The sequence below is a fragment of the Diceros bicornis genome, chromosome 14, assembly GCF_020826845.1.
Source record: "Diceros bicornis minor isolate mBicDic1 chromosome 14, mDicBic1.mat.cur, whole genome shotgun sequence".
NCBI lineage: Eukaryota > Metazoa > Chordata > Mammalia > Perissodactyla > Rhinocerotidae > Diceros > Diceros bicornis.
This window is the reverse complement of record NC_080753.1, coordinates 27,966,853-28,035,994: the sequence shown is the minus strand read 5'-3', so window position 1 is coordinate 28,035,994 and position 69,142 is coordinate 27,966,853. Positions and strand designations below refer to the sequence as shown.

At 52.0% G+C, this 69,142-nt stretch overlaps 3 protein-coding genes across 10 annotated transcripts in view; 2 read left to right on the top strand and 1 right to left on the bottom strand.

Annotated features, from left to right (window-relative positions):
- The first annotated feature begins 10,076 nt into the window (after positions 1-10,076).
- PI16 (peptidase inhibitor 16) lies at positions 10,077-21,377 on the top strand. Of its 2 annotated transcripts, XM_058554470.1 has the most exons (7): positions 10,077-10,587; positions 13,745-13,966; positions 15,860-15,969; positions 16,242-16,330; positions 16,961-17,440; positions 17,635-17,774; positions 19,695-21,377. In XM_058554470.1, the coding sequence occupies exons 1-6, from the start codon at positions 10,252-10,254 to the stop codon at positions 17,754-17,756; spliced, it is 1,359 nt and encodes a 452-aa protein (XP_058410453.1). In that variant the 5' UTR covers positions 10,077-10,251; the 3' UTR covers positions 17,757-17,774; positions 19,695-21,377. The 2 variants fall into 2 exon arrangements, with proteins under 2 accessions (XP_058410453.1, XP_058410452.1); XM_058554469.1 differs by having other exon boundaries at positions 17,635-21,377.
- Positions 21,378-24,144: 2,767 nt separating this feature from the next.
- MTCH1 (mitochondrial carrier 1) lies at positions 24,145-42,596 on the bottom strand. Of its 3 annotated transcripts, XR_009222014.1 has the most exons (13): positions 42,248-42,596; positions 37,953-38,037; positions 34,324-34,430; positions 33,859-33,936; positions 33,452-33,509; positions 33,047-33,098; positions 31,395-31,454; positions 28,823-28,967; positions 26,641-26,688; positions 26,386-26,453; positions 26,078-26,153; positions 25,610-25,806; positions 24,899-24,984 (listed from the first exon to the last, which is right to left on the bottom strand). XR_009222014.1 is itself a non-coding variant. In XM_058554471.1 (12 exons), the coding sequence occupies exons 1-12, from the start codon at positions 42,566-42,568 to the stop codon at positions 24,913-24,915; spliced, it is 1,170 nt and encodes a 389-aa protein (XP_058410454.1). In that variant the 5' UTR covers positions 42,569-42,596; the 3' UTR covers positions 24,145-24,912. The 3 variants fall into 3 exon arrangements, 2 of the variants coding, with proteins under 2 accessions (XP_058410454.1, XP_058410455.1); XM_058554471.1 differs by lacking the exon at positions 25,610-25,806 and having other exon boundaries at positions 24,145-24,984; XM_058554472.1 differs by lacking the exon at positions 25,610-25,806 and having other exon boundaries at positions 24,145-24,984; positions 28,874-28,967.
- A 14,447-nt stretch (positions 42,597-57,043) lies between these two features.
- FGD2 (FYVE, RhoGEF and PH domain containing 2) overlaps positions 57,044-69,142 on the top strand; it is a 21,513-nt gene continuing 9,414 nt past the window's right edge. For 4 of the 5 annotated variants that reach the window (XM_058554463.1, XM_058554465.1, XM_058554464.1 and 1 more), the window contains exons 1-9: positions 58,031-58,260; positions 61,514-61,763; positions 63,174-63,254; positions 63,939-64,087; positions 65,559-65,715; positions 65,925-66,063; positions 66,592-66,650; positions 66,897-67,043; positions 67,767-67,859. In XM_058554463.1, the coding sequence (XP_058410446.1) occupies positions 58,193-58,260; positions 61,514-61,763; positions 63,174-63,254; positions 63,939-64,087; positions 65,559-65,715; positions 65,925-66,063; positions 66,592-66,650; positions 66,897-67,043; positions 67,767-67,859 (1,143 nt within the window). In that variant the 5' untranslated portion in view covers positions 58,031-58,192. Of the gene's footprint in view, positions 57,423-58,030; positions 58,261-61,513; positions 61,764-63,173; positions 63,255-63,938; positions 64,088-65,558; positions 65,716-65,924; positions 66,064-66,591; positions 66,651-66,896; positions 67,044-67,766; positions 67,860-69,142 lie in introns of those variants that run through there. The other variant, XM_058554466.1, reaches the window with a different exon arrangement.

The window sequence follows — 69,142 nt, the reverse complement described above, 5'->3', positions numbered from 1 at the left end:
GAGTGTTCGGGGTTGGAGAAGGGATGCTGAGGGCCTCTGTGTTTTAGCTCCGAAGCTAGGTGGTGGCTATGTGGATGTTCATGATTTTATTATCTATACTTTTATATGCCTGAAGCATTTCAGAGGAAAAGCATTGTTAAAGAGGATGGACTGGGCGTGAGGGACGCTGTGATGGAGACTGAGTATAGGACAGGCAGGAGACCAAAATGGCTTGAATTTCTCGTCTGGGAAACGAGGAAGGGGGCTGGCTGTGGGGACACCTGGCCTTCCTCATCCTGGTGTACACACATCCTGGTGTCCCACGTGTGCCATTCATCTGCTGCCTTGTCACCACCACCATCCTACGTCCTCATAGACACTCCTCTCTGGTCCTCGTTGCCGTGGTCTACCTGGCCTCCAGACAGCTATGACGGGGTCGGGCACAAACATCTGCACAGGCTGGCCTCCTGCTGGTCACCTCTTGGGTGTCCCTCCTGCTTACTCAGCCACAGCCCCCACCATTCTGACCCCTTCCCACAGGCTCCTGACCCCAGCTTCAAAACCAAGCTGATCCCACTCTCCTAAAGAGGGCCGCTTACGTCCCATGAGAGTCCCCGCGAGGCCTGGGACAGCTGTGCTCTGTCAGGAATTTATCTGCACCAGGAAGCCAGTGGCCCAGGGGAGGTCTGGGCCAGGTGCCCAGCCAGCCCTGCTGAGGCCAAGGGCTGCCAGCCACAGGCTTTGGGCATTGGCTGAGCTTGGCATTTTGGCGGGGAGAGGGAGCCTCTGTCTCCACTAGGCAAGGAAGAGCCAGGGCCTGGTTAAGATCTGGGGTCGGCGGGGCAGCCAGGCCCTCCTCTTTGAGGAATACGTTGTGGTCCCCGCTATGGGGGTGATGTCCTCTCCTCGGAGCCCCTCAGGCCCTATTGTCAGAGCCCTGAGACCCCAGACCAGGATATTAGCAGATCCCATTCAGTCCCTGCTGAGGCCCCTGGAACCTCCTGCTCTTTCTACCTATTTGAAACAGCTAAGTTTACCAAGTGCTAAGTGTTTGACATTCATTTTATTGAATCACTCCAGCAATTCTCTGAGGTAGGTGTTATTATCCCATTTTTCATATGAACAAAGTGAGGTTTGAGGGGGTAAATGATTTGTCCAGCTAGCAAATGACAGTCAGGATTAGACCCTGGATGGGTCTGATCTGCTTCCGCCTCTGAACTCTCTTGACCCACTTTTTCTCTTCCTTCCTCTGGTGCTCATCCTGCCTCCCCATCCTTCTGTCTGTCTCTGTGCCATTCTGTGTGACTCTCTCCTCTACTCCTCTCTCCTCGCCCCATCTCCCATCTCCTCTACTTCTTCTCCTTCCCCATCACAGAGAAAGGGAAGCATTACTTTTAACATATTAGTCTTAACAATTGAGTCAAGTTTTAAGCCCACCATTCTTATTTTTAAATGAGTTCAATTATTCAAATTTCTTTTCTTAATTAAAAAAACCTAAACCAGAGCCAGCCCCGATGGCCTAGTGGTTAAAGTTCAGTGCTCACTGCTTTGGTGGCCCGGGTTCATTTCCCGGTCACGGAACCACACCACCTGTCTGTCAGTTGCCATGCTGTGGTGGTGGCTCACATAGCAGAACTAGAACTGCTTACAACTAGGATATACAACCATGCGCTGGGGCTTTGGGGAGGGGAAAAAAAAACCTAAACCAAATTAAATTGCTTCTGCTTGTCTGTTAGGAAAAGGGTTCTCACCCCAGCTTTATATCCTGCCCCATCTTAGCTGGGCTTCGAGAATCCCAAGAGGATAAAGACTTGTGCCCTGTCCTGGGAAGCTTTCCTTCTCTCTGGGAAGACAGGACCCAGAAACACAAAGATAATTCACCCTGCAGAGAAGGCAGGCTTCCCAGAGTGTCCTTGAGGGGCAGATACTGTGGGTTCCAGCCAAGTGAGGCACGTACCCTAGGGAATTTAGGCCTTCCCGGTTCACAGGAGCCAGGTGGCCCCTTCCCGGGTGGCTTCCTTCCCTGGCTTCACCCCCCACCCCCCACCATCTTAGGCGAAGACTGTGTGGAGAGGAGTCCTTGAAACTGCTCCAGGGAGAAAGAACTCCGAAGGGGCTTACAGGGTTTCCGTGAACAGGTGTCACCCTTAGTTTGAGGCAGGAGTGACAGGAAGGAGGTGTTGGGGGTGGTGGGGTGGTAGGGGTAAGGGGAGGCAAAGGCAGGGAACAATTCCACAAACCAAGAGAGTGTGAGGCACTGGGGGGAAATGAGAGACACCTCTAGTCTCCTGAGGCCCCCACACATCAGCCCCCTAATGACAGCAATGACTAGTTTTTGGATGGGGCCCTTCCCAAATCGGTCCCCTCATCATTACTTCCCAAAACGCTGGGCAGAGGAGGCCTGGAGAGGTTCAGACCTGCCCAGGTGGTCCATGACAAGCTGCAGATCTTGTATCTGTTGCTTAGGGCTGACTGAAGAGGGTGCAAAGCCAGATGAGAGATACTAGATGAGGGGCAATCCTTTGATTCAGAAGGAGAATGAGGAAAAGGAAAGGAGACAAGATAGTCGCAGCTGCCTGAAACATGGATCTGAAAAACCAAGAGGGCAGTTTCCAGGTGAGGGGGCAGCCCCGGGGTGCAGAGGAAGAGGTGAGAATCGAATGGACGAGAGGAAAGGAGGCCTGGCATTTTCTTCTCTATGACCCCCTGATTCAGAACCGTCTATTTTCAGCATTTTGAACAGACTGGTTCTCTGATGCTATCTGAGGCACTTGTCTGTCCTTTAAAATGATCTCTGTGTTTTTCTCACTGACTCCTCCCCCTGGTTTGCAGTTCACTGTGATGGATCTCAAGTACAATTTCATAGCAACTCTACTATTGTTGTCCCATCAAGGGGCTGGGACTGCGAAAGTCAGGCTTCCGGGATGGTTTGGATTCAGTGCTGGGGACCTTTTGTTTCCATGAGAACACAGAATGTGGCAACCAGCAATCTGGCCTGAGCCTGACGTCTAAATTCTAATAAAGGAGCAAGCTGAGCTACAACGGGGAGAATGGAAACAAACAAAAAAATATCCACATTATAAGAAAAAGCCTTGTGCCCAAAGGTGAGCGACTCAGAGTTATTTATAAGACCCTAAAATGGCCAGCAACCTGATGTCTAGCCTTGGGAACTGGCTGAGGCAGTTACAGCACAGCTACTGTATGGGATATTTTGCAAACATTGAAAGTGGTAGTTAGAAAGATACAGAGCAAGTGGGAGGTACTGTTTATGATACATTATCTGGGAAAAAGAAAGTCAGGACCTAACATTGTACATCTGCTATTGTTTCATCAAGAGAAGAAAAAGGAAAGATACTAGGTCTGTGCTTCTCAAACTATCAATGGTGAAGGACCAGTTTGTTTTTGTAAAATTCCCAGTCCATCACAAACCAATAGTTTTATAAAATACTGTAAAAATAAATGACAAACATATATCCATCAAAAGGCTATATCTGAAATATATATTAAAAAACTCTCAAAACTCAACAGTAAAAAAACAAACAAAACAATCCAATTAGAAACGGACAGAAGGGCCGGCCCGGTGGCTTAGTGGTTAAGTGCCCGCGCTCCGCTGCTGGCGGCCTGGGGTTCGGATCCCGGGCGTGCACCGACGCACCGCTTCTCTGGCCATGCTGAGGCCGCGTCCCACATACAGCAACTAGAAGGATGTGCAGCTATGACATACAACTATCTCCTGGGGCTTTGGGGGAAAAAATAAATAAATAAAATTAAAAAAAAAAAAGAAATGGACAGAAGACGTGAACAGACACTTCATCAAAGAGGATGGCAAATAAGCACATGAAAAGATGTTCACGTCATTATCCACTAAGAAATGCAAATTCAAACCACAATGCGATCTCACTACACACCTCGTAGAATGACACATCAATTTCCGAGGGCTGCATAACAGATTACCACAAACCAGGAGGCTCAAAACAACAGAAGTTTATTCTCTCACAGTCCTGGAGGCCAGAAGTCTGAAATCAAGGTGTCGTGAGGGCCATGCCCCCTCCAAACACGCTAGGGAAGACTCCCTCCTGGCCTGTTTCAGCTTCTTGAGGCTGCTAGACATCCTTGCCATCCTTGTGTTCGTTGGCGTGCAGCTGCAGCACTCCAGCCTCTGCTTCCATCGTCACACGGCCCTCCCCGCCGTGCCTTCACTGGCTTCTTATACGGACACCAGCCGTTGGTGTCAGGGCCCACCCTAACCCAGTATGACTTCACCATAACTTGGTTGTATCTGTAAAGACGTTCTTTCCAAATAAGGTCATATTCCTAGGTACTGGGGATTAGAACTTGAACATATCTTTTAGGCGCACATAATTCAACCTGTGAAAATGGCTAAAATAAAAAATAGAGATAACCACAAACGCTGGCAAGGATGTGGAGGAACTAGATCTCTCATACATTGCAGCTGGAAAATAGTTTGGCAGTTTTTATAAAACTAAATATGTACTTAGGATATGACCTAGCAATCGTATTCTTGGGCATTTATCTCAGAAAAATGAAAACTCATGTTCATACAAAAATCTGTACACAATGTTTATAGCAGCTTAATTCATAATAATCAAAAACTGGAAACAATCCAAATGTCTTTCAATCAGTGAATGGTTAAACAAACTGTGGTACATCCATACCATGGATGACTACTCAGCCATGTAAAGGAAAGAGCTGTTGATACATACAACAACCTGGATGGCTCTCAAAGGCATTTATGCTTAGTGAAAAAGCCAATCTCAAAAAGTTACACGCTCTGTGATTCCATTTATATAATGTTCTTGAAATGATAAAACTATGGCTATGGAGAACAAAGTAGTGGTTGTCAGCAGACAGGGTTGGGGTGGGGGGGGGTTAGACTTTGAAGGGGTAGCAGGAGGGAATTGCTCTAAGTTCTGTATCTTGGTTGTATCATGATGCCTACGTGAATCTGAGATCAAATTGCACGGAACCACACACCTACACGTATATGCACGCACACATACACAGGTGAGGGAAATCTGAAGAAGGTCTATAATTCAGTTAACAGTATTGTACCAATGCCAGTTTCCTTGTTTTGATATTGTACCACAGTTATGTAAGATGGCACCATTGGGGGAAGCTAAGTTAAGGGTTCATGGGACTCTCCGTGTTATTTTTGTGACTTTCTGTGAGTCTATAATTATTTTGAAATAAAAAGTTAAAAAAAATAATTAGAATAACAAAATGAAAAGCAGATATATAAAATATAAGCCCCATTTTTTAAATCACGGATTCAACAGACATAAAACAACCATGTCAAATTGCTATAGGAGTTTCTCAATACCCACTCTAGTTTTACGCACCCGCTGTGCTGAGGAGCAGTAACAAACATCTGGCAGAATGGCACTGGGCCGTGGACCACACTTTGAGTAGCACCTGCTCAAAGACGAGAAGCCAATACTAGAGATGGAATTTTTTTCCCTCTTTGGCTTAATTTTTCGTGGTGGAGTTATACTGCTATTCAAAATGAAACTTGATTTAAAATACGTATAGATAACAACTCTAGATAACAACTCAAAAGAAAATATACATTTCCTTCGAGTCCTGGTTTATAGATAAAAACACAGCTAATGTGAACCACAGCCAATCCTCCATGTGTCTGATTCTGTCATTTCTCCCTCCCTCTCCCTCTCCCCTAACTTCACCTCCTGTCCTCCACTCCTCTCTGTCCCTGATCTGCTTGCCCTCAACCTCCCTCTCTCCCTGGTGGCAGCTCCAGGCTCTGGTCCCACCCCCACCCCCTGCCCCAACATTGGGGAAATCACTTTATCTCTCTGAGCACCAATTTCCTTGTGTGCGGTGATTGTGAGACCCACGTCAGAGCTGTCATATGAGAAGTAAATGAGGTCGCCCAGTGGCGAGGACTCTGAGAGCCGCGTGGGAATGTGTACATGCAGAGCAGGGCTCTCTGGCTGCAGGCCCTTGGTCCTCAAACCTCGGGGCTGGCTCCCGTCAGCCTCCCAGTCTTTGTTCCCCTCTCGGGCAAACCAGGCTCCTCGTTCTCTGCCTCCCAGTCTGCGTCCCCTGCACCACTCACACCAGCGCCCCTGCCCCTCAGAGGTGTGTGCATCCTTCCCTTTCAGCTGCGAGCTCTCTAGGCCAAGGGGGCTCCTCCCCAGGGCAACAGCAGGGCTAGGCTGCTGTATTTTTCTCTCGGCTACAAGTCGAGGCACTGTAAATTCTCCCACCTGTAATGACAATACTAATAACAATGAATGCATTCACATTGGCTAACTCAGTGAGCACTTAGGATGTGCTAGGCACTATCACAAGCCCTATCCATGTACTAACTCATTTAATGCTCACAGCCATCCTGTGAGGTAGGTTCTGTTCTAAGCCCAATTTACAGATGAGGAAACTAAGGCCAGCAAGCAGAGAAATAGCTTGCCCAAGGCCACCCAGGTGGTAAGCCCCACACTCTTATCCTCAATGCTATACGTGTTTCCTGGTGAGTCTCCTGCTTCATGATGGTGGGGACCGGGTCCGTCTTATTCTCCCAGCTCAGAGCCTGGTGCAATGGAGAAACTATGTAAATTTTTGTTGAATGAATGAATGAGTGAGTGAGTGAATGAATGCTGCCCATTGTGCTGAGCCTACAAAGCTCTTTTACCCTGCTGTAGGGAGCCAGGCAGAGGTTACAGAGGTGACCACACCAAGGCAGCCTGTAGTTCCGGTGCCTGCGTCTGCCCAGGAGGCATCTGAGAACTGTGTCCGTCCCACTCCTGAGTCCAGCACCTCCCAGGCCAGGTCTTCAGCACTGTAACTCCCTGGGACACCTCTGTTTTCCTCTAAGTCTCCTTACTTCTATCTCAAACCCAAGCTGTCAGGCACTTGGCACGTTCTCCTGTCCACAGAGGAAAGATGTCCATCTCACAGCTTCATCAGCTAAACCCGCTGGGAGAGCCGCCCGGGGGGCGGGGCTGGAGGTCTGATCTGGTCCCTCTCAGTCTTCACTCCTCCACTCTGATTTCCCCCCAATAGCCTCTCCTCCTCCCCACAGACTAACCCATTTTCCTAGACTCTCTAATTCTCTCCCACCCCATGCTCCACTCCCCTCCTAAGTCTTTCTTCCTCCTTTTTCAGCTACCTGTTTATTTCCTTAATTATTTTAAATATAGTTATTTGAAATGCTTCCAGATTGTTCTATCATCTCAAGTTTTGGGGAGAGAAATCCTCCTGTTTGTGTTGTATGCTGTTGCTCATGGTAGCTCAGCTCCTCACGTGTTTTATAATTCCTGATTGTGGGACCAACTGGGCATTTTTTTCCCCTCACGGATGGCCCAAGTGGCCTGGGTGGTGAAAGCTCCCTCCAGACCTGATTTTACCTTTCTCTCTGCTGAGACTACCCCCTACCACGACTCAATCCACCTCACTCTGGACCAACTTCAGAATTCCCAAGTCTTTTTTTAATTATTATTGTGGTAAAATATACATAACGTAAATTTCACTATCTTAACTGTTTCTGTATATACAATTCAGTGGCATTAAGTACATTCACATTGTTGTGCAACCAGCACCACCATCCATTTCCAGGACTTTTTCATCTTCCCAAACTGAAATTCTGTACCCTTTAAAAAAATAACTCCTCATTTCCCTCTCCTCCAGCCCCCGGAAATTACCATTCTACCTTCTGTCTCTATGATTTTGACTACTCTAGGTCCCTCATATCAGTGGAATCATACAGTATTTGTCCTTTTGTGTCTGATTTATTTCACTTGGCATAATATTTTCAAGGTTCATCCATGTAGTAGCATGTATCAGAATTTCCTGCCTTTTTAAGGCCGAGTAATATTCTGTTGTATGTATGTATATAACACATTGTGTTTGTCCATTCATTAACTGATGGGCATTTGAGTTGTTTCCACCTTTTGGCTATATGAACATTATATATTCTGGAGATTAATCCCTTATCAGATATATGATTTGAAAATACTTTCTCTGAGTTGCCTTTTCACTCTGTTGATTGCGTCCTTTGAGACATGAAAGTTTTTAATTTTAAGTCCAATTTATCTATGTTTTCTTTTCTCACCTATGCTTTTGGTGTCATACTCAAGAAATCCTTGCCAAATCCAATGTCATGAAGTTTTTCCCCTGTGTTTTCTTCTAAGAGTTTTGTAGTTTTAGCTCTTCTGTAGGTTTTTGATCCATTTTGAGTTCATTTGGTGTAAAGTAAGGGTCCAACTTCATTCTTTTGCATGTGGATATCCAGTTTTCCCAACACCATTTGTTAAAAAGACTGTCTCATTAAATAGTCTTGGCATCCTTGTCAAAAATCATTTGATCATATACACAAGGGTTTATTTCTGGGCTCTTTATTCTATTCCATTGGTCTATATGTCTGTCTTTATGCCAATACCACACTGTTTTGATTACTGTAGCTTTGTAGTAAGTTTTGAAATCAGGAAGTGTGAGACCTCCAACTTTGTTTTTCTTTTTCAAGATTGTTTTGGCTATTTGGGGTCCCTTGAGATTCCATATGACTTTTGTGGATGGATTTTTTTATTTCTGCAAAAAATCATCATTGGGATTTTGAGAAGGATACACTGAATCTGTAGACTGCTTTAAGTAGTATTAAGACCTCTAATCTATGAACATGGGATGTCTTTCCGTTTATTTGTGTCTCCTTTAATTTCTTTCAGCAATGTTTTGTAGTTTTCAATGTACAAGTCTTTTGCCTCCTTGGTTAAGTTACCTCCTAAGTATTTTATTCTTTTTACTGCTATTGTAAATGGAATTGTTTTCTTAATTTTCTTTTTGGATTGTTTGTTGTTAGTGTATGGAAATACAACTTGTTTATGTGTGTTAATTCTGTATCTTGCAACTTCGCTGAATTTTTTAATTAGTTCTCACATTTGTGTGTGTTTGTGTGTGTGTGTGTGTGGAATCCAAGTTGTTTTTGCTTTTGTTTTTTTACCCAGGGCCTGAGGCAGGGATAGTTTTCTTGCCATCTTCCAAAGCCAGTGAGTGGGCGTTTTCTAGGCCTCCATTCCCTGAGAATGCAGGCTTCAAGGATCCCAGCTAAACACAAGAGTACTGGTTCCAGGGGGCCGGCCCGGTGGCGCAAGTGGTTGAGTGTGCGTGCTCCGCTGCGGCGGCCCGGGGTTCGCCGGTCCAGATCCTGGGTGTGCACCGACGCACGGCTTGTCAAGCCATGCTGTGGCAGCGTCCCATACAAAGTGGAGGAAGATGGGCACAGATGTTAGCTCAGGGCCAGTCTTCCTCAGCAAAAAGAGGAGGAGTGGCATCAGATGTTAGCTCAGGGCTGATCTTCTTCACAAAAAAACAAACAAAAAAAAAAACGAGTACTGGTTCCAGCCTCCTGCCTCATGGAGACCAAGACCTTAGTCCCTGCCCCTGAGTGGCCATTACAATGCCAGTGCTTGGCCACTTGGCCTACTTCCCTTCCAATACCCTCCCCTCAGAGCTCCTGCTGCATCAGCTCACTAACCCCTCTGCCTTTCCGCTCCCCCTTGATTTCAAAACAGACACATTCTATTTTCTACATATTCAGAGCAGGCGGGGTCCCAGCACCCACTTCCGAATGAGCACCTGAAGCACACGCATTCCCAGAGGGCACATGGAGGCCAAAACTGTATCCACAGTGAAAAGCCCTATTCCAGGAAACAGCCAGAGTGGGAAACACTCGGTCCCTCCCCACATTCGCAGAAGTCCTGCCTCCCCGTGGGGCGGGGAGCTGGCCAAGGCCACGCCGTGTGGGTGGCTGTTGTCTACTGTTACTGAGGGCCTACTACTTGCCAGATACTGTACTGGGTGCTTCACATGCATTCGACCTTATACAATCCTCCTTCTAGCCCTGTGAGGTGTGTACTATTATTGTCATTGCCTCAGCCGAGAAAACTGTCAAAAACACAGCTAGCAAAGGAGCAGAACCAGGAGTCAGACTTAGGTTGGCCCAACCTGTACCAACTGCCTCTTATCTTCCTCCATCCTGCCACAAGCCACCTGTAGCTTCCTCATCTTGCCCAGTCCTCTGGGGGTAGAGTCTGTTTGGTTTCCTTCCTCTTGTTTGTTCTCAGCACCCAGTGGGTGTGACCTGGGTGCAACCAGTCATAGCTCTGGAGAGGTCACTGTGATTTGGAGCCTGGAGGACCTGTCCACAAGTCGGAAGGGACTGTGGAACTCACACAGCTCTTGGCCTAAGCCCCTGTTACTGAGAGAAAGGAAGCTTTTGCCAAGGACTCCAAGGGGAGATAAATGCTGAGAGTGGACTCAGCCCTCCCCAAGACATTGTGTGAGCCGGGCCAGGCCTCCAGACACAGCCCCTCCCGCCCACCCCAGCCAGGGTGGTGCTTGTGTGGGAAGGACTTTAAATCCAGCTGCCAGACCCCTGGATGGGAAAGGCAGAGAGGGCTGGCCACCATGCACGGCTCTCGTAGTCTCCTGGCGCCCCTGCTGCCACTGCTGCTACTGCTGGTGGCCGCCACAGGCCCTGCTGGAGCCCTCAGTGATGAAGAGAAACGTGAGATGGTGAAGCTGCACAACCACTACCGTGCCCAGGTGTCCCCGCCGGCCGCTGACATGCTGCAAATGGTGAGTGTGGCCAGGGGCACTCACCTGCCAGGGTGGAAGAGGTGTGGGATGGGCCCCCCACCAATCCCTCCCACCCCCCGAGCTGAAACTATCTCAGAGACTCGTCTCTCTGGTCAGAGTCCCTGACATTCTATAATTCACAGGTCTGCAGAAGCAGCCCCATTATACAGATGAGGAAACTGAGGCTCAGAGGGACTTGCTGGCCCCTCAGGGCCTTGCAGGTCACACAGCTGGCAGAGCCAGGCCTGGAAGCCCTGGCTTCCTACTCCAACAACCACTTCCCAGTGCTTCTTAAAATACACGTGCCCCTGGGAGGGGAACATGGGAAGTTCCTAACCTTGGTGAACAGTCTTTCAGATGCCTTCTAAGGAGATGAGAAGAGGGAACAGGGCAGCAGGACGGGTCCCAGCACCTACTAAGGAGATGGGTGAGAAGAGGAACCAGCAGCAGAGAGGGACCCGCATCACACAGTTCAAATTCTGTCCCAGCCACCTAGAAGACCTGCGATTTGGGGGAGTCCCTTAACCTAGTAAGGACCTCAGTTTCTCATCTGTAAAATGGGGTCATCATTAGAGCTACATATACATCAACATGGACTGAATCTCACAGATAGAACATTGAGTGGGGGAGGAAAATGAAATCTCAAAAAAAATATATACAGTAGGCTATATTTACAAGAGGTTTAAAAACATGTAAAAAATACTGTTGTTCACTGGTGGGGGACACATGCAGATGTAGCAAACGCACATGGACATGCCTACAGACAACGGAAGCCAGATCTGGGGCGGTGGTCACCTCTGTCAGAGGAGAGTGATTTGATGGCGGGGTAGGAGCAGGATGTTTATGCTCAAGATTAAAAGAGAGAGTCAGAAATTCACCTCCTTCTTGCCCTCCCTGAGGGCTGGACCAGCCCATCTCCTCCAGTCACCCTCAGGTGTCCTGGGAGCTTGATGGGCAGTGTCCAGGGGCCCTGTAGCTGGTGCCCAAGAACAAGGTCACACCTGGGGAACACAGCAGCAAGCCTGGGGGTCCAATCTGGCAAAGAGACTCTGGGTGGGCCCCTTTACCTTCAAAGGCCTCCGTTTCCTGATCTATCATGTGGGGCTGGCAATCCCGGCCCTAAGGGTCAGACGGGATGACGTGTGAGAAAGATCTAGGAAGGGCTCTACAAGTGCACACAGCACCGCCATTCACAGCCCTGTTGGCCTTGGCGACCAGGAACTGCAGACAATATATCAGTAGCCCTGGAGGCTGTACCAGCTCTGCCAAAGCTCCCAGATTGAGGCTGAAACTCCTTGTTGGGCCTCAGTTTCCCCATCTAGATCCCTGATGCCCTACCTTCTCGCTGGCTGAGTCTGGGGCTACACACAGGCTGGGAGCTGCTCTGCAGACAGAGGTGGGCCTCGGGGGTGGGGCAACATCCTGGGAAGCAGTTCGGATATTGAGGGCATACGCTGCTGCCTGGTGGGACGTGATCGGAGGAGGGGGTGGAGGTAAGGCTGGCCTGGGACACCAGGATAAATCTGGGACAAGGCTCAGGCTCAACCTTGCAGTGAGGGAATGCAGAGACTCTGCAGACAAAGGGCCTGGGATCAAATCTTGACTTTGCCATTTATGAGCTGGATGACCTGGGCCAAGGTACTTAATCTCTCTGTGCCTCAGCCTCCTCATCTGTCAATTGGGGATGATAACAACATAACAACGCTCTTGTATGATGGTTGTTAGGATTAAATGAGTGAACATGTGTAAAGCACTTGTGGACAGGCCCTGGCAGCTGCTCCTGAGAACCTTGAGGGGGGAGAAGTGGGTGTGGCCACACAGCCCCGTCCCCTCGGGGTCACCCAAGCTCCTGGCGCCTGATGGGCTGTCTGGCTCCCGCAACTGGCTGGGCCTCCGGAGGGTGGAGCAAGGGCTGCCGCCAGGCCATCCTTTTCCAGGAGAGGCCAAGGACAAAGTTTAATGGGATCCAGGCCTCCCTCCTCACTCCCTTGGTCAGATGCCTTGTTAATCCCTCTTCCCACCCACACTGGGCCTGTCCTCCCAGCCAGGGACACTGAAACTCAGAAGCCCCCTAACCTAAAATTCCCCCTCCCACTGTTTCACCTGAGGTCCCCAACTGGAGATGACTGGCTTTGGGATCTGACAGCTCTTTTGGGCACACAGGCTCTGAAAATAGGCTTCTGGATGAGCGTCACACAGAGACAATTTTCTTGGGGAAAAGGATTGACAAGAGTTGAGAGCACTTGGGAATAGCACTCGGGAGAGAAGCCTGGAGCTGGGAAAGCCATAGAGGCTGGGCTATCCCAGGGGAGAGTGGGAGCTCAGAGGGGAACACTGGCTCCCCAAGTCAGATTCATGGTGGGTGGGACGGGGAGGGGAACTGCTGAATAAACAACCCAGCCCTGGAACATTTCACTGGACATCCTGTGGTCTTCAGAGTGGTTCAGGCAGCCCTGGGAGGTCGGCAGGGGCATCGCTGCTGTCCACCTTTCACATAGAAGGATATTAATATTAATTAATAATAACATTGGGGCCGGCTTGGTGGCATAGTGGTTAAGTTCGTGTGCTCCTGGCCCAGAGTTCTTGAGTTTAGATCCTGGGCGTGGACCTACACACTGCTCATCAAGCCATGCTGTGGCGGCATCCCACATACAAAATAGAGGAAGACTGGCACAGACAGTAGCTCAGGAACCATCTTCCTCAAGGAAAAAGAGGAAGGTTGGCAACAGATGTTAGCTCGGGGCCAGTCTTCCTCACACACACACACACACACACACACACACACAAATTAATAATAACATTGTTACAAACATCATCTCACTTATTTTTCCCAAAGCCCTATGAGAGTTCAGAGAGTTAGGCAATCTGTCCAAAATCACACAGCTGGTGAATGGCCTTAAGCTTGACTAACTTCACGGCCTGGGGTGGCATCCTCCCACCTGCCCACAGAAGCCCACCAAGAGCAGAGACTTGTTCCAGATCATGGCCAAGAGTCACCCCGCTAAGGATGGGAGGATCTCTGGCCCCCAGCACACCCTCAACCTTCTTCTCCGATCCTCACAGAACTGTGGGCACCCTCACCTCCCTCTCCCATCCCCTACACCTGCCTCCACCAAGCCCTAAGCATGCTCACCCCCCTCCCTGACCTGCCCCACAGAGGTGGGACGAGGAGCTGGCCGCCTTCGCCAAGGCTTACGCGCAGCAGTGCATCTGGGGCCACAACAAGGAGCGCGGACGGCGCGGCGAGAACCTGTTCGCCATCATGGACGAGGGCATGGATGTGCCGCTGGCCGTGGAGCAGTGGCACCAAGAACGCGACCACTACAACCTCAGCGCCACTGCCTGCGACCCGGGCCAGATGTGTGGCCACTACACGCAGGTGCGAGGCGGGCGGGCGGGGCCCCCTCTCCTTTCACGGCCCCGGAGTCCCTTAGTCCACATGCTAAGCCCCCTTAGATCCTTCTTGAAAGTTGTCTTTCCACAGCAATTGATGCGTAGTCCAGGCCTATGACGAAGTCTGCTTCTCAAACTGCCTAAACCATTGTCAGTTGATTCTTCAGAAACCACAATCTTTTGAAAACACAGGCGGCCCCTTTCGGCCTCCTGGTACTGAAGAGACCTGACTCAGGCATCGCTGAGCCCTTTGCGTGGACAGTAGTTAGTGAATGAGGCCATCCTGACCGAACTCTAGGCAGTACTGTCCTCTGACCTAAGTTATGCAGGGCTGTCCCCCCACAGTAAATGCCCCCCGACTTCTGTCTTCTCTCTCACTGTCCGTTTGTTGTCATTTCTCATGATGTCTTAAGTTGCTGCTTCTAATTTGCCAGGGACCAAACAAGCAAATAAACAATTTTGTTTGTTTAATTTTTCTTTTGTTTTTAAAAACTGTGTATGTGTAAAGTAAGAGGAAATTGTCACTGAGTGAAGGTCTCAGGGAGCCTTCTGAGAGCTTTTCCTGCCTCGCTGCCACTTTTTGCTTGTGTCAGGGTTCTCACTGCATTTTGAAAGTTTGAGTTTGCAATTAACAGGTATAGGGTGTGTGTGTGTGCGTGTGTGTGTAGGGCAATTAATATTAGTGTTATTGAATTCTCTTTTTTCTCCTCCCAATGCCTATTTTTTGTTCAAACAATAACATGACAATTTTTTAAAAAAGGAAAAAGTACACTCACCATCTTCCCACCCATATCCATCAATTCCATTTTCCAGTGCCTCTTTTGGGTGGTATTTTTAGTGCTAATCTTTAGGGAAGGAAATCCCAACATCACCCACCCAAATCAGGAAGTTGTGAGGGCCCAGCAGCCCTCCCTGCCCCCTTCCCTCTGTCCCCTGTCCCCGCTCACAGCCCCCCTACATACATATTCTCCTGAACAGATTGCTGTCAGGACCCAGCAGGAGTGGGTCTGCCCCACCTCCGCCCCAACATTCTCTAGGGCTGAGTACACACACTCTCTGGCGTCATTTCTGCCTGGGAGATGCTCAGCAGTGGTACCTGGGGGACCCTCAGCTGATTTAAGCAGAAAGACCCCAATCCCGGGGCCAGTGTCTGTGTGTGTGTGTGTGTGTGTGTGTGTGTGTGTGTGTGTGTGTGTGTGTGTGTGGGTGTGGGTGTGTACAGAATCAACAGCTAAAACCAGATCTCACAGCAAAAACTGGCCTCAGTTGGAGTGACTCCTGGGCAGACTAGGCCTAGAAACAGCAAGGAGAGGCTTCTGGACTCAGCCCATGGCGGTGCACAAAGGTTGTTCTGCCTTTTTAAATTTTATACTTAAGACAGAACTCCTTCTAGCAGCTAGGAGACCCACACACAGAACCCGCAGAGCAGCTCCCTGCTTACCTGTGATGTGGGAGAAGTTCCATTTTCAAAATGGCTCCTCCCGTTTCCTTCCTTGAGCTTTGCTTGTTGCTGATGTCTAAGACTCTCCCATTTGAGATTTATTCATTTGGATATACTCCTTGTTTAAAATGCAAGGGCCTCTAGGGAGAGCCCACAAGAAGAATTTATGAGGGTATATCAAAAGGGAAGGTTTTCAGAGGGAGAGAGGCCAGGTGAAACAGTGTGTGTGGTTGGCAGGAGAGAAGATTGTTCAGGACAAACTCCTCCCCGCCCCCAGCCGCCTGTTTAAAGTTTTGTCCCGAAGCTGTGTGTCCTCAGGGACTTGGATCTCACAGGCTATAGGGTTCCTCCTCTCCCCACCCATAGAAGGCTGGTGTAGAGAGACACCAGCTAGGGGCCATCCTACCCAGGCCAACTGTTGGGTTTGCCCTCCTTCAGGTGGTCTGGGCCAAGACAGAGCGGATTGGCTGTGGCTCCCACTTCTGTGAGAAGCTCCAGGGCATTGAGGAGACCAATATCCAATTGCTGGTTTGCAACTATGAGCCCCCGTGAGTGCTGAGGGAGCCCTGGGGTAAGGGGTGGGCAGAGCCAAGGGGAGGGCTGAGTTGAGCACAGTCTAAAGAAGTGGGAGGGGACCAATCTAGGGCCTACACCCCATACTCTTGGGGGAGCTGAGGGCACGGATCGGAGTCTGCTCTCATTGGCCCATCAAGTTAGTTGGCCGGGGTACTTCTGGACTAGGTGTGCGTACGAGGGATAGATAGCGTCAGGGGTTGGCAGGGATCTCCCCTCCCCCCCACATCCTCCTCGCCTCCTGCAGGGGGAACGTGAAGAGGCAGAGGCCCTACCAGGAGGGGACTCCGTGCTCCCAATGTCCCTCCGGCTACCACTGTGAGAATTCCCTCTGTGGTGAGTCAGGGATGGGGTGGGGAGGAACAGGAAGGGGAGGGAAGGCACGGTGACCGGAGCCACGGAGTAGAGCCTCCCTCTACTCCGGGGCCATGCGTGGGCAGGGGAGGAGCGGTGGGATGCGACCTCCAGGGGCTCTCGGCGGCCCCACCCAATCCGGGTTCCCAAGCCCGCTTCGCCCTCCTTGCGCAGCCGCTTTAGCGCCTTGTCATTCCAAGTGACCGGATTTCAACCCTCCAAGCCGAAGGTAGGGGAGAGTCCCGAGGGCTGGGCGAGGTGGACGTGGCCAGACGGAGAGGGCCCGGGATGGGCGGGGCCGGCGGTGGGCGTGGTCGGAGGGACACGGATGGGCCGGGCCTGGCACGCAGTGGGCGCATTGGAACAGGAATCCAGCTGGAGAAGTCCCCCGCAAAGTAGAAGTGAGAGTGCCGAGAGGAGGACCAGGAGGGAGGAGTAACAGTGTCAATCACAAGAAATAACATTTATTATCAATGAGGGACCTTCGCTGGAGGGGGGGCTGTGTTTGTGTGTCGTCCTAGGACATTTGGTGGCCTCACCTTGATTGCGGTGGGGTGAGGGATGTGAGATCCCTCTTGCAGCACTAACATGAGGCCTTGTCTCTCTTATCAGAACCCATCAGAGGCCCTGAAGAGGATTTGCCTTCCCTGGTAACTGAGGCCCCATCTTCCCTGGCAACTGAGGTCCCTTTCTTTTTGGCAACTCACAGCCTGCTCTCCTTGGATGAGGGGCCAGCTCCCTTCCCCAAATCGACCAGTGATCCCATCCCCAAATCAGCAGACAAGGAGGCCAGCAGGACAACAATGCCCTCCAGAAGCCCAGAGAGTTCTCTGCACCCCAAGGTGTCCCTGACAGGGACACAGGAGCCGCTACCCTACTCCCAGGAGGAGGGCGAGGCTGAGGCCGAGTTGCCTCCTTCCAGTGAGTTCTCAGCCTCAGTTATTCCAGCCCAGGACGAGCCAGGTGAGCTGCAGGCCACACTGGACCACATGGGGCACACCTCCTCCAAGTCCCTGCCCAACTCCCCCAATACCTCTGCCACCGCTAACGCCATGGGCGGGCGTACCTTGGCCCTGCAGTCGTCCTTGCCAGGTAAGGCCTGTAGCGTCTGTCCTGCCTTCCCTCCTGACTCCAGAATGTCAGCACCCGCCCCCAGCATAGATGGTATGGGCATGGCGGGGCATGCACCCTCTGAGTAGGAGTTTCCTCCCTTGCATGCCTGATAGGGGGTGGGAGGTCAGGCAGAGCTGTCTCCAGGCTGAGGCAAAGCTTCCCCCTTCCTGCAGGTGCAGAGGGCCCTGAAAAGCCTGGCATCAAGTCAGGGCTGAACTCGGGCCCTGGTCCTGTCTGGGGCCCGCCCCTGGGACTGCTGCTACTGCCTCCCCTGGTGTTGGCCGGAATCTTCTGAAGGGCTCACCACTCAAAGGCAAGGCTGGTGGGGGCACCCTGGCCTCATGCCCACTCTGGATTGTCTGTCTCCGAGTAAGAGGCCACAGCTCCCTGGGCAGGTCCTGCTCTGTGGCCCAACAGCCCCTCTTCACCCCAGCTCCTGCCCAGACTCCAGGCTAGTGCCCTTGTGCCCTCAGGCGGCCTCTACAGGGCCACACCCTGGCACTGCCCCAGGAGTGCCTCTGCCTCTGGGGAGGCCCACTCCTCAGCTAGCTGCAGATTGTTCTGAGCAGTGTTCCTGTGGCCACAGGTGCCTGTTCTCCAGTTGTCCTGTGGCCATGGCCTGCTCTTCTAGAGACAGAAGATCTCACGGCATGCCAGGAGTCCCTTGGCCCCTCCAGTCCCCTGGCCTCTTCCTGGAGCCATCCAAGTCCTGGGCTGTTCCCAGGAGTGCCTCCTGCCTTCCCAGGGTGAAGAGACCAGCTATCCTCCTGCCATCTCCCCCACCCTGTCCCCAGCACCCCCAACAAGACACATCTTGGCTGAGGGCCCTCTGGAGGCTGCAGGGCATGTGCCTCATCCCCAGACATCTTGGGGCACGAGGCAGGGCTGGCTGCGAGCTCAGGTTGCCGCCCGATGACTGCACACCTGGCCTGGACCCCTCCTGCCTCTCCCATCTCGGTCCAGGGTCGAGGGGAAGGGTGGGGATTCTGGAGAGATCCCTGCCTGCTGGCCTAGGGCTGTCTGCCTGTGCAGGGTGGGGGTTCTCTCTGAGTGCCTTCCTCCCCTACTCACCTGTGTAGCTGGGGGGCAGTGTGAGGGGACAAGTCCCGCCTGAGTGGGGTTCTGTGAGTGGGGCAGGCAGGGGCCAGGGAAGGGAAGCAGCCCCTGCCTCCTGAATAAAAGCCTGTGCTCGAGTTCCCCAAGTCTCCGTGCTTGGGCGGGGTGGGGGGCAGGGGGCGAAGAGGCTCAATGCTTCCCCCCACCAACCTGTGGCACTGTTCCTTCTCCTTTACCCCCCCACTCCCCAATACTCCATTTAGTTATTTGGGGCACTCTTCCTTTCCTTTCTGTAACTCCCCCCCACCTACCCACCCAATCTTCAGGTAGCTGACAGGAAAGGGAAAGGGCCAAGGGAAGGCCAAGGGTGGTGGGCTGACTCCCAGCTCCAGGAGTCACCAGTGGAGCTAGCGGGGTTCAGGACCCAGGATCAAGGAGTGGCATACAACCTCAGTCGGTGACTGAGGGCAGCCTTGGACCAAGCTGGGGCTGATGGGGAGAGACAGAGCAACTGTCTCAGGGCCAAAGCCAGAGTGTGCGTGGTTAAACAGGCAGCATCCAAGTCAGGCCAGTGCTGCACGCCGACCATATATATATGTGATATAATGTATCTCTATTAAGATATAACACAAAACTCACCCATTTAAAGTGTACCACTCAAGGGTTTTTAGTATATTCACAGGGTTGTGCAACTATCACACTTTTAGAACATTTTCATCCCCCCAAAAAGAAATCCCATACCCATTAGCAGTCACTCCCCATTTTCCCTCCACCCCCCACCCACAGCCCTAAGCAACCTCTAATCTATTGTCTCTATGGATTTATCCATTCTGACGTTTCATATAAATGGAATCATACAATATGTGGCCTTTTGTGACTGGCTTCTTTCACCCAGCATATTTTCAAGGTTCATCCATGTTGTACCATGGAGCAGTACTTCATTCCTTTTTATTACCAAGTAATATTCCTTTGTATGGAATACATTTTATTTATCCATTCATCAACTGGTGGACATCTGGGTTGTTTCCACTTTTTGGCTATTATGAATAATACTGCTATAAACATTCGTGTAAGTTTTTGTGCGGACATGCGTTTTCATTTCTCTTGGGTGTATACTTAGGAGTGGTATCATATGGTAACTCTAGATCACATGTAACTCTATGTTTAACTTTTTTAGGAACTGCCGGACTACTTGCCAAAGTGGCTGTACCATTTTACATTCGCACCAGCAACACACAAGGGTTTCAGTTTCTCCACATCCTCGCCAACACGTTATTATCTGTCTTTTTTATTATATCCTTCCTAGTGAGTGTAAAGTAGTATCTCATTGTGGTTTTGATTTTCATTTGCCTGATGGCTAATGATGTCAAGCATCTTTCCATGTGTTTATTGGCCACTTGTATATCTTTTTTGGAGAAATGTCTATTGAAGTTGTTTGCCCATTTTTTTTTGCGTGAGGAAGATCGGCTCGTGAGCTAACATCTGTTGTCAATCTTCTTTTGGTGAGGAAGCTCGGCCCGTGAGCTAACATCTGTTGTCGATCTTCTTTTTTTTTTTTTGTGAGGAAGATCAGCCCTGTGCTAACATCTGCCAATCCTCCTCTGTTTTTGCTGAGGAAGACCGGCCCCTGGGCTAACATCCATGCCCATCTTCCTCCACTTTATATGAGACAAGGTCACAGCATGGCTTGCCAAGCGGTGCGTTGGTGCGCACCCGGGATCCGAACAGGCGAACCCCAGGCCGCCGCAGCGGAGCGCGCGCACTTAACCGCTTGCGCCACTGGGCCGGCCCCCCCAGTCTTCCTTTTTGCTGAGAAAGATTAGCCCTGAGCTAACATCTGTGCCCATCTTCCTCTATTTTGTATATGGGTCCATGCCCGGGATCCGAACCCACAAACCCCGGGCTGCTGAAGTGGAGTGCATGAACTTAACCACTACGCCATTGGGCTGGCCCCCTGTCTGCCCATTTTTTAACTGGGGCATTTTTTTTTTTATTATTGAGTTGTAGGAATTCTTTATATATTCTAGCTACAAGTCCTTTATCAGATATATGATTTGTAAACATTTTCTCTCATTCTGTGGATCGTCTTTTCAATTTTTCTTGATGGTATCCTTTGAACACAGCAGTTTGTAATTTTGATGACATCCAATTTGTCTATTTTTTTTCTTTTGTTGCTTGTGCTTTTGGTGTTATAAGAAACCACTGCCTAATCCAAGGTAATGAAGATTTATGCCTATGTTTTCTTATATTTAAGTCTTTGATCTATTTTTAGTTAATTTTTGTATGTGGTGTGAGGTGGGAGCCTAACTTCATTCATACATGTGAATATCCAGTCGTCCCAGCACCTTCTGTTGAAGATCATTCTTCCTCCATTTAATTGTCGTTACCCTTGTTGAAAATCAATTGACCATAAATGTGAATTATTATTTCTGGACTCTCAATTCTATTCCATTAATCTATATGTCTTGTCTTTATGCCAGTACCACACCGTCTTGATTACTGTAGCTAGTAGTAAGCTTTGAAATTGGGAAGTGTGAGTACTCTGACTCTGTTCTTCTTTTTCAAGATTAAGCTCTCCTGGGTCCCTTGAATTTCCACATGAATTTTAGGATCAGCTTGTCAAACTTCTGCAAAGTCAGCTGAGATTTTGACAGGGATTGTGTAATCTGCATCTTAACAATGTTAAGTTTTCCAATCCATGAACATGGGATGCCATTCCGTTTATTTAGATCTTTACTATCTTTCAACAATGTCTTGTAGTTTTCAAAGTATAAGTTTTGCAATTCTTTTGTTAAATTTATTCATAATTATTTTATTATTTTTGATGCTATTGTAAATTAAATTATTTTTATTAATTTCATTTTCACTTTGTTCAACTGCAAGTGTATAGAAAGACAATCGATTTTTGTATATCGATTTTATATCCTGCAACCTTGCTGAATTCATTTATTAGTTACAATAGAATTTTTAGTGGATTCCTTAGGATTCTCTATATACAAGATCATATCATCTGCAGAGAGTTTTATTTCTTCCTTTCTAACCCAGATAAACTTGTATTTCATTTTCTTGCCTAATTGCCCTGGCTAGACCCTCCAGTACAATGTCGAGTAGTGGCAAGAGCAGACATCCTTGTTTTATTCCTGATGTTAGGGGGAAAACATTAGTAGGTTTTCCCCATTCAGTATAACGTTCACTATGGGTTTTCATAGATGCCATTTATCATGTTGAGGAAGTTCTCTTCTATTCTTAGGCTTCTGAATGTTGTTATCATGAAGGGATGTTGAATTTTCTCACATATTTTTTCTGTGTCTACTGAGATGATTATATTTGGTCTTGTTCCTTATTCTATGGATAGAGTGTATTACATTAATTGATTTTCAGATGTTGATCTAACTTGCGTTCCTGAGGAGGCTCCCTCCCCTTTAGGCCTGTTTTCTCAAGCTAGCCCCGGTCCTATGAGGTGGTCAGGTGATGTGGCCTCTGGGCAGAGCAGGACTGTGAAGGCCCAAACCCATCTGTCCTAGTTTTGGGTGGGCTCTGCCTGCCTCCTGCAAAGCAAGAGCACGTGTGGCCAGCCCTCAGGAGCCCTGTCACACGAGAGAACCTATCCAAGACCAGGAGCAGGGACCCCTTTGGAAGTTTATTTTGGGGGAAATAACAGAAGGCAAGACATGGTGTCCCATACTAGTCAGGTGGGGCTGTGACAAACGGGCAGGGAGGGGATGTGTCAGCACAAACCCATGGGATGGGAGGGCACGTTCAAACAGAGGGCAGGGGAGCTGGCACTCTGAGGCCTCGAGGACCAGAGTGGGGAGGGGTCTGCACGGCTCCCAGGCATGTGGAGACTGGCACAGTAACAAGGGCTACAGCAGGGCCCAGCACAGGCCACCACTACCACCTCAAGCTTCATCACAGGGAGCCCCAAAAGGCCTGCCAGGGGACATTCCAGCTTTGTCCATCAGAATTAGGCTTTTCAGGGGGGAGGAAGGTGATTGATTCCCCACACGGACATTCCCTCTCCCATCACCCCTCCTTTGCTAGCAGCTCAGCTCCCCTCGTGCCCCAATCCAACCCAATCTCCTTTCTCAGATAAAGACCTCATCATTCTAGTTTCCAGGACAGACAGGGAACATGCCAGGTGCTCAGAGGTGAGGCCTTAGCCCTCAAAAACTGAAGGGCCCAGGAAACAAAGGGAGCATTTAACATACACAATACATGCATCTGAACACTGAACTGAAAGTTGTTAGGAGTAAAACCTGTACTTTGCTCAACTAGAAACTGAGAAAGTATCAAAGGGACTTTCTTGCCGTTTATGGATGAGGAAGATAGCCTGGGATATGTAGTCGACACCCCGAAATTCAGAAATTCCAGGGTATTACCTGGGAGCAGTACTGGCTCTCCTCAAGGTGACTTGCTAAGCCCACCCATGGCCCATTCTTTACCCCTGTGGCCTCTCCCAACCTGTGGGAGGAGGTGGCTGTCAAAGGGAGGGGCTCCTCACAGCCAGCTCAGCTCGGGCTCCTGAGATGCCAGTGCCCCTAAATCTCGGGGACCACAGGAAGTAACTGACGCAAAAATAGGATTTGAGGGTAGAGCAACAGGAAGAAAAGTTGCCCCAGAACAGTAGTCAGTATGGTGGGAAACCAGGCTGGGCTGAAGAAAGGTAAGGTGCCATGAGGCAGACACGCCACTGAAGGGCCTTCCTTCTCTAAAGAAATGGTGCCGGCGAGGCCTGGCCTGCTCACCTTGCCACGTGCTCTCCTTCCCTGCCACGTTAGCTGTGTGAAGTGAGTACGAGACCTCAGTGGCTTCAACCAACGTACAAGACACCCACTCAGGCACAGTCCTGTGTTTTTGGGGAACAAGGATCCATAAAGTAAACTGCCCTCGAGTCAACTGTTACTAGGCCACTAAGGAAAACCAGTTCTGCAAAAGCATCCCAGGAGCCTTCCCTGGGGGTGACCCAGCCCATACCTGTGAGGAAGGATGACCAAAGTCACCAGACCCCAACTCTCGGAAGCCAGCTCCCCTAGAGCAAGGGCAGAGAAACATTCGGGAACTCAGCTGGACCTCAACTGGTGTCCAAACCCCATCAGATGGAAGCCCAGAGTCTCCAGGGGCCAGCATGTTCCATTTTTAAGTTTCGTTTGTTTACAGACCCCGGTGTTGGGCAGAAGTGAATGGAAGGGAGGTCCACCTTCTCCAGAGAAGGAAGGGAGCTTGGTGCTTCAGCTGGGCCCATATCTCCCCATCCTGCTGTAGCCATGTGACCTCTACACCAAATGACTCTCAGTGAAACCTGAATGTCATCCACAAACGGTGCTGAGATGTTAGGGGTTTGGGTAGAACATTTTATGAAGCTGGAGAGGCCTTTAAAAGGACTGTCTCCCTGGTAATAGGCCTGTGCACTAGTGGCTGCTCTGTGAACAGGCATCTTGGCCTTGTCTAATTCAGAAAATCATCCAGCATCTCCCCCGAGGCTAACCCACACTGAGCCCCGGCACCGCTCATCTCCAGGCCGGGCTGCCCCCAGCCCTGTTGCTTTACAGCCCCTTCCCACACTAACACAAAGGACTGAAAAAGACTCTGCAGATAGTTTTTAAAATCATAAAAATGAGAGACAAAACTCCAAATCACCACCAATACATTTATTTGAGGGAGAAAGGGTCAAATCTTATCACGAACTTTTAAACTGGGTAGGACTAGAGACACTGATCTGCCTAACTTCTGGGTGCTCACAACTGCACAGGTACCAGATCCTGCACAGGAGGCGTCACCATTAAACCAATGAGCACGTGATGAGGGGGACATCTGAGCAGTCGCATGATTTCCCATTCAGAAGGTGCTGCCTTCGTATCAGAAAAGTAGTGTTGAGAAAAACAAAGGTAGAACCGAGGAATAGCTTCCTAACACAGGCCTGCATATGATGCTGGCCTCGTGAAAGGGGATCACGCTCTATTTACAAGCAGGATAGCAATGCTCCCAGCTGAGCTGCTGGAGGAGAGCTGGGCTGACTCAGGTGTGAGCGGGGGCGGGGTGGGATCTGACCCCATGAGCCTTTTCCCATCCAACCTAGGCCTCCACAAGTCACTCTCTGGGCCCCGGGACAAGGCAGACTCAGCAAATCTGTGAAGTAAGGGGACTCTGCCCCAATCCCGGAGCCCCGCCCCACCTTCCCCAGGTCTAACAGGTGACCAATCCACTGGGCGCAGCCTCACCCCCACCCGTCCCCCACTTCTGGACAGACACACGGCAAATATGGAAACCGAAGCCCAGCTGGGCTGGAGCACATCTAGATGTTGCTGGGTTGGAGTCATCTTACAGGTGCCTCGAGATGATCAGGCCTCCCCCACGGTGCCCAGGCTGAGGCAGCGTGTTTTTTTAGGTGATTCAGGTTATTCCAGGGCAAAGCATGATCCTGATGACACGCGGCGGAAAAGCAGGCTGGAGCCGCGGAAGAGCTGGCCCTGGATTGGAAGGAGCAGACAGGCCAGTGAAAGGGGAGGCCACGCTTCTCGCCCTGCCCCCAAGCAAGGCCAGCGTAAGGCAAAGAAGGCAGCAGCTCAGAGACCAGGTGGGGAGGGCGGGGGGTGCTAGGCTTGCATTCCTGGAGAGCAAGGTCAGTACCTGCCCTGTGCTGAAGCACAAGGGAGCAGTTCACTCTGCTACAGGGTGTCCAGTGTCGATGGGCCCACCCAACAGGAAATCCCCAGAGGAGACTCAGTGCCCTTCTGGCTTCAGAGCCCAAGTGGTCTGGCCTCCTCCAATACCCACGTGATGTGACGCACGCAGAACTGACTGGAGTCGCTGGGAAGAACCACGTCCGTCTCTTGCCTCCCTGCTTCCCTCCCATCTGTCCTCTTCTCAACCTTGAGGCCAGTCAGTGTGCTCGATTCTCCCCAGGCCACTGGCCCATTTTGCTTCGAGGCAAACCAAGGCCAGGAAAAGGCAAGGATGTGCCCTGGGCCATCCTTGGACAGGATGGATCAGACACCTGGCTCCTTGACCTCTGGGGCCAAGAGCTCCAGCCAGCAGGAGGGTGTTTGGGCACAGAACACAAGACCCCCAAACTGGCACCTTTGCCAGGCTCACCATGTGGCCCAACTCAACCCTCAGGCTGTCCTGGGCACCGGGGACGTCCTGCAGGAGGGAGGGGTCGGCCTCCACAGGCCAGCTGCCTGTCAGGACTGCTCCTAGTCCTTGCGTCTTCAGCCCATGTCACTCTGGGATAAGAAGTTCTTGGGCTTCACCATCTACCCCACGGGCTCCCTCATACTTGTTCTAAGAGTCTTTAAGAGGTGAAGAAAAAAAGGAGACCTCGTCTGATGTATAATTTTTACATCAAATCAGACCTAACTACCTCAAATCCTTTCTAAAATAAAGTGAAAATTTAATTTAAATGCCTTAAACAAGAGTCTACTTTCTCCTTATCCTCTCTACTCACAACTCTGGATTCCAAGACAACCTTATCTCTGTGTGCAATGAAGAGGCCACAGAACCATTTCATCTGATCCATGTGGCAGAAGTACAGGAAAAATCCTGCCTTGGGGGCCTGCTTACCTGCACACTCAGGTACTTCCAGCAGTGGATCCAGGATTTGAACACTGGGGAGTAAGGGGGGAGCCCGGCCTGCAGCCTGCCCGGGAAGGAGAGCATGTTAGACAGAGAACAGTGGGAGAGGGATCAGCCGAGAAAAGGAGACTCCCAGAAGAATGGCTTGGAGCTGCCACCACCCATATCTGGAACCAGAGATTCATCCCAAAGGGGTGTGGCGAATCCTAGAGGAAGCCACGGTGGCTGGTGGGCTGAGCCTACACACAGAGCAGGCGGAAGGGGGCAGGGTGCCTGGCGGAGGGGAGCACACCTACCCGCAGTTGTTCACAGCCATGAGATCACCAACCAGCAGGAAGGGGTAGGTCAGCATGCTCACTGCGATCTGAAACCAGGGAGAGCAGAGTGTCTGTGATCCACCCACCACCGGCACCCCCGCCCCAGGCTCAGGGAGCAGGGCCACACTGTACCAACACCCGATACTGGGGCTGCCTCCAGCCACCACCAGAGCTGGCCTCCTAAACCCCACCCAGGCCCAGAGGGCACTGGGAGGGGCAGCTGTCTCAACTTACCCCCATCACAAATTTGGTGTAGCTCCGGATGGCCAGGGCCTGGCTGAACTGAAGAGACAGAAAGAAGACGGGTTTGCCCCAGGCACCTCAGGAGGTAGCCTTCAGACATGGGGGCCCGTGCCCCATGCTGCTTCATTGGGCCCCCTCCACCTCGCCCTCCACACTGGCCTCACACATCCTCTGCACTCAGCTCCTCACACACCCACTGTGCACACTGCATTCCCTTTCAGGGCCTGCCAGCGGCTTCTGTGGCCTTGTAGTCAGAGCCAAGAGAAGATCTGGGAGACAGAAGTGGGATAACCAGACTGAAGGGACTTCTGTGACCCAGCTGGGGATGGTGAGGAGCAGAAGCGAAGACCAGATAAGTGGAATTATTGGCTGCTGGCCTGTGTAACCCTGAGCTGTGAGCTCCAAGGGCTTGGCCTGTGTCTGCCTTGATCAAGGTCCAGGGCTTGGCACAGTCGGTGCTCTGTAAGTGCTTACTGCATGAAAAGATAGATACCCACTCGAACTACCCAGACACACAATCCTGGACCTGTAGCAAAAGGCAAGGGGGAACTCTGGGCTCACTGCCACCCCCTACCTCACCAAGCTCGCGCCCCCTTCAGGCCCCCAACTTCTGAGTTCTACTTTGCTGGGGAAACAGCTCCTAGCTAGAAAGGGGGACTACCTATCCCTCAGCTTCCTGTGGCGTGGCCATCCCACCAGATGGTTGTCCTGCAACCCTGAGGCGGGCGGGGGGTTGGCTCAGCCCTGTGTCTGAGCAGCAGCCTCATCTTAGCATTTACGCCACATCAGAAAAGCACTTGAGAGATCCTTTCCCTGAAGCTGCTGACTGCTATTGGCGGTGACCTGAGCGCAGCAGTCCCTGGTCAGACACCTGCCCCCCCAGACTGGAGGAAGCCAGTCAGCTGTGGGACACCCCTCCCCCCGCCAAGACGCCCCAGCTGTCCCAGCCCTGCTCTGTATGTGACGGCAGCAGCTCACCAGCCCACAAGGCCCCCAGAAAGGGCAGGGCCATGGGTTTGTGCTACAGTAACTGCAGATGGAAGCTGGTCCCTCCGGAGCCACTTGAATTTGCTTACACTGAAAGGGCAGTAAGACTCACCCCCCCAAGTCAAATGGCCTGACACTGTCTGCCTCTGAGCAGAGGCTCTCAGCTGGGGCAGGGCACTCCTCGCCACACAGACACATGCCCAGACACCACCCCCACGCCCCCCAAGAATCGCCATTCTGGGGTCCAGATACAGACACATACAGACTATGAACCCACTCCCCCCAAAAGTGCTTCTGGCAGACAGGTCCCCAGCCCCTCGCCTATCCTCCTGGGGTCGGCAATCCCCGCTGTTGGAATGTCTGGCTACCAGGAATCTCCCGCCCACCCCTGTTCCCCAACTCTTATCCGGGTTCAGGCAGAACCAGTCAACCCTCAAGTCCCCAGACACGTTTCTTCAACAAGCTCCTTTTAGAAGGACCAAGACCTCCCAACACCTGACCCAACCTGCTGAGAAGTCTGTGCATAGCATGTGTAGATGACTGCTAACAAAACAATGGGGTACGCCTGCACGGTATACTTCCTCGCTGATCTGAAACACTTCAAGGGGGAAAGCACCCTCAGCCTGGCACAGGGAAGACCCAGGCCCAGCCCTGTTGATGCCCAGCTGAATGCCTCTGTAGAGCCCTTCAGCCTCTGGTCTCAAGTTCTCTATGTGTAAAACGGGACGTTATACTCGCCCTGTTCCCTTCACAACTGGGGTGCTGTCAGGATCAAATGTTATAATGTTCACAAAAGAGTTTTAAAAAGCATAAAACATTAAGCAAAAGTTAAAGGGTTATTATTAGTTGGTCTACCTCCTGATTTCCTGACCCCTTGTTGGGTCACTGACTCAAACCAGCCTTGGATAAGCTGGGGTCTGTTTTATTTCTAAAGCTGCCCAGAGAAGGGCATTCCATGAACTCCTCCAGGTCTGGTTACGGATCTCAAATCTCATCTCTTGAGGCCACTCTCCCTAGCAGCAAAGCTGGCCCAGGGACAACCAGAGGTCCTCTTCCCAGATCACTCCCCAGAGGTCCTCTCTAGCCCTCAGGCCTGGTGCTCAGAATCCCAGAGTCCTCGAGTCTGCCCCAGACCCTGGGCGTCAGCAGTACACGGAAAGATGGACAAGTCCTTGTTCCAACCAACCTGGGAACCTGGATTCTGGTCGTTTCCCAGCCCCCCTGGGGTGTCACTCACGCTGTCATCCACCAGGTAGGCATTGATGAAGTGGGCCAGCAGGTTACAGCCCCACAAGAAAACCACATCTCCCAGGAGGTGAGGAATTAAGCCGCTAAAAAACAAGGTGAGTAAAGATGAGCAGGGGAGGGAGGGGAACATTTCCTGGGGCTCTACACCCAGGAAGCAGGCAGGGATGGTCCAAGCTCAAAACTCCAGCATATTCAACGGCACCACCTCAGGAAGGGGCCACGTGGGCCACAGCTATCCACACCAGGAAGCCAATGTTCCTTTCTCCATGGAGGGTGTTGTACGCCACATCTGACGCCACAAATTAGTTTACCGTCTCACAAGCGGTTTTCAAACCACAGAAGCCGGACCTCAAGATGTACATGTTGCTAAATCTGGGATTTTCAGATGCAGATTATGAAAGAGTGCCTACAGGTTGGTCGTTTTCTCCTGGCCTCTTTACCTAATCTCGCAAAACACTTTGCTCAATGCATCTGTTGTCTTCACCCCTGGAAAGTTTCATCTAAGACATTCCATGCAAGCTTTTGCAAGGAGGGCTGACTTTGAAAGTGATAGCCTTTACGAGAAACAGCTCTACAAACTGATATGGAAGGCTCCCCAAGACACAGTGCTGACGGCAAGAAGCCAGACTGAGATCAGTGGGTCCTATGTGCTATTAGTATTTTTTTTAATGTGTTTATTTGCTTGTTTAGATATGGAATGACATGGGAAGATCTCCAGGAGAAAAATGACTATGCCTTGGGAGGAGAAGCAGATTTATGATTTTTGAATTTTAAAAAAATCTTACTGTAAAATATTTGAAAACTTCAAAAGAATATATGCAACACATCTATGTTATGAGGGATAGTAATAAAATGAACCTTTGTGAATGCAATTTACAACTCTGCTGCCTCCGCCTGTGCTCTGATTGACCTCCCACCTACATACACCCTTTGGTGCTTTCCAAGTATCGTAACACGTATGCCTGTTCCAAAATCACATAAGGAAAAAAAAGAACCCAACGAGTAAGCATGTACTGTGCCGGAATCCTATTCACCAGAACAGAACTATATAACATATGCGAAAAATGCCAGATGTGGGTGCCGGCCTGGTGGCGCAGCGGTTAAGTGCACGCGCTCCACTTCAACGGCCTGGGGTTCAGATCCTGGTTGTGCACCAATGCACTGCTTGTTGTGGTGGCATCCCATATAAAGTAGAGGAAGATGGGCACGGATGTTAGCCCAGGGCTAATCTTCCTCAGCAAAGAGGAGGACTGGCTTCGGATGTTAGCTCAGGGCTAGTCTTCCTCCCCTCCAAAAAAAAAAAGCCAGAGGTGGTGACATGCAGTGTTTTAAGGTCTGATATACCAGTTACATGGGCAAATGTTTATACATATATAGTTATACATATATATATGAGAATATGTGTCTGTATAAATCAAGGTTGTCAACCTTTGTACTATGGACAATTAAGACCAAATAATTCTTTGTTGTGGAGGCTGCCCTCTGCATTACAGGATGTTTAGCAGCATCCCTGGCCTCTACCCACTAGATGCCAGTTGTGACAACCAAAAGATGTCTCCAGACATTGCCAATGTCCCCTGGGGGCAAAATCATCTCCTGGTGAGAAACACACACACACACACACACACACCCCCACGTAGTTGTTTCTTGGTGAAATGCAGGATCATAAATAAAAAAACCTGGCCAGCTATCAAACCACAACGTTGAGTTACTAGAGGGCCCCACATCTGGTATACTGCGTACATATCAGCACGCACATCACTGCGTGGACCTTAAAAAGGCAAAATAAAGGACAGGCTCGTCAGGCCCAGCTTCTGGGCTCCCTTTGTGGGTTAGTCTTTTCGGCACGAGCTTTCTTTGCAGGTGAGGAAGGCGGGTGTGAGAAAACAAGGAGGGCAGGGTCTGGGGCTCTCGGGAGACCAGCCCTGCTGACACTACTCTGCAGAAACACAGGACCAGCAGGATCAGGTTTTCTGACTTTTCAAGAGAAGCCAGAAATGTGGACTGTTGTGTGACATATCCTACATGTGAAACGTAAAGGACGAATTTGTCAGAAATGCCATGTCAAACAATCCATGGGCTGAAGTCGGCCTGTGAGCTGCCAGTGCTCCACCCGCAATCCGAGTCACAGATTTTCAGTCATTTTCCAGCAGTGAAACCAAGGACGATGGAGTGCCCTGGCTCATGAAGACCATCCCCATGTCCACCCCCAGCCCTGGAGCAAACAGATGGAGCCTACGGGGGCCAGTCAGCCCATCTCCCCAGTGTTCTGGACAAACAGTACCATTTTTGTGTGAGCCGTGATCTGCAAAGTGCTGGGCAGCTTTGGTCCGGATGATCTGTAGCTCGCATATGCTATGGAGCTCTATGGAGCCGAAGTGCAGCTGCTCCGGCTGGGACAGAGCCCTGTGGTTAGTCTGAGGCCCGCAGCTGCGGCCTGAGAGGTTGAGAATGAGCCCGTTAGTAGAGCCATGCCTGTGGCCAGGTACGGGGAGTACAAACTCACGTACACAAAGAATCCCAGCAGCCCCTCCTCTTTGAAAATCTTCCCAATGGAGCTCAGCACACCACTGTGAAGAAGGCAAGAGAGGAATACAATGTCACGTGGTCACCTTCCAGAAGCCCACCCTGGTGTGGAGCAAAGCCCACCACCTCTGCTCAGAGCCATCCGGTCCTGGCCGAGACGGGGAGGGGAGTCTCTGTTACTAGGCAGAATAGACTGGGGAATATTTGAGAGCTCTTGTTTGGGGGTGAAGGGGCATGTACACAGTCCATGGAGACTGCGGAAACCCAGCAACCCACAGGCACAGAACCCTAGGAGTTCTCTCCTGCCATTTTCTGTGGATCTGGAGTTTAGGAGCGAACCTTCCAGCCTGGGCTGCTGCAGAGGAAACAGGCCCTTCTCCTGCTTGGCCCTAGTGCTTATCTCTGGCTGAACAACCTTCTGGCACAGTGAGAGCAGGAGGGGTGGCGAGTGGCCAGAATCACCTTCCAGAGGGCAGAGAAGGAACACAGGGCCCTATAGCAAGAGGCCCTTGAATCAGACCACCCAGATGCAGCCTGGGAAAAGGCATCTGGCCCTCCCAGCAGGGAGCTTGAGGACTAGCGCCTTGGCCACTGCAGGCTGCTAGAGACCAGGGGAGAGGCTGTGGTGTCTTTGGTATGAAATGCAAAAGAAGCTCAAAGAGCAAACTCTGTGACCTGTGGCTACCAATGCCAAGTGGCCTGTCCTGCAGGGAGGCTCTGCAAAGCCTAGGCGATGGGCAGCCTAGGAGAGAGAGACGGTGGGAGCCAAGGCCCTGGCTAGCACTGGTCCTGGAGCAGCCCAGCCCTGCCCTACCTGCTGCTCAGAACAGTGGCTCTGCCCACTGGGGTTCTGAGCCAGATCACCCCCTCCTGGTCCTGTCTACCAACCTCACATTTCAGTCTGGGAGAATGGGCCAATTTCCCATTAGTGAACCCCAAATGAGGCACACGGCAGCCGAGTTTCCTGGGGCAGCAGTCCCATAGCACAGCTGCAGAAAACACCTGAACCCAGGAAACGAGAATCTTAGAGAGGAAGGGTAACAGAGCGAATCTTCCTGCCACATGCCTCCAGGATCCGCCTCCTGTCCTGCCCTGAGCCTCAGAGGGGCAGGGAGGCCATAAGCGCCACGGGGAAGCGCAAAGTCAACACACCTATGCCCCCACAGCACCCAGCTCAGTGCCAGGCACAGCAGAGGCCAAGGGAAGTTTCTAGTAAACAACTAAGGGGACGAGCCCAAGCCCACGGGGTGGACAGCCTCTTAGCAGAGTAGGCAACGAGCTTAAGCTGGGTTCTCTGACAGCCGGAGAAATTGTTAGGGCACAACCTAGGGGGTTCAGGAGGGAACTCCAGCTCAGTCCTATGTGGCAGAATCAGCTCTGGTGTCGGAACTCCTAATCCAAGGCGACTACAATCCCATTCCCTGCCCTGCAGGGCTCATCCAGGGTGCGCCAGAAAAGAGATGGCGAACAGGAAATGCCCCTGGACGCAGACTATGGAAGCCACTACCACGTTCCTCTGAAACTAGCATAGTAGAACTGGGGCAGAAAAGGGGCAACGACTGACCCCAGCACGGCCTGTCTTGGCAGACTCTGAATGGTAACATGGCCAATCCTGTCAGTCCCGAGAATTACCCACCTGTACTTGGCCTCCCGTCCCACAAATTGGACCATGCAGCGCATTGAGATGACTGAGGAAAAAGAAAACACACACAGGTGACATGGTGGGCCAAAGCCCATGTCACCCCAGCCACAGAGTGCCCAGTACAGAGCGGCCACTGCACAACATGGCCTGTGTCACAGCACAGGAGGGGATGAGGGCCTCTGGGATGCCCCGTCACACCCCATGACCATGGCATCCCATTTCTTCTGCCTGGGAAGAGCCCCAGCTCCTTTTGCACAGGACCCTGGCCAATCTCTCCTCAGTGGGGTTCCAGTGGAATATCCCCACCCACTCCCACTTCCCAGCAATTCTACGGCTACCCATCTACAATCCGGGGGGTCATCCCACAGCTGCGATGCAGTCTCCAATGCAGCAGCTCACCATGCAGGGGGTGGGCCAGCATGCGGGACACACACTGCATCATCATCTCGTAGGAGGTCTGGAAGAGAGCAGAGGGTGGGGACTCGGCCTGGCCTGTCTCTGGAACTGGCACTCACGGGGATCCCGCAGCCCCACGTGGCGTCAGTCTACCTCAGATGGTGCCACTTGCCCACCCCCAGTCCCCTCCACCAAGGAGTGCTGTCAGGTCTGGGGCCAGACCCCACGGCAGCTGAGAGCTTTCTGGGATTCCCTGCAGTGTCCACGCTGGGGCTCCTTCTATGTCCCACCCCACCCATGCACACACAAGGACCCAGCTCTGTGGCTCTTCAGTGACCTGCTCAACTCCAGGGGAGAAATAAACAGACTCCCCTCCGAGGGCCTCTCCATCTCCGATTCCAGACACCCACCTCCTTCACCACTTTCTTCAGAGAAGTCTTCATGTCATCCTTGTTGGACACCTGCTCGATCTCATCCGGAGGGAAAACCTGAGCCACAAAAAACAAGGAGGGCCAAAAGCCAAGCACAGCTATGCCTCTTAAATGTAGACGGCAGGGCCGGCTCCCGCTGTTTTCTCTGCAGCTCCATCAGCTGGGCCCGTCTCAGGTAACCCCAGGGCTGGATCTCGGTGGAAAAAAGCCCTTGTCTGGTGTCACAGTTGTGGGAAAGCGGGAGGACTGTGGGGTAGCAACCCTCCCCATCAAGGAGACTCAGCGATGGACCACCAGGGTTTGGAGCCTGGCTTTGGTGCTGAGGTGGAACCCTGACCAGACTGGGAATGCAAAAGCAGGACCAGTGCACACGGCTGCCTCTGGGGGTGGAAGGCAGCTTGGGGGAACCTCAGGCAGCCGCTCCTGGTTTCGCCCCAGGCTCACCTTCTTCATGCTGCCCCGAGTCACGGTGGAGAGGGCGTTGGACATCAGCCGGGGGCTCAGGCCTCGGAAGAGCCCTATCTTCCCATCCACTTGCACGATGTACTTGGCTGTAAGAGAGCAGAGGCGCAGCGTCACGCCCAGCCCAGACGCACCCACTCCTGGTTCACATTCACACCCAGACCAGATGCAGCCTGTCCCTCAACACAGACAGTCCTTGACTTACAAGGGTTCGACTTAGGATTTTTTGACTTTATGATGATGTGAAAGCAATATGCATTCAGTAGAAACTGTACTTCAAATTTTAATCTTTTCATGCTAGCGATATGCGATACGATACTCTTGTGATGCTGGGTAGCGGCAGCGAGCCACAGCTCCCAGTCGGTCACGTGGTCACGAGGGTGAACAACTGGTATACTTACAACCATTCTGCACCCAGACAACGATTCTCGTTTTCACTTTCAGTACAGCACTCAAAAAACTACATGAGATATTTAACACTTTATTATAAAATAGGCCTTGTGTTAGATGATTTTGCCCAATCGTACGCTAATGTAAGTGTTCTGAGCACGTTTCAGGTAGACAAAGCTAAGCTATGCTGTTTGGTAGGCTAGGCACATTTTCGACTCATTTTTTCAACTTATGAGGGTTTAGTGGGACGTAACCCCAGTGTAAGTCGAGGAAGGTCTGTACATGCTGACTTCAGTCACAGAAGGGAGCATCCACCCAGGACCCCAGAAGCAATCAGGCCCCCTCCCAAAACGTCTTTTCTAGCCCCTGTGTTTTATTGGTAAAACCTTCAAAACATATTTTTGACAAACAAGTTCATATGTTTCCTTTTTTTCTTCAGCTTTGAAAAACCTACTTGGCAAAATAAACTAGTTTTTCAACTCAGCAACTTAAGTGCTGCAACCCAGGAACCAACGGTGTCGCTTATAAAAAATGTTTTTCTCGGGGAAAAGAAAAATAGCAAAAAGACAGAGTGCCCATGGCAATGACAAAGTCTCTAACCTAAGGGAGGAAAAACGGAAAAGGTAGGGCTCCCAGGAGAGAGATGCAAGGGCGTCCCCTGAGCACGCCAGGAAGAGGGCCAGCCTCACCCTCTTACTGTGCTGTGCCCAGGGCACCACCTGGCACCTGCTGGCATTCATTAATCACAGGGAGGGGAAACACCGGTGGAGAAGTAACTAAAACGGAAGCACCCAATGAACTATTCTATAGAAAAAACTTAAGCAGACAGGGAAGCTAGACCCCACCTGTGTGAGTCAGTGTTTGTTCATTAGGGTCTCTAAGAGGATACTTTATTTAATAATGTTTTATTGTTTTATTTAATATCAACTTTTTAATCGTGTTCAAACAGGTGATGTATTTTTATAAACTTGCATACCTGGAAGCTAGCAGAACATTCTCTTGGACAATGTGCTCCCTTTTCAGATCCATGACTTGAGCTCTCTAGTACCGCACAGTGGCAGGAACCAGCAAATGTCCCTTTTCCTCTTTTGCAACATGTCTGCCAACCCAGCAATTCAACGTCACTGCTAGCACAGGCCCTCGCTGGGCCCCAGAGCACCTGTTACCTGCATACCTGGCTTCCTGAGGTGGGGGTGGGGCTGGAAGGAGAGGAGTAGGCGGGGAGAGGACGCTGGGTGACGTGGCGAGGCGCCCTGCTTCACAGAGTGAACAGGCAGAAGGAAGGTTTATTTTGGGGGAGGGGTGCTCCAGTCAGCAAAAGGGAGCGCTCGCAGGATAAAGCCGGAGTGTGACTTCCAGTGAGACACTTATCCTCTTTCTACCCGATCTGCCCACCAGTAAATACGGAGTAAGGACTCCTACTTCTCGTCATCTCAGAGCTGAATTATGAACAAGTGAGAGGAGAGAGAGGTGTGCAGCAATGCCTACAGAGGCCTTCGTGGGCCCAAAGGGCTCCAAGGCTGGCCAGGACTCCATCATTCCACAGTTTCTCTGTGGTCCCTGGAAAACTCTCCAGGAAATTCCTTCCATTACGCCCAAGACTGTCACAACAGCTGGGGCACTTTTCACCATGACATGGGGAAGAGAAGATGCTGCCCAGAGAGTATCTAGACAGCCAGACAGCTGAGCTGAGCCCCCTCTCCAACTCGAGAGCAGGTATAGTGTCTGGAAATGCCCAACGGGCATCTGCTTACAATATGTGGACTGAAACAACATTTATATAAAAAGGGGTGTGGGGGGGAGCACCTCAGAACTCTGCTCATCTCTGCAAGAGGTAATGAGAGTCAAGACCTCTCTACCCTGAGTCCTTTCGGGAATGACTGTGTGACACGAATAGAGATGGTCTGGGTCCTACCCTCGAGTCTCACATGGCTGGAGCACGCGTAAGCATATACAGAGAAACCACAGTGGGGGGCGCTGGCAGCCCACTGCCCCAGCTTCCCACAAATACAGGGTTAACTTTGTACACCAGCTTCACTGTACTACGATGGGGGTGCCTTCCTAATTCTGTGATTTCCCCCTCTCCTACACTGACAACTTTTAAATAAAAGCAAATATGAACAGATTTCCCCATAAAATGACGTGTTCTGCCTGGCCCTCACCTGTACTCAACAACACAGTGGCGAAACTGGAAGAGAAACACGACGTCAGATTCTGCCAACAGTGTGTGAAGCGAAAAAAAGGTGACGGGGGGCAAAGCCCCAAGTTATTCAGCAGAAAGAAAGATTTCCAGAGAACATTCTGGACTGACCAAACAGGTAAGAAGAGCAGAGGTGGAGGAAGCATGAGAGGATCAGCCTGGCTGTGAACATGAAGAAGTCTAGTGAGGGTGGGGACTGGGAGAGGGACAGAGATGGAGGATCTGAAATGGCCTTGGCCAGCTGGCACCTGTGGGCCAGGGGATGAGAAGCAGAGGCAGCCAGGTGGGCTTCACTGGCATCGCGCAAGCTCCACTGTGGCGGGCTTCCTGGTGAAGAGACCTCCCGGCAGGCAGAGGGCGGGGAAGGGGGTGTCTGTGTGAAGGGCCTGAGCACAAAGAAGCTGATGTTGCTTTGCAGACAAGGAATGTGGGGCCAGAGCAGCTAAGTGGCCTGCCCGAGCCCGTGCAGCTGGTCAGGGCACTCCAGAGGCAAAACCTGAACTCACCGCACACTGGTCTACACCCAGTGGACAGCGACGCCAGAGTGAGCAGGCACCACTGCCCGGGGAATGCAGGGGAAAGAGGACGAAGGAAAAGAACCCAGGAGGCCCCAACAGGCTGGAGTAGCAGGAAAGCAGAAAAGCTGCTAACAGGGCAGGACTGCTCAGAAGGCAAAAGGAAAGCCACCCCACCCTTGCTTCCAGGCATACCCTGGGGCGGCACGGATGACAGGGGCCAGCATCTTGGACTGCCCTCTCTCGGGCATCCGTCTGCCCCTCCTGCTGCCTGGGCTGACAGCTGGCAGCTGCAGGCAGAGGAGCTGGACCAAAGCTGTATCGTTCACCTGCTCCCGCCCCGACACCCTGCTGCCTCTGGCCACACTCTTTGATCCCCTCCTCCGTGCCAGCTCCGACTCTGGGTGCCATGCTGCCCAGCGTGTTCCCCAAGGCCAGCTGGGCCTGCCCCATTTGACGCTTCTTTTTGGTCCGTGTGGGCCTTCCTGTCTGGGAAGCACACTCACCGTAGGTGAAGAAGCTCGGCAGATAGAGGACCTTCCTCCCCAGCACATTGGTCCCAATGGTGGGAGGCATCGGCTCATGACCCACCTTCAGAATCAACAAATACAAAAGGAAGGTCAGATTCTACTGTTGATTCAGTCTCACCGCTTCTCATCTTTCCCAGGGCTCTGACTCTCCTCCCACAAATTCTAATGCTGCTCCTGTTGATGTTTTCCCATCAAAACATAGCAGAAATTTCATTGGTGTCTATAACCCTCAGCATGGTATAAATGAACAGAAATGTCTAGTCCCAGATACCACCTCTACCACTCCAAGTCACCCCATCCCCCAACATTCTTACCTTCAAATTCCAGATATTTCCAGTGTAGAAACCCCCATTTTTATGTACTTCGAACCCCACACTCATCTCAGAATAAATCTCAGTTAATGCTCATCTCCAGGTTAACAACTTCAGTCCAGTCTCAATCCCAAATGTGGCAACACCAAAACACATCACACCTGAACCTTTGTCCCAAACTTCAGACAGCCCAGCTCTGAGTAACCCACTCCAAACTTCACCCCACCCTCCAATTTCTTACCGCACCCACTGCAGACACCCACAAATCTGTCCCTCTCGCTCCCAGGCACAGCAAACCATGAGCTCGAATCCCAGATGCTGCTCAAACAATTCCTCAACTGTGTTCTAATCTCCATCACCCCATATCCCTGTGACAGCATGACCCCCTCATTTCTGTAGGGCTATCATAATTCTTGCTGTATAGATGCTGGTTATAATTAGGGAATCTGTTAAACTCATGGGTGGGTGAAGGACAAGCCTCTCATACCCCTGTGGGGAGGTGGGGTCTCTCCTAAGGGGTGAGGCCATGTTACGCTGCCAATTAATGAGGAGATAGACTCTCTGCTGCCAGGCAGGAGGCAAGGTGTCTGGGAGACCAGCACCTAAGTGGGGTATGAGAAGGCCCCTTCTTTGGCAGGGGGCCGGGACACCAGTCCCATTCCTCAAAGCAGGCCAGCCAAGCCCATGGACCAGGGCAGCTCCTCTTGGATGTGGAAGGGAGCAGAAATGGCAGGGTTGGGAAGCTCTGCCTTAAAAACGGGACTACGTATGCTTCTGGCATTTTCCTGGCTCAATTTCCTTTCTTCTTCGCCTTAGTCAAGTGTTTTTGCAAGTTCAGGCTGTCCCTTGTGGATGTGATTCTGAGCTACATGACAGATTACTGATTGTAAATTAAGAAACCCTCTCTGTGAAGGGGACCTTCCTGGGAAGTTGGAGGAAAGGGATGAACCAGTTGACCCATGCAATTAGCCCTCCCCTTCCAGAACGTCCCCCTCTGGATTAAAAGCTAGAAGGTTCGGAGTTAAGTTTTGTTTTGATTTTGTTCTCTTACACAGGCACTATTCCCTTTATAACCTGAACTCCAAGTCTGACCTACTGCTCTTCTGCTGTCTTACCCAGTCCACTCAACAACAGTTTGGGAGTCCCACTGACACCAATTCCCCCCTTAAATCTGCTGTGTCTCTTCACCCAGTATCTCCACAGCTCCCAAACCCTTCGAGTCTATTGTCTCAACATCCACCGGGTTATCAAAGGCACACTGGCTGTATCTCACCCCTGTTTCCCTCACCCTCAAACTGTCAGTACTCGTTCCCAAGTCATACTCACCCAATTTCATCCCAAATGTTACCCCAGTCCTAACCACACCCAAAGCTAGCAGAGCCAGTCCTGCACCCTCAAACCTCTAGCTCCTGAAACCTAACACCCACAAGCCCTGATCTGAAGCACTGCATTCTTATTCACTTAATCTAGGCAACCCCCAAATCTGCCACTCCAATCCTGCTACCCCTCCCCAAATTGGGATCTGCATTTTTGCAAAATGTTACTCTGATTCCCAAGCTATACCCATTAAGATTTCACCCTCAAATATGTTACACTCAGCACCAGCTGGGTTCAAATCACATAGGCCACTTCTGTCCCCCAGCTGGGCTCACCTATCTTTAACCCAACCACCATCTAGTTCTTCCCACCCTTTAGATTCCCTCATTCCCCAATTCTCCATTCTTCCTCATTCCCAATGCTCTCTCATGCCTCAATGCCCTTTCTTTTTTTTTTTTTTTTGGTGGGAATATCAGCCCTGAGCTAACATCCATGCCAATCCTCCTCTTTTTGCTGAGGAAGACTGGCCCTGGGCTAACATCTGTGCCCGTCTTCCTCCACTTTATATGGGATGCCGCCACAGCATGGCCTGACAAGCGGTGCATCGGTGCATGCCCGGGACCCGAACTCGGGCCGCCAGCAGTGGAGTACGCGCACTTAACCGCTAGCCACGGGCCACGGGGCCGGCCCCTCAATGCCCTTTCCAAGTCACCTTTATTTCAATTTTCTTTCCAAACTTGTAAACCAAATCCACCATGGTCCAAATGATGAAGCCACTTCCCGTTTCCTTCACATGCAGCCCCGAATTCCCTATACTCCAGCATCCTCCACTCCACAGTCCCTCCTATCGGCCACCCTAGAGTCCCAGCCCTCATCTACTCTCACTCCATCAGCCAAAAAACTCAGGTCCTAGTATCCCTACTTCTCATATTGGGTACCACCAGCTCCAAAGCCCCAATTTCTTGCCCAAATCTGTAATCTCTACTGCTGTAAATACAATCCTAATTCTGTAAGTAAAGCAGCTCTCACTCCCAAATCACAGCCAAAAGCCAGTCTCCACCTTCCCTAATCAGCCATTTCCAAATCTCGGTCACCATTAGATACCAGTCAGGCACCCTGATGTCCCTGACTGAATCTCCTCATTCCTTCTCATATTCCTGGTCACACACACAAATCTACTGTCCCATTCCTCAGATCCCAGATTTCAATCACTCTCATTTAAGTCCCTCTCATTCCAGTTGCATCTCCCACTCTCTCAGTCCAATTATAAAGACAGTAAATCTGACACCCATTAGCCTCAACTCAAATTAAATCTCAAACCTTGGTTGAGGTTTCCATCTCAATTTTTTCCCCTACCCCCTACTCTTCCTAACTGGAAAATTCTAGGCTAAATCTTCAGATATCAGTCCAGGCTGAACCATCCCCATCTAAACAGGGCCCATCTTAGTCACATCCACCTAATTCTGCCAGATGCAGTCCCTCCATCATGCATCCCTTCCAGTTCAATCTCTCCTTTTCTCAAGCAGCCCACTTCATCTGTAAGGCACTGCTGGTCACCATGAAATATGCATCCTTTGATTCCGGAGATATTGCTACCTTGGTTCCAGTTTCTGCCAGCCCCTGCCTATCCTGTCACCTTGTGTTCCAACCGCCCCTCTGCCCAATTCCTATACTCCCATATCCCTTCAGCCCAACCCTCCAGATACAAGGACTGCGATGATTCCCATCTCCCGACCCCAATTGTCACTTCTATTTTCTCCTCCAAATGCGTCATCCCTTTCCCCCTAAAAGCTCTTCCTTTCTCCCCTCTCAAGACAAATCGCCACCACTCCCCTCCCCCATTGCGTCGCCCTATCTGTTCCCCTCCCCCCAAACGCGTCACACTATCCCCTCCTCCCACCAAATCTGTCGTCGCCATCAAATCCAGAGCCCCCATCTCCTGGAAACCGACAGCTCTCCGCTGTTAAATCCTTTGCTTTCGCCTTTTCTCACCAAATTCCATCACCATTAAACCCAATGCCCCCCCATCCCGTCCCCCCTCCCTGGGAGTCTGATGCCCTTTCTTCTCTCCTAGATTTTTGGCCCTAGCCCCCAGTCTTCTGTCCCCCAAAACCGCTTTAAATCCACCTCTATCAAACCCAGAGCTTTTGCCCTCCTTTACCCTAAATACGTGCTCCTCATCTTCTAAATACTTGGCCTTGGCCCGCAAACCTCCTCGCCACCCATTCACCCAAACTTCTCGCCTCTCCTCCAATTCTGTTGCTTCTTCCCTCACCCCAAAATACTGCTCCTTCCTTCCTATTCCAAGTCCACCGCCTCCATTCTTTCACGCCCAAACCTGTCTCTGCATCCCATTGCCCCCTCTCCTGCACCCCCAAAATCCCTTGTTCATTCCACCTTCTCCAAATCTGTCGCTCCAACCCCCTCGCCCCCTCTCCTGTACCCCCAAACCCATCCTCCCTGCATCCCCAAACCCCTCACCGCTTCCCTCCTCTCCCACCCCTTCAGCCCACCAGACCTGCCGTTCCTGCCCCTCTCCCCAAATTCGTCGCCATCGACTCCCCCGCCCCCATCCTGCTCCAGATCCCGGCCTGTCACCCTCACATCAGCCCCCACCTCCCTAGGACGCCCCTGGCCCCCCACCTGGATGAGCAGCTTCACGTAGAGAAGCGGGTGGCTGAGCGCCGTCACGCCCGCTCCCAGCGCCACGAAAAGAGCCTCGGTGGTCGGGGCGTTGTCCCCGGAGCCCAGGCCCCCGGACGCGGCGTCCATCCTGCGGGCCGAGGGCTGCGCCGCAGGCCGAGGGTGGCGCGGATGTACGCGGTGCGCGGGCGGCGGATCGCGAGCCCGGGCCTCGACCCCCGCCGCCGCTCCGCCGCGAGCTCCCGCTCCTGCTCCGGCTCCCGCCATCCCCGCGGCCCCGCCGCGAGCCCACGGCGCCACTTCCGGGTCCAAAGCCCCCATGGCGCCGGGCGGCGAGGTCACTCCCCGTCACGTGACGGGCTGGCGCCCCGCCCTCGTGGCGTCAGGGGGCGGAGCCGGGCCGCACCACTCGCGGCTGCGGGGGAGCGCGGGAGTGTGGAGCGGCGGGTGGTACGCGCCGGATGGGGCCCGCTGGCCCGGCTGGGGCCTGGCCCAAGGCTGGGGTGCAGGCCGCGGGTCAGTGGTCGCAAGCGGCCCGGGCCGCGGACTCGGGGGGTGTGAAGGCCGCCGCAGGCCCGGGCGCTCCCCCGGGAGCCGCAAAGAGCGACGGGGGCGGGGCTCGGCGCCTCTGGAAGCCAGACGCCCCCGATATGGTCTTCGGCGCTTCCAAGCGCTCTCCGCGGCTTCGGGAATTTTTTCCGCAGTTCTGGGCCCGCCCCTTTGCGGCCCAGGTCCCGGGCCCTGCAGGCTGCAGGCCGGGCCCCTCTGCCGTGCCCAGCCTCCCTGTCTTACCCCTCTGCACTCCTCACCAGACCATATGCAGTCGCCCCTCCGCGATCGTAGTCCCTCCCCTGCAGTTGAGCCCTCGCGAACCTCCCTTAGAGCCCACGGTTAGAGTGTGTTTTGCCCTGAACTCCTTGCGTTATCTCTCTCACTAGATCGCGAAGGTTTAATCAGTCAGTCGATGTGAGCATACGCAGGCAATGTGCTAGGCGCCGATAATTTTCAGTCAATAAAAATGAGTAATAATAACTGGCCCTTAAATCGCACTCACTAGGTGCCAGACACTTTCTAAAGTGCTTTGCAACGTGTTAACTCAAGTATGATCTTCACAACGACTCTGCGAGCAAAGTATTTACTATGCAAGTGCCCTGTTCCTGTTTGTAAACGTGCCCACCCCTGCAACAACACCTAGAATGCCCGCTAGTTGTGGAGGTGCGAGCATTCTAGAGTCTGCAGGGACGCAGCAATGGGGGACCTGGTCCCTTTGCCTGTACTTATCCTGTGTTCATTGTGAGAAAGTGCTCCAGAATAGACATCTGCCTTCTGAGCACTTAGTCCGGGTTTCCTGCAGTCTGCCCTTCCTGACTCCCTTCCTGTCTTGTCTCCTGAAAAGCCACCTCCCCCCTCGCCACTCCTGACCACAAATACTCCATAAACTTTCCACATCCAAATCCTGCCGGTCTCCCTCCCTCCCTCCCTTTCTCTCTCCCCCTTGCTGGCCTCCCTAACCCAGGTTCTGGTCTGAATCAGGCAGAGCCTCCTAGTTCTTTCAAGTTACTGGGTTTTCTCCTTCAAACACAACTTTTATCAAACTTACCTCCCACCCCCAAGAGCACTTTAAATGACTTCCTTTTGCCTGGATTCTGATTTAGTTTTCTCAACAGGGTCCTTCAAGTCAAGTTCATCCGCAGCCTCATCTAATATATTACAGCCCCACTTCTAACTCCACACACAGGAGAAGTCAGGTTTCCAGCTTGGCGCATGTGGGTTTACCTCACTTTCTTCTGAGACTTCCTCACACAAACCTTCCCCTCCTGTGGGCTTTTCTTCCTCTTTTTCCTCCACCTGGCTGTTTTTCCTTCTGAACCTGACTGCGTGTTCACCATTAGGCCTTTGACTCTGCCTTCCATGGTCCCCTACCTTTTCGTGTGTATTTGGTCCTTTCTGACTGTGGTTTCCTGTAAGGCAGCTACATTGTGTTGTCTTGTGTTATTTTGTATCTTCCACAGCACCAAATATGACTTCCCCATATACATATAGTAGATGTTCACTACATAGTTTTAAAGTGGTTGAACAATTTCCCTAAGCAAGGAAATGAAAGTAAATATGGGTCCGTTAAAGCAGTTAGACCCCTAGGGAACTGAGCAGAAGCAAACGTAAAACTGCCCTCTAGCTATATTTCCACACCCCAGGGCTCACAGGGACACCAAGAGGAAGAAAAAGTATCTTCACAATAAAAAAATCACAAACCACTCCAAAACACATTCCATCCTGAGAGTGAAGGGGCAAAACAGGAGGATTAATACTCCCGGGAACTTGATGTGATAGGGGACTCTGAATGAAACTTTAAGGGGGAAAATGTGGTTTTCAAATGAAGCCAAAGATAAAGAATAGACAGTACTAGAAAAAAGAAAAGGACATTGTGAAAAAAGAACAGGTACACTTGAAAAGGAATCAAACAGATCATTTAGAAATGAAAAGCATACTCACTGAAATGATTGAATGAAAGAAAATCTTGCTCAGCATTCACTTGGCTAAGCAACCTAGCAATCTATCCTCGGAACTATAGAGCAGTGAGCTCTGGGCTGGTTAGTGCCACCCGTGACCCCACTACCCTCTGCAATGACCACCCACAGCACCCACCACACTGCACTTTCTTGTCAGTCTCCCTCATTCGACTGTAAGTTCCTTGAGGGCAGGGACTGTCCGATTCATGGCTGGCACACTGCCTGGCACAGGGTAGGAACCCACTAAATATTTTCTAGAAAATGAATGAATAAGCAAAAATACTTTACAAAATTGTACAAAGTTGTTTATGGTAGCATCATTTACAGGATGAAAACATTAGGAAGACCCGTATGCCCCAAAAGGACCATCAAACAAACAGCAGAAAATTGACAAGAGATAAGACTATTATAGACCTTGAGAATTGCCAAGTATGTAGACCACCAGTCCCTGGAATCCCGTGGGGAGCTAATGTTATAATGAAAAGAAAATACAAAATAGTAAGTACCCACAATTGCTGCTAAGTTGACATCACACTAACCAGGTCAGGAGTGAACTTGAGGTGATGCCAAGGTAGCATGAGAGTTCAGGCCTCACCTGGGGAGGGACAAGGCGTGCCAGATGTCAGGAGAATTTATGCTGGTGTAAAGAAGATGGGCCTGTCTGAATGTAGGCTCCCTGTTTACTAGTTCTGGGTGAGAATGTTCTGGCTGCTGCCTCTGTTTACCTGTTTGCCTTGGGCCGGGGGAAGAGCACTGGCCTTCCTTCTGTCCTGGGTCCTTGGAGTCCCATATCCAGACATCAACCCCACCCAGAAGCCAAGCTATAAAGGGAGCCAACTTTAGGTTCTGACACCACCGCCTCACCTCCCCCCACCTTCCCCAAAACACGTGGGATTCTATTGAGCATTATTTTTTATTTTTTATTTTTTGGTGAAGAAGATTAGCCCTGAGCTAACATCTGTGCCAATCTTCCTCTATTTTGTACGTGGAATGCCGCCACAGCGTGGCTTGTTGAGCAGTGTGTAGGTCCGCCCCTGGAATCCGGGCCTGTGAACTCCAGGCTGCCAAAGCGGAGTGCGTAAACTTAACCACTATGCCACCAGGCCGGCCCCTCTATTGAGCATTTTTAAGAGCTAAATTCAACCAACTGGCCTATATCCTGGAACTCCATTGCTAGGTGAAGTGAGGCATACCTGCACAAGCACCCAGGTCCTGCCGGACACTGTTGCTACCAGCTTTACAAGTATTAACTCCATTTATTATTACAATATAAGGCTGGGGCTATGATCCTCACACTACAGGTGAAGAAACAGAGACCCGGAGAAGTTAAGTAACTTGCCCAGGGTCACACAGCTAATACAGTCACATGTCAACTTAAATAATGCATGTGTCAACTTAAAAAATCACGTGCAGAACTACATTGCAGCAGTTATTCCAAATGTGTGTTTTAAGTTAAAGCACTCATTAAAAAGAAATTAATACCTAAGGCCTTTAAATAAAATTCTGCTACCAACTTTATAAATCTGAAATTTTAAGAACTACTATTTAGAAAATCTGGTTTACTTCACAGTACCTTTTGCAGAAGAGACAAGGAGACTGAGTATAAGCTATATATATAGTGAACTGCATTGTGCCCTTGTGGCCAGAAAATTGCATTTTTTTTCTGAAAGGAAGGCAGTCTTTGTTTTTTGGACTTCCAAAGCTTGATTTTATAGTAACTACAAATATCGCTACTTTTGGAAGTTGTAGAAAAATACTTAGAAAAATACTAATTTCAAACATTAGTCACACTGTTGAAATACTCATACAATATTAATAATTTCTTATACAGGAAGAGGCAGAACCAGGCTTCAGATCAGATCTGCCTGAGTCTGACACCCCACACTCTTAAATGGAGGTTAAAGACAGAAAATGGACAGGTGTCCAAAGCAATGACCCTGGCTGTCCAGGGGCTGCTGCCGGGCAGGCAGGGCACTTCAAGGGTGTTGCTGGCACAAAGACTTCTGGACCCATGGTCTGTAAAGAGAACAAGATTTCAGCAGCCACGACACCCACCCTGGTGGCCCACATCTGCTAATGTGGGCACCACGCACATGTGAGCCGGAGGGGCAGCCTGATGCCAGCCTCATGCCGGTCTTCCTCCTCCATTTCTTCATCCCTCGTGTGGAGACAGCCCCTCCCTAAAGAGTCATCACTCTCCCTGTGAGATGACACTCTGCAGGCCACCTCAGGCCTTGGGAGCTCCGCAGTTGCTGGCTTCTCTAGAACCAGCCTACCCGGTGAAGGAAACGTGCGATCTGGAGTCAAAGGGGTCTGGCTCTGAATCCTGGCATTGCTGCTCCCAGCTGTGTGGCCCTGAGAGCCTTTCCGAGCCTTGGTTCCCCCAGGTGTACAATAAGAACTGGGGGTAAGGAATGGGATAGAGTGGCAGAGCCACCACTCAATAGGAGCTGGCTGTCATCAGTGTGAAAATACCCAGGGGAAAGCTTCGTCTTTGATTTGGGAATTTCCTCCATGGATTGCTTTGAAGAGTTTCCCAGCCTCCCATCACTCCCTTCTTTGTGGGTAGTTCTTCATATGTACAATCTAACCCGTTTCTGCACAAAGCAGGTCGGTTACCTTGCTGGCGTGGGTCTGCTTCCACTCAAGAAGTAAGAAGGGCTTCTCATTAGCTGGTGACAGCCCAGCGATTCCTGCCCAAGGTGTCTCAGCCACTCAATTCAGGAAACTCCTCTTGTCCTAATTATGCTAAAAGAAGGTTCATTGTAACTGTGATCTTCTCAGGAATTCTGGAATATCGTGCAGGTCACCAGAAATGTGTTGACACGAGGAATCACTAAGCCTTCTGAGAGAAACATGGAAGACAGTTTTGGGACTAAAAGGCTGTGAGACCTTGGGATGAGACTTACAAGAGTGCAGAAGGGAATGGGGCCTCTACACTCTGGGGAGATGTGGCGTGTCACAGTGAGCACAGTACTCACCCTGGTGTCAGAAAGGATCAAATACCCAGTTTGCGTTCTGCTCTGTCATGCTCCTCTTGGTGGAGAAAGGTGAGCCCATCTGAATCTCTTGTGCCCCATGTCTATTTGTCCTAAGAGGTGGAAAGAAGTTCTCTTCTCCTGCAGCAATCAGTCAAAATGAAACATTAATGGTCCCTTGACCAGAGTTTGGGTGAGCTTAGGGACTAAGACGACATCATTCAGTGGGATACTATTCAGCACTGAAAAGGAATGAATTATTGATGTGGGCAACGACATGGATGAGTCTCAAAAACATTATTCTGAGTGAAATAATCCAGACACAACAGAACACCTGCTGTAGGGTTCCATTTATATAAAGTTCTAAAACAGGCAAAATTAATCTGTGGGGGTAAGAATCAGAACAGTGGTTGTCCATGGTGGAGGAACAACTGGAAAGAGGCGTGAGGAACCTTCTGCCGGATGAAACCATTCTTCCTCTTGATCGGGGTGGTGGTTCCATGAGTGGGCACACAAGTAAAAGCTCACGAAACTATACTCTTAAAATCTCGGCATTTTATTGTATGACTATTATTCCTTAATTAACGAAAAAATATTTCAGGACTCATTCTTGTTTTTTTAGTGTTTTTTCTTAGCTAGGGGTTTTAAAGGGAAGGTGCTGTCAAAGTGTCTACTGCACACATTCATGTGAATTCTTATGTAACTAGAAAAACAAAACTGCTCCCCATTCCGCTGCTTCCATGCCAGCCCTGAGCAGAGTCTGAATCCTCACGTGCGGTGGTGTGCTGGTGCGTGTTTAATAACCGGCTCTCTAGGAAAAGAAAAGTTCTCAATTGCAGCGCTTGCTGATTCCTGTGGAGTAAGTACGCTCCCCAGGGCTGATCTCAGGCTGCTGATGTGATGTCACTCAGCGTGGACTTGGGAAGAGAGGGGCACAGTTGACTGTCACGAGCAGTGGGAGGCAGCTTCAGCACCCCGCCGCAACAGCCTTCATTTCACAGCTTCAGGGGAGTCTTGGCAGAGCCCAGGGCGCGGCCGGTGAGCGGTGGGCGGCTCTGGACCCGGCAGCCGTTTCCTGTTAGCGAGTGTGAAGGATGGCGGGAAGGAACGGACACTGCCCTAAAGCGGTCGTGTGAGATACCGACCCATCGTAAGCCGGCTCGGCCTGGCAAGAGAAAGAGACGGCAGTTTGGCAGCTGTAAAACTGGGGTTAGCAACCCGTTGGCAGCATCAGAATTTTTATGTGAAAATATGGGTTATTTCATTAAAAATTCTTGAATTCTAATTTCTCTTGAGGAGAACAAAGAAGAAAATCTGGCACCACAGGGCGTGCATTCCCTCTGGACAAGAACAGGTCATAACGGAGGAAGAGCTGCCCCCGTGAGGAGGGCGTGGATTCACCCATCTCCACATCGCAACAACACACCTGCTGCAGCCTGTTGTGTTGCCTGTGTGGTTCTAGTTGGCATTGGAGTTTGTCAGTCTCGGTGTAGACTGTGCCAACTCTGAGAATTCGTTGGTTTGCAGTAGAACAGTGTGTGTGTGTGTGTGTGTGTGTGTGTGTGTGTGAGTGAACGGTTATCTGCTGGGTGAACTGAAGACCCTCCACGCACACCCACAATTCCTCCAGCTGGAGGAACCAGACTTGGTGTCTTAAGGTACCCATGCTCACTCTGGGTGCTCTTGGGACACCAAGGGACAACAGAACCTGACCAGGGCCTTGCCGAACCCCTCATTCCCAATCCTGGCTGAACATTAGAATCACTAAAGGAGTTAAAAAAAAAAAAAAAACCCAGGCCTCAGCTCAGACAGTTGACTAATAATCTCTGGGGATGGATTCTGGAAATCAAAATATTTTAGAGAAGCTCTACAGATGGTGACTCCAATGTGCACATTTTTTCTTTTAAAGGAAAGTACCACCTAAGGTGCTTTTCCCTTGGACTGAGGGAACAGTCACGTGTGGCATCCAGGTTAAGTTCTCTTTTCTCCCCAGGGCTGCAGTTCCATTCCTGCCCCTAATAAAGGGGCAGGACAGTAAGGGAGGTGTGGCTTGCTCACCCCACCTCTGCTGGGGGCCAGGTGGAAGCAGCATCTTGTCAGGAGACTGAGGCCGGGGTTCTAGCAGGGACCAGAGGCAGAATGAACTTCTGCTCACAGTGAAGCTGGGCGCCTGGGAGTTTCTGTCCTGTGAAAGCTTGGGAATGACAGAAAGTAAAAATTCCCCTGATGCCTTCAGCCAGTATTTATTGAGCATCTACTCTATGCCAAGCACTGTTGTAGATGCTGGGGATTTATAGACGACAATGCCTGCCTCCATAGCACTGACTTTCTAATGAGGGAGACAGACAATACATATAATTAAAAAAGCAGTATATCAGAAAGTGGTGAGAAAAATAAAGCAAGGGAGGGGGACTAGGAATGCATGGTAGCATTGCAATTTGGGTAGTACGTGGGGGTGAGGAAAGGCCTTGGTGAGAAAGTGACATTTAAACAAAGATTTGAAGGAGGTGAGAGGTGAGCCATGCAGATATATGGCGGAAGAGAATTCTAGATGGGAGGAATAGCAAGTGCAAAGGCCCTGAGGTGGGAGTTTGTCTGGCAGGTTGGAGAGCAGAGAGGAGGTCAGAGGCCCAGAGCAGAGTGAGAGTGGTGGAAATGAGGTCAGGGAGTTGGGTCTTGTAGGCCCTTGGCTATGGACTTGGTTATGACATGGTGAGACATAAACTAGAAAGATCCGTAATGTAGACCAGAGGAAGGTGGCCCTCGAACAGAGTGGGGAAACTGAGGCTAAAGTAGTGGACATGCGGCCAGCTTCTTTCTGATTTGCCCTGCAGGGGACTGTGGTGGGAGAGGGTGGTGGCTCACTCACATTGGGCACTGAGCTCCAAGATGGGTGGAAAGCTGAAGGATGTGTACAAGCCCCAAGGGGCTGGGTGCTGGGTGACAAGCGGGGACAAGGCTGGGGCTTGATGGAACCAGTAAGGTGGAGAATGAGGTTGAGGGAGACCCAAGCCAAGCTCAGAGAGGGCAGAGGGCAGAGGGAAGAGAGCTCTGCACTCTCCCACAGCTCCTGCCTACACACTCAGAACATCCTGCTCCCGACTCAGGAAGGGCGTGTGGAGGGACTCCGTGCAGGCACTGTGCTGACGTCTGCGGACACAGAGACAAATAAGCCAAGGTCCTGCCCCCTCGGGGTCTTATAAGGACTAAGGCCCCAGGTGAGATTCAAGAGTGTCATTTGTCATGTTTTCCCAAGTTCCTAGCCCAGGGGCTATGTGTTGAAAGGAAAGGAGAAAGCTGGTGGGAAGAAAGGAAGGAACCGGGCAGCTCTCCGATGGGAGAAATGGATTTTAGTGGTGGGTTACATCACAACTCTCCAGAGCTACGTGCAAGAGGAGCTTAGTAACAGAGAAGGCGCGTGAGTGGTGGAATGGCAGGCAGAGAGTAACCCCTGCGATTGTGTGGGAAGAGGGGGAGAAGAGCTCAGGCTGGGAAGTGGGTCGTGGGAGAAAGTCGCTGGTGTGAGGGCAGCTGGCTGTGCAGGAACAGTTTGTTCTCTTTCTCTGCTTGGAAACCTGTCGATTCTCTCCAAGCTGCTCATGTTTCTTTCTCGGTGAGCTGCTGCGGAGACCCAGCAGTCCTCCAGAAAGGCCCACAGCACTTGGAGATAAACGGAGTGACGTGGGGTGTGAGGCCTCACATGCTGGCCGCGAGCTCGCACACTGGGCGCCTTCCCTTCTCAGGCGCAGCCTGGCACGGTTCCTGGGCCCTGGCCTGCCTTGCTGGCTCCCATCTGGCGCCTCCCTGCCCAGACCCCTCTCCTCCCCCAGAAACATGATCCCTCCCTCTGCGCCCCCACCAGTCTGGGGGGGTGCGTATCTCGTGCCTCCTGCACATTCACTGTTCGTCCAGCCCGGCTCTATTTCAGACCTGCTGCCCCTCCCTCTTCATTCCCCGTCCCCCAGGACGCCTCCCTTGGCCCCACCTGATGGCTGCCTCTGGTGACCTTGAGTCCTTCCTGAAGAGTGGGCGGGGTGCCAGGGCCTGGCACCAGCCTTGCCCAACCCCTGAGAACGCCAACTGTGAAACTAGATAGTTCACACGCCAAAGGAGAAAGAGCTGTTGATGTTCTTCACTGACCTCCTCGCAGCCACCCACGTCAGGACTGGCACAGTGGCTGGCTTGTCTTTCAGCTGGCTTGTCTGTGCGCCCTCGGAGCAGACCCTGCAGCCGGGCAGCCAGCCCTTGGGGAGCGAGCATGGAGGGAGGTGGATTAGGCCTCCCCGCGTTCCTCACAGAGTGAAATGGGCTCTGAATAATTACATCCCTCGGGCTGACACTAACATTTAGGAACACTCAGACCCCAAAGGGGCAGAGGTATATAGCAGCCAACACGTGGGAAGCTTCCTGGAAAAGGTGAATGGCAGGAGGGCAGAGGGACAGAGTGGGACAATTCTGGCTGTTTGGGGGAGGGGATGGGGGGACTAGTCTTGAGGGAGGCTGGCTTTTTTCAGCTTCCTCCCTCCAAATCAGGGACTGGCAATGCAGGCCACCCCTCCCTCTGGCACTGGTGGTGTGGCCTCTGCCCACTGCGTGACTACCCAGCAGCCCCCAAACAGGGCCTCCCGAAGACCAGTGAGGGGGGCTAGGAGACTGAGGGGGAAGGGGGGCTGTGAGGTGGGCGTGGGGAGGGGTGGCAAGGGCTGCACCAGCCGCAGGAACAGGTTTCAGCCGGCTGCCTGCATCTTCCCTGGAGCCACGTCATCCTCCCTCACTGGCCTGTCCGTCACAGGCCATTAAGCCCTCTGCAGGTGCTGTGCTTGGCTGAGGCTGGGGGCGGGGTTGTGGGCAAAGAAGCCTCAGGAACACACCAGCCTGCCCTCCCGGGCCTTGGCTCACTGGAGGTAAATGCTCCACTGGGGAGTCCTCACTCTCCTCTGAGAAAGCTACACCCTCATGAACCCCTGGAGATTCCCTGCACAGACACACACATACCACATACACACACACACCCCCCACATACACATATACACCCACAAACCACACATATTCACACACATACTTGCAGCATCTAGGTCCCAAGTTCTGACAGCCCCCAAATGCCCCCTGCTGCCCCAAGGCTGCCAGTGAGAGGCCCTTTGGGTACCCCCAGTCTGCACACAAAGCCCCCTTTGCGTGTCAGGGCAGAGATTTCTCACCAGCCAGCCACGTGACCGCCCAGCCCTGTAGTTCCTGCTTGGGCGTTCCTCCCTCCCTCCCTCTCTCTCTCCATCCTACCCTCTTTCCCCATGTCTGGGCCTCAAGGAACTGAACTCTCCCATCCTCCTTAGGGCTTCAAAGCAGAGAAGAGGAGAGAAAGCATGAGGCTTGTTAATGCCAAGGACCCCAAAGGCCCTCAAATGGAGCCCTGGCCCCCACTCAGAGGGAGATGTGTTCGTGCCCATCGGATCAGGGGCTCCTTAGCTTAAAACTCTGTACCCACTCCCCTAGCTTGCAAGCACCTCCGCTCAGCAGACAAAGCCTGCCAGGCCAGGCCCCCTTAGCCCACGTCCTGCCATCCCCAGCCCTGGAAACCCAGATGTGCTGGACTCCCTGCTCTTCTTCCTAGTCTCGCCCTGGTCTCTCAAGCCCACACCCCTTTGCACATGCTGTTCCTTCTGCTTTGAATGCCTTTTCCTACCTTATCCGCCTGGAGAGTTAACTCATCCTTCATCCTTCAGGCTGCCTCTGCTGGGAAGCCTTACCTCATAGTACCCTCTGTCCTCTGCAGACTCCGATGCCCCTTCTTTGAGTGTCCATAACTCCCTTGTTCAAAGCATTTCCCACATTATATTTTAGCGGTGAACGGGCCCATCTTCCTCATTAGACTATGAGCTAAGGGGCTGTAGACTGGGTTTCATCCACAACCTCTACCATAGTGCTGACATATAGTAGATGCTCAAGAAATACTTGTTGACTGAAAGCACAATCTAATGAACGAGGCAGAAGAGATCAAAATAAACAGAGAGGAACACCATGTCTCTGAGAAGGGAAAGGAATTTCCAACCGTGGATATCAGGGAGGACTTCCTGGAGGAAGTGAACAGGCTGTTGACAGGGTGGAGACATTCCAGGCAAAAGGAACTGATTGGTCAGGGCAGGGGGAGCCATAGAAAAGGTCTTTTGTCAGGAATAAGAATGTTTGTAGCCAACGTTCACTGAGTTGTAGCCAACAACTCTGTACCGGGCCTTACCCTAAGCCTTATACATGTTATTCTCCTGCTTAACCTTCTCACAACCACGGGAGGTTGGCACTATAATTATCCCCATTTCACAGATGAGGAAGGTGAAGTTTGGTTACTGGCTCAAGGCATATATGTCAGATTTGATGAGAGAAGCAGAACAGCCAGGAGTGACACAGAATATGGGATCTGACTTTATACAGTGGGGAAACTCCTTAAAGAATGGATGCTTTTGAATCTAGAAGCTGCGTCCCCTCCTGCCACTGTGGTCAGTGGTGCAGGGAAGGGAATTCAGGAACTGTGGTTCAGCTTAGCTCAGCTGACACAGCACAGAGCCACCACCCAATGTCACAGCCCAGACTGGGTGTTAGCAAGAAATGGCTGGGAAGGTTGATCAGAGCCAGACCAGGAGGGGCTTGATGTCAAACCCAGGAATTTGGGATTCCTTCCGTGGGATAACGTGCTGGTTTCAGAGACTGTGTGTTGAGCTGGAAGTGAAGGTGGGACATGCCCCTGGTGATGTCCTGAAGGTGCTGGGCAGACTCAGGCTGGGGAGGGAGGGCAGGAAGGGGTACCTGTGGGACCTCTGGGACAGATTCTGAATTGGGTGGTGGAGGGTGTGTATAAATGAGGAGACCAGAGGCCCTGGGCTGAGCCTCGGGTGATGTCTGCAGGTGAGAAGCAAGTCAGGCAGAAAGGCTGAACTGAGAGGAGCGAGGTCAGGGAGGTGGGGGACCAGCAAGGCAGAGCCCAGGAAGATTGTTTCAGGGTGTGGGCATCCTGGCCCTTCCTCCTGGTCAGATGCAGCTCTGGTGGGGCCTGTCCCGTGTTGGGAGTTGGGCTACTAGGTGGCCTCCTGCAGGTGCCCCTACCCACTCTCCCGCCCCCATGTGAGGGGCAGGTCCCGCTGTTCGGGCCCAGACTCTGCTCTGGAAGCCCAAGGCGCTGGCAGCTGAGGGGTGAGATGAGCCTCTGGGCTCAGGGTGTGACGTTTGTCCATTCCACGTGCCTTTTGAGGCCCCACTGTGTATGGACACTGGGCTGGGGACCAGCCAGACAGTGTGAGTGCCCAGGCCCTGCCCGAAAGGAGAGAACATACAGTCTGGCGAGAGGCAGAAGAGGAAACTGGGCACTGCCGTCACGGGGAGAGGAGCATCAAGGAGGGAGGCTTCCCCGGACCTGGGAGGACGGCCAGGAAGAAGTGGCATTTAGGGATGAATCCAATCAAGCCCCTAGGTCTAACCACATGGACAGGAATTCCAGGGGCTGGGGCTGCAGTCAGCAGAGTCTCGACTGTGGGCCCTGCAGAAGCAGCAACCCAGCGTCCTCACAGCTGTCTTGTGAGGGAAAACAAAAGGACGGGGTGAGCCTGCGCATGGAAAGGGAGTTAACACACAGGACAGCTCGTTGTAACATGTGGACTTTATTTGGATGATGATTTTTTTTAAATGTTGATGAATTAATCTGCTCAGGCTGCCATAACGAAATACCACAGACTGGGCGGCTTAAACAACAGAAATTCATTTCTCACAGTTCTGGAGGCTGGAAGACCAAGATCAAGGCCTGGCAGGGTTCCGTTTCTGGTGAGGCCTCTCTTCCTGCCTTGGTTACAGTCGCTTATCCTCACATGGCCTTTCCTTGGGGCATGTGCAGGGGTGGGATGGGGGGCATGGAGAGAGAGATCTCTTCCTTTTCTTATAAGGCCACCAATCCTACCAGATTAGGACCCTACTCTTATGATTCTATTTAACCTTAATTACCACCTAAAGGCCCTGTTTCTAAATCCAGCCACGCTGGGGGTTAGGGCTTCAACATATGAATTTTGGGGGGACAGAATTCAGTCCACAGCAGATGACAGTTATGAGGAATTGGCACTTTGAATGCTGACTGGATATTTGATTATATTGAGGAATTATTGCTCAATATCTCTTAGGGTATGATAATGGTAATATTGTTTCATATATATACATATACATGTATATAATTTATATAAAACATATGTATGTGTGTATATATGCAACTATAGAACAATAGTACCATTATATGTATGTGCATATGTGTATATGAGTCCTTATCTTTTATTTATTTATTTATTTTGGGGGCGTTTTTTTGGTGAGGAAGATTGTCCCTGAGCTAACATCTGTTGCTAATCCTCCTTTTTTTCCTGAGGAAGATTGTCCCTGAGCTAACATCCATGCCCATCTTCCTCTCTTTTGTATGTTGAACACTGCCACAGCATGGCTTGACAAGTGGTATGTAGGTCTGTGCCCAGGATCCGAACCCACGAACCTCAAGCTATTGGAGCAGAGTGCGTGAACTTAACCACTACACCACCAGGCAGGCCCATGAGACTTTATCTTTTAGATACACACTGAAATACTTATGAGTAAAATCATCTGATGTCTGGGATTTGCTTCAAAATGGTATGAGACTGGGGAGTGAACGGGCTGTAGATGGAGCAGAACTGGTCACGAGTTGACAGTTGTTGGATCTGGGTTATGGGTTCACGGGAGTGCATTATATTATTCTGTCTACTTTTGCCAAATTTGCTAATTATGTTCTAATTTCTCCATAATAAAACGTAAAAACAGGGGCCGGCCCCATGGCTTAGCAGTTAAGTGCGCGTGCTCCGCTACTGGAGGCCCGGGGTTCGGATCCCGGGCGCGCACCGACGCACCGCTTGTCCGGCCATGCTGAGGCGGCGTCCCACATACAGCACCTAGAAGGACGTGCAACTATGACATACAACTATCTACTGGGGCTTTGGGGAAAAGAAAGGAGGAGGATTGGCAATAGATGTTAGCTCAGAGCCAGTCTTCCTCAGCAAAAAGAGGAGGATTAGCATGGATGTTGGCTCAGGTCTGATCTTCCTCACATGAATAAATAAATAAATAAATAAATAAATAAATAAATAAATAAATAAATAAATAAATAAAAAGTAAAAACAGAACAAAAAATGAGGAGAATTAGTGACATTTAGGGGTGGGGGGAGGGACCAGGCATCTGGCAGGAGAAATTACTTAGGGGAAGCTCCGACAGAGTGAGGCTGTTGGGCGTGTCAGGCCCCAGTGGGTCACAGGCGCTGGAGCGAGAAGCTGTGCCAGGCACCTCGGGGACCAAGATGACTAAGGCTCAGTCCCTACCCTCCAGGACAAAGACCAGTGTCAAGGAGGGCCCTGGCTTGGGATGAGCATAACCAGAAGCCAGTGGGAGAGCCTGTGGGCCTGTGAGGCTTGAATGAGGGAAACAGAGGCAGTGGCCATTTGTTCTGGAAGGGCTGGGAGACCAGGAGGCAGAGGAGGCATCAGGCACAGACAACCCAGCATGCTAGGAGCAGGGAAGCCTAAGCGTGGAGCAGCAAGAACGTGGTCATCCAGGCTCCGAACCAAATCTTTGCCGGAATTGTAGGACACTTACCTTTGCTTTGGAAATCTGACCTCTCTTGTGTTTTTACTGGGTGACTTTGGGTAAGTTAATTAACCTCTCTGGTCCTCAATTTTTTCTTCTGTAAAATGGGAATAGTAACAGGATCCACCTCATAAGGCTGTTGTACGATTAAATGAGAAAATACTCGTAAAGTATGTGTTAGCTATTATTATCGTCAGAGTTTCAGGGAGGAAGCCTCCCTCCCCTGGGACCATGGGGTGGAGACAGCAGCCATTCAAATGAGAACCCCAGTGGGGAGGCGGGAGCACCCCAGTACTCCTCCCTGCCACCTCTTAACAGGTTGGTGATTTGTTTTTAATAAAAGAAGCTGTTTCCTTAAAGCAGTGAGCAGGTCAGAAGCAGAAAAGAAGTTGTTGAGAAAGGACCAAGTAAAATCCACTGGGCCTTGTGAGAAAGTATAGTTGGCCAGAGATGCTCAGGCCAAGAGGCCAGCCAAGGGCCCAGCCCCGGAAACTACCTCTGGGCCCTGTTGACCCCTCAGGGTGGCTTCTGGAACTGGGGGTCTACAGGAGTGAAAGGTCAGCCCCCATGAGGGAGGGGTGGGTCCCAAGCAGGCTCCTCCCTCTATGGGGAGCACTGGGACTTTCCCCTTTAGGGCTGTGGCCCTGAGACCACTTCCTCTTTCCTCACTCTGAAGCCAGGGGCAGGCCTGCTGAGCCCTTGGGAAAGACAGGAGCAGATTCCAGAATGTCTTAGCCCATCTATGACCCCAGGAGGGGCTGAGTGCACTGGCTGGAGGCCTTCCTCCCTGCTTCAGGGGTAGCTGAGGGCCACCCTGGAGGCCTGCAGGATGGAGGGGGCGAGTGAGGAGAAGCTGGTGTCTGTGTCCAATCTGGTGACTGCATTTGAGAACAGCAGGTAGGGGGCAGCGGGGGTGGGAAGGGTCCCCACGGCAGACTGGCAGCCTCCCTCCAGCTCCTCTGCCCATCCCCAGGCCCTCGGGCAGCACAGGCCCTCCCAGTCTCCAGGCTAAGGAAGAGGGCCAGGGCCAGCTGGGGCCTTACAGTGAGCAGTTCACCCTCTGGGCTCAGTCCTGGACACCTCCTGTCTGGGCAGTGCCCATGTCCCTGGGTCATGGGTTCCTCAGAGCATAAGAGATTGTTGTTGGCACCAGGAGCTGGACCGAGGTGAGAGTGTGTGTGTTGATGTATTGGGGAGAGTCCAGACATGTGTGTAATTATGAGTGAGTGTGGGTCGACCGGACACAGTGTTCAGGCTGCAGAACTCCACCCACTGCCCCTCCAGCAGAACCAGTAGCTAATACTTAGCAAATGTTTACTCCTTATGAGCAGAATAACCATATAACTTATTATTCAAACCAGGACATGATTGAAACTGACAGTAGATGCCATTAAATTTTTGGGGGGAACAACAGGAAAAACTGAGCCTGTCTCAGACAAACTAGTACATATGGTCAGCCTTCTATGGGGCTCTGTTCTAAGTGCATTTTGTTGCTTATTTCATTTAACCATCTAACAGCATAACGGGGGCAGGTTCTATTTCTATTCCCATCTTATAGACGAGAAAATGGAGGCACAGAGAAGAGGGGAAGGCTTTAAGTTCATGGGCATGGGGCAATGCAGGGGCCTCTGTCTGAAGGGAAAAGGCTGGGTTGGATGTGTGAAGGTTATTGGCGGCCCCAGCAGGGGTGGTGTGTGGGGTGTGTGTGTGTGAGTGTGTGTGACATTAATCCACTCCGCAGGCATTTCTTAAGCCCAGGACTGTGTTAGGGACTGTCATAGGTAGGGTTCTCTGAAAATAGACTCTGAGGTAAAGATTTGCTTCAGGAGATTTACTGGGGAGAGTTTTGGGAACACACCTGTGGGGTGAGGGACGCAGCATTGGGCAGAGGGAGAAGTTGAACTGCTGTACACTTGCACTAGAGGCCTCAGCCTGTCCCGGGGGGCTCTGGAGCTGGGATGCCCCTCAGGTTGCTCCAACTGAGGCAAAAAGCTGGATCTTGACACCCCAAATGGACTAGTCACTGGATGTGGGCTTGCCCTTGGGTGAAGCAGCTCTCTTCCAGGGAGAGACTCAGTCAATACCAGTCAGCCACCATACCACCAGCAGCTGGGGGAACAGTGCCTCAGTCATGAAGGGGGTGTGGGCGGCGCGGCACAGCATCGCACAGGAACTGTAGTAGATGCAGGAGCCTAAAGGATGATCCCTGCCCTGAGGGTTTCTGTCTTTGGATGGATGGAATTACCATGATGCCAGGTCATGAACAGCAGATATCCTGGGAGGGGCCCAGACGCTATGCCAAGGGCACTCAAAGCAGACAAAGCCTCCTGTGGGATTCATGGCAGAGGTGACATAGATGTGGACCCAGAAGGGCAGTTCAACATCTTGAGCCTGGTGACCTACCCTGCCTCTCCCAGGGTCTTTTGCCAGCAAGTTCTGTTCAGCACCGAGGACAGCTCTAGGCGCCACCTTCCTGGCCCACCACCCACTTGGGTGTGGGGAGACGGCACTACTCCACCCAACAGGCCAGGCATGCCCAGTGGAGACCTTCAGCATGTGTGCTCTGCCCCAGCAACGCCCCTGGCAGGAGGAGGCAGTCCTCGAACCAGAACGGAGTCAGAGGAGTCCTTGTCAAGAGGATAAGAGACACCTCTTACTGTGTGAGGGGCCCATGCCCGCTGCCTCGCCTGCGCTTTCTTGTGAGGTCTTCCAGCGCCTTAGCTGATCTGAAACTGAGGGGTGAAGAGGAAACAGAAGCTGGCCTGGGGCACTTGGAGGGAAATGCAGAAGCTGAAACCAAATATAGAAGAGAAAGCCTGAGGCTCAGCTGCTTCCATGAGTGGCAGACTTATGGGTTGAGGAACCGGGCATTGGGGCTCCAGAGAGGGCTGGAAGAGCCTGTGAGGAGCCATCGGGGACTGGGTCCCAATCGTCTCTCCGCCAGGAACCAGCTGTGTGACTTGGGGCAGGTCACGTGGACTCTCTGAACCCGTTTCTCCTTGACTCAAATGGAGCCAGCCTTTCTAATCTGAATTCTACCTCTGCCACCCCTAGCTGCAAGTTACTTATCCTCTCTGTACCTCAGTTTCCTTAGCTGCAAAATGGGGGTAATGAAAACCTTTCTCACAGAGTTTTGGAGATTTTGTACCTGTCTGGTCCTCCATTTCCCAGCCTGTCTCTCTCACAAAGGTGCCTACCCTGTGCTGTCATCGCAAGCCTTTCCATGCCAAAGGGAATGGGGCACAGCCCAAATCGTTGGATATATTTATTGAGGGTGGCCTCTGATATCTCAAGAATTTAACTGGCCTGCAGACCCTGTAAGCAGGGTAATAAAGCTGCCCTACATGGGGCTGGCCTGGTGGCATAGTGGTTAACTTTGCATGCTCCACTTTGGTGGCCCGGGGTTCGCAGTTTAGGATCCTGGGTGCAGACCTACGCACCACCAATCAAGCCACGCTGTGGCGGCGTCCCGCATAAAGTAGAGGAAGATGGGCACGGATGTTGGCTCAGGGCCAATCTTCCTCAGCAAAAAGAGGAGGATTGGCAACAGATGTTCGCTCAGGGCTAATCTTCCTCACCGAAAAAAAAAAAAGAAAATTGTTGCCTACAAAGGCCCGTTCCTAGGGGAGCAGAAAAACTGTGCCCGGACTGGTTTTTCCTCTCTAGAGGTGTGGAGGCACAGCTCCCACTGAAAAGCCCCAGCTTTAGCAGCTCTGCCCTCCCTTTAGAGTGTTCCATGGCTCCCACTTTCCCCCCATGTATCAGTTACTAAGCTTTTAGGGCCTTTCCTGCTGCAGAGACTAAAAATAGGGGTGAGGTCCACAGGTGAGGGTGATCTGGCAGGAGTCACTTAAAAACCTCCGTGTGTAGAGGGAGGGATCCTCACTAAATTTTAAACAGGGAAGTATATAATTCCCCAGAGAACAAAACACAGTCATGCTGACTCATTTTGAAGACTGGAGTTCTCTGCAAGAAGACGTTGGGGGAGGGAAGTGGATGTTTTACTTAGCAAACTCCTCCCGAGCACCAGGCACTCAGAGGCCACTGCACACCTGTGATTTGCATTAATTGCCCAAAATCCCCGCCAGGGAGATGCTATTCTCCCTACTGTACAGACAGGAAAGACTCAGGTCTGCTGTGTTCTCTCCAGGAGCCCAGGAGCAGCGCGCAGAGCCCACAGACTGGAGGCCGAGTATCAGCACCCTGGGTGCAGGCCTCCCCAGCCTGCAGGGCCAGAGGAGAAGCCCAACATGGGGGAGACCCTCAACCCAGAGGAGACCGTGGGGTCTGGGCCCAGGACGGTCAGCAGGCGGTACCTGAGCTCCCTGAAGAACAAGCTGTCCAGCGGGGCCTGGAGGAAATCTTGCCAGCCCGGGACCAGCCCCGGGCCAGGGACGCAGGTGCCTGAGGCTAGGGTAGAATGGGGAGCTGGGGGGCCCCTTCAGTGACCTCCTCCCCACAAATTCTCTCCCAGCCAGAGCCAGCACTCCCCCGGGTGGGGGTCTCGTGTGACCAGAGGTCGGCTGGAAGCTCAATTCTCCCCACTCAACGGCCTTTGATTGTGTGTCTACTGTGTACCCCACTGTGGGCATTATTTCACATAGCCCCCACTGCAGGAGTCTTTTAGGCAAGGAAATCGAAACTCACATTTCCAAGGCCACACAGTTTGGAACAGCCTCCTCTGGGTTTCAGTCTCCTTATCTGTGGAGTTCGAGGGCTTGGCTGCCCGATGCTGTGCACCCTGGAGACAGACCGCCAGGGCTCGCGCCCCAGCCCTTCTGCTTCCTAACCGTGTGAGCCTGGGCCGGTCACCTCAACCTCTTTGTGCCTGTTTCCTCCTTTAGAAACTGGGGGTGGTGATCACAGTCATATGTTCTGGTTAGCTTGTTATCTGCACAACAAACCACCCCAAAATGTGGTGGCCAAATACAATTTATTATTGTTCGCAGTTTTCTGGGTTGACTGGAATGCTCTTGGATGGTCTCTCTATTGGTCTCCCTTGGGGTTTGTCTTAGTCAGCTTGGGCTGCCATAACAAAATACCCCAGACTGGGTGACTGAAACAACAGAAATAGGTTTTCTCACAGTTCTGGAGACTGGCGGTCCAAGATCGAGGTGCTGGCAGGGTTGGTTTCTGGGGAGGCCTCTCTTCGCGGCTTGTAGACAGCCGTCTTCTCACTGTGTCATCACATGACCTTTCCTCTGTGCACGTGCTCTGCAGGTCTCTCCCTCTTCTTAGAAGGACACCAGTCCTAGTGAATTAGGACCTCATCCTTATGACCTCAGTTAACTTAATTACCCAGTTAAAGGCCCTCTATCCAAATACAGTTACATTGGAGGTTAGGGCTTCGATATATGGATTTAGGGGGGACACCATTCAGTCCATAAGAGGATCTCTCACGTGGCTGTGGTCAGATGGTGGCCAGGGCTAGAATGCCCAGGATAGCTCAACTCTCAAGCCTGGTGCCTGGGCAGGGACAGCCAGAAGCCTGGGCTCAGCTGGGATGCTGGCACGGCTGGGCCCCTGGCTCCCTCTCCATCAGGGCAGAGAGCTCCAGATGTGGTGGTTCATGGCTCCAAGAGAGCACAAGCAGAAGCTTCCAGGCCTATTAAGGCTTCGGTCCAGATCTGGCACAGGCTCACGGCACCCCATTCTCTCAGTTAAAGGGATCCCAGCACCAGCCCAGGTGCACTGTGGGAGGGCATGAACACTGGGAGGTGACTTTCACTGGGGCATCTTTGGAGACTGTGCCCAAGGTTCCCATCAGAAGAGACCTTCCCCTTCTCCTTCTCCCCCTAACGCCCCTGCAGGAGCCTGAGGAGAAGAGGATCGTCCAGGAGCTGCTGGAGACGGAGCAGGCCTATGTGGCACGCCTCCACCTGCTAGACCAGGCCAGTGGCCAGGATGCCCTAACCCGAGCCCCAGCACCGGCTCTTCTCACCAACCCCCCGCCCTCCCTTCCGACTCACAGCACCAGAGCTGAGAGTTAGGGCCCTGGGATTTGATTGTAGGAAGCCTTAGTCCTTTGACCCTTTTGGCTGGAGTTGGGGCAGAAGACAGGATGTAGCCCATTAGCACCTCTCCCCACTCCTCCCTTGGTGCCTGGGCGGCCTCACGTGTAGCAGAATACACACCAGCCAGTCCTCCCAGGCCCCACACAGCATCCTCATCTGTCATCCTCACCATGGTTACCCTTTCACACTTTCTTAAGGAGCCCCAAGGCTAGAGAGTTAAATCATTGACCATCAGCAGAGGGGTCTTGAGCCTGGCAGAGTCCAAGACCTTGACAGACACAAGATGGGCTCATTGCTGACATTCATCAGCTGCCAGCCTTTGGCCAAGTGCCTGAGTCTCTAGGCCTTGGTTTGCCCATCTGTAAAGTGGCCAGCATACCATCTTCCCTGTCTCTCTTCCGGGGATTGTTGCGAGGATGATGGGAGATTAAGGAGGGGAAAGCATTCAGTAAGCGAGGGAGGGACCCCCGAAGCCCCCTGGAGCTGTCTTGTCTCTCCCTGGGCTGGTGTGTGGGTGGCTCCGTCTCTGCCACAGGCCTAGTGACCCGGCTGTGGCTGCAGGTGTTCTTCCAGGAGCTGCTGAGAGAGGCCCGCAGCAGCAAGGCCTTCCCGGAGGACGTGGTCAGGCTCATCTTCTCCAACATCTCCTCCATCTACCTGTTCCACGTGCAGTTCTTCCTCCCAGAGCTGCAGCGGCGGCTGGACGACTGGTAAGTTCCACCAGGAGCCCCCGAGGCCCCTGACTGCAGCCCTGGGGCATCGGGTTTGGCCTGCTAGGCCCCTGCCCTTGCTGCGTGGCCATGAGAGTCTCCTCTGCTGGGCTCAGTCTGCACAGCAAGGGGCTTGGATGACTGAGTCCTGGAGGCTCTGTGTGTGTGTGCGTGTGTGTGTGTGTGTGTGTGTGTGTGTGTGTGTATGTCCTGGGGAAGGGGATGGATCAGGTCCTCACTCGGCTGAGTGACGTAGGAGGCAGTGGAAATAGCCAGCGCTAACTGAAGGCTTCCTACATGCCCGGCCTTGTGCTTTGCGCCTATAAACTCGTTAATCTTCACATCAGCCTGCTGTGTGCTGACGGCAATTGTGGTTATGCAAGAAGCCCTCTTTGTTTTCAGAGATGACCACCAAAGCATTTAGTGGTGAAATTACTTGCTTTATATATTTTGCCAAAAAAAATACCATGGTGTCTGGGATGTCCTTTAAAATTCTTCAGCAAAGAAGGATGTTAGTAATTGTTAAATCCAGTGATGGGTATATGGGGATTCATTATTATATATTTTTTTTCTTTATGATTGCTTAAAAGTTTTCATAATAGAAGATATTTTTTAAAAAAAGACAACCCTATGAGATTACCTGCCATCATTGTCATTTTTTTCAGCTGGGAAAATTGAGGTACAGAGAGGTTAGGTGACTTGCCCAAGAACACACAGCGAGAGTAAGTGGTGTGGTTGGGAATCAGACTCAGGCAGGCCAGCTCCAGGTTGTGGCTCCTTACCGCTCTGCTCTAACAGTCCCTTGGTTGAATCCCTACCATAGGATGATCCTCGATAAGTTCTTTCCCTCTGAGCCTTGATTTCCTCATCTCTAAGACGGGCCACCGACTGTCCCCCCTGCAGGCTGTGAGACTTAAACGAGATGAGACATGCGGCGTGTCTTGGGCCGTGCTTGGCATGTGGCCCTCGTTATTGTTACGTGAGCAAGATCAAATGGTTATTGAACACCTGCTGTGGGCCCAACACTGTGCGGGCCTTTGGGGGGGCCCAATCCGTGGAAGAGAACAGCATCTGCCCTCAGGGGACTCACAGTCTAAGGGGGGGTGAACCGCACACCCCATACCTGCTAGCAGAAGTATAGCAGAGGGCCGGCCCCGTGGCTTAGCGGTTAAGTACGCACGCTCCGCTGCTGGCGGCCCGGGTTTGGATCCCGGGTGCGCACCAACGCACCACTTCTCCGGCCATGCTGAGGCGGCGTCCCACATACAGCAACTAGAAGGATGTGCAGCTATGACATACAACTATCTACTGAGGCTTTGGGGGAAAAAATAAATAAAAAAAAAAAAAAAAAAGAAGTATAGCAGAAAGGCTGCTTTGGGGGGTTCAGGGGGCCTGGCCTAACCTGACCCTGCCTGGGGTCAAGAGAGGAGGTCCCCAGGCTGAGAGAGATAACTGGGTGCTCCTCCTGCAGGTCGGCCACCCCCCGTATCGGTGATGTGATCCAAAAACTGGCCCCCTTCCTGAAGATGTACAGTGAGTATGTCAAGAACTTTCAGCGAGCCGCTGAGCTCCTGGCCACCTGGACGGACAAGTCTCCACCCTTCCAGGAGGTTATCACCCGCATTCAGGTGAGGGCGGGGTGGGGGCCGGGGCAGAGCCTGCACTGCTGCCCCTGGTGTGTAGGGGCTGTTTCCCCGAGTGATTCTGGGCATGTCCAGGCTCGGCTGCTTCCACAGGCCCCAGCGCCCGCCCACCCTGCCCCCTCCCCTGCCCCTGGGGCAGCCTGACCCACCCTCCCACTCTCACCCCCGCTATCCCTCCCGCATCCCTCCTCAAGAGCAGCGAGGCCTCGGGCAGCCTGACCCTGCAGCACCACATGCTGGAGCCTGTCCAGAGAATTCCACGCTACGAGCTGCTGCTCAAGGAGTACGTCCAGAAGCTGCCAGCGGAGGCCGCAGACCGGGCTGATGCCCAGAGTAAGGACACCCCAGGGGGCCCAGGGGCCCGGGGAGGCCTGAGCCACTCCCACATATTTATTGTGCACCTGCTAAAATGGTTCTGATGACCATTAGCCATCAGCATTGATCCTTGGCACTTCATAGACATTATCTATACCGTTAGCCATTTTTTTACAGATGAGGACGCTAAGGCCCAGAGAGGTTGCGTGCCTTGCTCAACTAGAAGGGAGCAGGGCTGGGATTTGGAGCCATGCCTGCACGACACCCAAGCCCGTGCTCTTTCCACTGCGCCCTCTGTCCTGGCTGGGTTCAGGGAGCAGCGAGGGTCCCAGAGGCTGAACTCCTAAGCCCTGTCTTTCAGTGGCTTCCACTCTCTCCACCCTGGGTGGGAAGTGGGCCCCATCATCCGGACACCCCATGTGCCAGGCTGCTCCTGGGGGCACTCACAGCGGGCCCTGAGGCCACTTTGTTAAGCCTCAAAGACCTCCTGGCCCAACCACTGGTCCCAGATTTTCAGGGGGTAACTCTGGCCCTGCCCCCCTTCAGAAGCCCTCGACATGATCTTCTCGGCGGCGCAGCACTCCAACGCAGCCATCACTGAGATGGTGAGCAGCCCAGCCCTCGGGGTGGAGGCAGTGGGCATTCTCAGGGACCGGGTCCCTCATCCCTACAGCTTTCAGCTTCCCCCAGCCTACCCGGGTCTCTATACCCACTCCTCCCCTGATCCTGCCCCGTGACGCCTGACCCTGCTGCTGCCCTCCCTCACACCTGCCCCTGTCCACACAAGGCAAACCCTCCAGAACCAGGGGGGCTCTGCCCGGCCCTGGCTGAGGGCGCACCCCTGTCCCCAGGAGCGGCTGCAGGAGCTGTGGGAGGTGTACCAGCGCCTGGGCCTCGAGGATGACATAGTAGACCCCTCCAACACTCTGCTCCGTGAGGGCCCCGTTTTCAAGATCTCCTTCCGCCGCAGCGACCCCATGGAGCGCTACCTTTTCTTGGTAGGGGGACGCTGGGGGGCCCACCCCACGCTGGGGAGGGCAGTCCATGGGCCACTCTGCTCTGGGTCCTGCCTGCTGACGTCTACCTAGCACTGCAGGAGGAACAGGGAAGACCCTGCTTCTCTGCCCTTCTCTGCTTTGGCACCCGTGTGACTGGAGAAGTCACGTGCTGCCTCCAGGCCTCACGGATTTCCATCTGAAAGGCTTCCCAGACATTCCCTAGGAAGCAACAGCCTTAGAATCTGAAGCCAGTCTGTTTGGCTCCAAAACCTGTGGTATTAACCTGTGCTCTAGGGAGTGCACAGCAGGAGGGAATTAAGTTAGCTACGAGGAAGAACTGCCAGGGTTTGCCCTGAAGAAGCCAGGGGGTCTCCTGGAGATCTGGAAACTGGTCCTGGGCGTCTGGAGGTCTGGGGGAGGGAGCTAGAACCTCTCCTAAGCCCCTGCTGCCCTGAGCCCCTGTGAGACAGGCCTCATAGATTTCTGAGGTCTACTGTGGACCCTTGACGCCCACAGGTAGGGTGACCCTTCAGTGACCATCTACTTGGATTGGGGGCACAACAACCCCTTCCTCATCACACTTGTAACGTCCTGTGAGCTGGCCCAGAGTGTGGTGGGAGGGGAGGGAGAGCCGGCGGTGCCCAGCTCACCTTTGGGAAGCCCCGCCTCACCATCCTTCCCGCCCCCCCACTGCGCACACACTCATCGTTGTGTCTCCCGCAGTTCAACAACATGCTGCTCTACTGTGTGCCCAGGGTCATCCAGGTGGGCGCCCACTTCCAGGTGAGGACCCGCATCGACGTGGCCGGGATGAAGGTGAGTGGCACCCCATCCCCCATGCCTGAGCTGACTGAGGGCTTCTAGGAATACAGCCCCGACCCCGGGGGCATCCAGCTTTTCATCTGGAGGTGGCCAGAATGTCTCAGAGGCCAGGGCGTGTGCAGGCTTGTACCTCTGGGAGCCTCGGTGAGTGAGACTGAGAAAGACAGGTGTATGGAGAGCTACAGACAGACAGAAAAATGGAGACAGGAAGCCCTGTTTTAGGACTAGCAGAGACCCAGGCATAAAAAAAGAGAGGCAGAGATTAACAGATAGAAAAACCAAGAAACAGAGATCAAAACAGAATCGTAAAGAAAATACAGAGAGATGGGGCTGAGAGCATCAGACGCTTAGGGTGTGTGCCCAGGGCTCCGGGACCCAGTGTGTGCGGGCCCTGGCGTCTGCCAGTCCCAGGCAACACGTTCTCCCAGGGCGTGTCCGCTGCTCTGGCGGCCGCATAGCTCCCTCTCCCGGATGGCACGGGCCTGGCAGGTGCAGAGCTGTCTACCCGTCTGTGTCGGTGCAGGAACCATTTTCTGAGTCTGAGGTTTGGAGGCAGCTCTGGCCTTTGACCACGATGATGGTTCCCACTGGCCTATGACCCCTTGGCCTCCTCCTCCCTGGATGTCAGGGAGGCCTAGTTCTCAGCAGCTGATTCTCCCCAAGGTCTGAGTTGGTCCTAGTGTTGTGCCATCCTGCACAGGGCCAGCCTGGGAAGAAGGAAGCACACACACCCAGGGTCTCCACGTACATCTGTGCAGGTTATGCACCACACAAGCACACCTCATCTAAGATGAGCACACTTCATCCACAACAGACATCACAGCTCGTATATTTACAATTCTTATTGTCCGGCAGATGGCAGTCAAGCATCTTGTCCCAACAAAATCCGAATGTTATGCCTGTTTGCCAACAGATGTCAGTCAAGTGTTTCAGGAAAGGGGCATCTTTTTCTAATTAGCACAAAGGCACTGTATGGGCTAGCGGGGGCCTGAACCGGTTCTGACCGGGGCAGTGGTTGAGACTGGGCACGGCAGAGCTCAGGGAACTATCCTCTGGAAACCCTCATCCTGCCCCTATGCACAGGTGGTCCTGGGCCCTCAGGTCAGGAGCTCCCCTCAGCTCCCTTTTTCCTATTAAAAGCATCATATTTCTTCCTACCTCTGGACTCCAAACCTTAGATTTCTCCCTTCTTTTCCCTCCCCCGTCTCCCTCACCCGATTAGTCATGGAGTCTCGCCAGATTTCCTGATATTGTCCCCCAGGTAGCAACCCCTTCTC

Bases quoted from the DNA above. Each gene is read 5' to 3' on its own strand.
- PI16 (XM_058554470.1), top strand. From the start codon at position 10,252: ATGCTGAGAGTGGACTCAGCCCTCCCCAAGACATTGTGTGAGCCGGGC. The intron at 15,970-16,241 runs GTGAGTGCTGAG...CGCCTCCTGCAG, and splicing joins GTTTGCAACTATGAGCCCCC to GGGGAACGTGAAGAGGCAGA. The intron at 17,441-17,634 runs GTAAGGCCTGTA...CCCTTCCTGCAG, and splicing joins CCTGCAGTCGTCCTTGCCAG to GTGCAGAGGGCCCTGAAAAG.
- MTCH1 (XM_058554471.1), bottom strand. From the start codon at position 42,568: ATGGGGGCTTTGGACCCGGAAGTGGCGCCGTGGGCTCGCGGCGGGGCC. The intron at 33,937-34,323 runs GTGAGCCTGGGG...TTTGTGGCTCAG, and splicing joins CTCGGGGCAGCATGAAGAAG to GTTTTCCCTCCGGATGAGAT. The intron at 31,455-33,046 runs GTGGGTAATTCT...CCTTCTTCACAG, and splicing joins GGACGGGAGGCCAAGTACAG to TGGTGTGCTGAGCTCCATTG.